General features: G+C 35.2%; 2 protein-coding genes and 1 pseudogene across 2 annotated transcripts; 1 reads left to right on the top strand and 2 right to left on the bottom strand.

The window, feature by feature from the left end:
• Window positions 1-31,989: 31,989 nt before the first annotated feature.
• Window positions 31,990-36,335, bottom strand: LOC147406097 (uncharacterized; annotated as a pseudogene).
• Window positions 36,336-43,313: 6,978 nt separating this feature from the next.
• On the top strand, window positions 43,314-44,417 carry LOC147406096 (uncharacterized). Its single transcript, XM_086432755.1, has 2 exons — window positions 43,314-43,939; window positions 44,025-44,417. Exons 1-2 carry the CDS (start codon window positions 43,457-43,459, stop codon window positions 44,121-44,123), a joined length of 582 nt encoding a protein of 193 aa, XP_086288881.1. The 5' UTR covers window positions 43,314-43,456; the 3' UTR covers window positions 44,124-44,417.
• A 390-nt stretch (window positions 44,418-44,807) lies between these two features.
• LOC147406095 (uncharacterized) lies at window positions 44,808-52,783 on the bottom strand. The gene is made up of 2 exons (XM_086432492.1): window positions 52,578-52,783; window positions 44,808-46,062 (listed from the first exon to the last, which is right to left on the bottom strand). The coding sequence occupies exons 1-2, from the start codon at window positions 52,781-52,783 to the stop codon at window positions 44,808-44,810; spliced, it is 1,461 nt and encodes a 486-aa protein (XP_086288618.1).
• Between the last annotated feature and the right edge of the window lie 19,306 nt (window positions 52,784-72,089).

Raw genomic sequence — 72,089 nt, 5'->3', positions numbered from 1 at the left:
GTGAATGGATTAATTAATGGATTGGTGCATAAACCTCAATAAATGATTTCTTAAAATATTATCAAGGGGGTAATACTGAAATTCACTAAATCTACCTTTGATGGGGTTATATAGGATTATCATTGCGCCCAAACTCAAGCGTCCACCTCCTAGTTGGAGTCGTAAGTCCAGTCGGTTAGAACGGACCACAATATCAAGTCAACAAGTAGAGATGGCGTTAGAATCTGAGCTCACAGAGATCCGTAAGATCTTGGCAGCCTTTGCCAATGATATCAACAATATAAAAGGCAAAGTGGAAATGTTAGAACAGACCTCAGAATCAACTGGAAATCCTCTAGATGACCCAAAGGGAAAAAGGGTAGAAGAGAAACGTCCACGTGAAGTCTTCGAACTCGACAAAGACGAAGAATATGTTGATGAAAATCTGGCGTTATCTAATAGAATGTCTCAATTAGAGTCAATTATGAAGAGTATAAAGGGTATTGATAAAATTGCAGCAGGCATTGAAGCTCTGAACCGCATCCTTAGAATCCATTTGCCAGAGACGTTTGTGATGCCTGAAATGGATAAATTCAGTGGGACAAGATGTGCGAAAACACATCTTAAGGTGTATGTTACCAACATGCACACTATGGGGCTCAGCGACGAACAGATGACATTATTGTTCCAAAATAACTTTATCAGGATCAGTACTACGTTGGCTAATGTCTCAAGATCCAGTTACTGTGGGTACATGGGAGAACATATCAAAGGCCTTCTGGCATCAGTATAAATACAGTACTGAGATTGAGACCTCAAGAAGGGATTTGGAAGCAACTAAACAGAAAAATGGGGAGACATTCACTGATTTCATTGGTCGCTGGAGGGCCAAGGCTACTCAAATGTGGGGTAGACCTTTGGAGAAGGAACAAGTAGCAATTATCCTAAAGAACCTCTCTCAAGGATATGCTCAACACCTAGTAGCCCAATACCTCCCTACTTTTGAATCCTTGTTACAAGCCGGAAGTCAACTCGAGGATGCATTTGCCTCTGGGGTTCTTTCTAACCCATCAGATAACAAATCTAAGAAACCATATGTTCCCAAACCTAGTACCAACCACGTCTACATAGCCAACACATCAGCTACCCCAGCTCAACCCCCAACCCGGACTAATAACTAGGTTCACCCAAGTCAACCTCGAACTCCGCGTCAGTTTACCAATCAAGGGATGAGTCTCACGGTAGCGCTTCACAAATTGATGAAAAAAAGACTTCTTACCCCTATCCAACCCCGACCTTTACCTAATCCCTTGCTAGCTGGACACAATGCTAACTTGTTCTACGAGTTCCATAAAAATCCTGGCCATCACATGGATCGATGTATCACCTTGTGCCATGCCATTGAAAACCTTATTGACAACAAAAAGGTCACCATCCCTAGCCCACCAAATATCACCACTAATCCACTACCTACTTATCAACCTCCACCAACCCTGAACATGGTTTCTCACACCCCATTACTATTCGACCTTGTTTCTCTCATCCATCCAATCCAAGTTAAACCGCCTAATTACCCCCTTGCCGGGATAGCCTTCACTGATGATGTTTTCACTAGTTACCTGTTGGCTCAAATGAATCTAAAAAACCTTGTACCTTTGATGGATGAAGATCCATACTTGTTGACTGAAAAAAATGAGCCTTTCTCCCTTTCCTGTGATGAAGTCAGACATATGACTCGAGGGGGAAGACTTTTTAAGCCACAAGAACTCTGTGTTGATAATCCTACAGCCCCGGCAAAAAAGAAGGAGAAGATCCCACCAAAAAAAGCATCGAAGAGGATAACTACGTGATCAAGCAGTTGAAAAAATCAGGGGCCAATATCTCAGTATGGGGTTTACTTATGGCTTCCACTGCTCATAGGGAGGCTGTTCTCAAAGCACTAAACACAGCCCAAGTCTCCCTTGATACTTCTCCAGATCAGCTGGCCAATATGGTAGGGGAAAATTACGTGGAGAATATCCTATCCTTCTCGGACTCAGGTCTCCCAAAAGAAGGGGCAAGCCACACTAAGCCGTTGCACATTACAGTTGACTGTAACAGGATGAGGGTACCTCTGGTTTTGATCGATAACAGGAGTACACTGAACGTTTGCCCGCTGAAAACGGCTACTTGTCTTGGGTTTAAGGCTAAAGATCTCAAGCCCACTAATCAAGGTGTTAGGGTCTATGATAACACCGAAAGGGATGTACTGGAAATCTTGTACCTTTGATTGTTCACAGGCATAGCTGAATTTCCTGTGGAATTTCAGGTTATTGACATCTAGTCTTCTTTCAATTTACTGTTAGGGAGACCATGGTTACACCAAATTAAAGCCATCCCTTCTACGCTACACCAGAAGGTCAAGTTTATCAAGGATGGGCTAGTGATTACTCTCCATGGAGATGCTGAAATTGTAGGGATTATGAACAGTACTGAAGCTAAGGATGAGTCGTTGCTTGAAATTCAACCAGAACAACAAGGAGTAGAGCTCAGTGGGTTCGAGTTTGAAAAGATATGCTCAGTCCAATGGGATCAAGCCATGAAAGAATATTTTCCAATGAAAAATACCTCTAATTGCTACATAGCCAATATATTCAAGAAAATGAGATTTTTCCTTGGCATGGGTTTAGGACGCAAGCAGCAAGGTATTAAAGAGGCACCAGTGATTCAAAAGGTCATCGGCACATTCGGACTAGGATATAAGCCTACTAAGGAAGACTGGGCCCAATACTGGAAGACAAAACGGGACAAGACCATTGCTAAAAGGCAAAGACGTACCACGGATCTCATTAAAATGAAGCCCTATCGAAAGACCCTCAATGGTTATTTTGTGAAAGAAGGATAAGACTTCCATTACTGTGGGTTCCCAGAGCCGTTCATTGATCATATCACTGGTACTCGTCTGCCGGGGTTTGAAATCTTCTTTGACAAGGAATGGCCTGAAAAGGAAGCAAGTATAGAAGTTAAAGAGAAGAAAGTTGAAGACTGGCAGCTCGATCTGGATTCCCTTAACATCGATCAGCTATTCATTGAAGATCATAGTATTTTAGTGTTGTCAGTTGAGAAAGGGATCCTAAATCCTTAGTCTGTAATCAAACCCGCTGTTGGGTGTCTCTCAAATTATCATGTAATTAGTCCTGTGTTGCATGTCAAGGCTGGGTCCGTCGATCCCATTAGTCCTGTTCAGTCTGACATACCAGTTGAGTCCTTTATTTCTGTTGAGTCAAGTTAGTTGTTTCTGCTGAGTCTATTATTTCTAGTGAGTCTATTTTTCTTGCTGAGTCAAGTGAGTCTGTCAAGTCTGTAATGAGTCCTGTTACCCCATCTCTTTTTAATGAAATGAAAGAAATTTTTTATTACCCCGAGCGTAATAATAATTTAACTAATAATCTGGCTTCGGAGGGAGAATCTTCTGACGAGGAACCTCTCCCTGAAATAATCAATTTACTTGAACAAGAAGAGGAACGTCGGGTTCAACCTCTAATAGAGGAAGTAGAGGTTATCAACCTCGAAACAAAAGAAAGTCCTCATGAAATTTGGATAGGGGTCACTTTATCTCCCGACGAACACAAAGGGATAGTAGACTTGCTCAGAAAGTTCAAGGACTTATTCGCGTGGTCTTACGAGGATATGCCGGGGGTAAGCACAGATATTATTCAACATCGGATTCCGTTATATCCTGATGCTCGACCAATCAAACAGAAACTTTGACGTATGAAGGCAGAATGGACTCTGAAAATTAAAGATGAAGTTACGAAGCAGATTAACGCTGGATTTTTGGAAGTAGTAGAATACCCGGAGTGGATTGCTAATGTCGTCCCAGTGCCAAAAAAGGATGGAAAAGTCAGGATATGTGTGGACTTTAGAGACCTAAATAAAGCAAGCCCAAAAGACAGTTTTCCTTTACCACACATAGATGTCCTAGTAGATAGTACAGCAGGGCACGCTTTGCTGTCCTTCATAAGTGGATTTTCGGGGTACAATCAGATAAAAATGGACCCTCGAGATATACAAAAAACTTCGTTCATCACACAGTAGAGGGCCTTCTAGTACAAGGTCATGCCTTTTGGTTTGAAGAACGCTGGAGCTACCTATCAAAGAGCGGCCATGACTTTACTACATGACATGATACACAAGGAGGTCGAAGTATATGTAGATGATATGATAGTCAAATCCAGAGAACAACTAGGGCATGTTACTGCGTTAGAAAAGTTTCTCACAAGGATTCAAAAGTACCAACTCCGCCTCAACCCATAGAAATATGTATTTGAAGTAATTTCTGAAAAATTATTGGGATTTGTCGTCAGTTAGAGAGGGATCGAAGCAGACCCTGTGAAGATTAAAGCTATCCAAGAGATGCCGCCACCCGAGACTGAAAAACAGATTTGAGATTTTTTAAGCAGAATCCAGTTTGTTAGTAGATTCATCGCTCAACTCACCAACGTCTGTGAACCTATTTTCAAGCTTCTCAAGAAGAATGAACTAACAGTTTGGAATGAGCAATGTCAAAAGGCTTTCGACCAAGTCAAGGAGTATCTCTTAAACCCACCTACTTTGGTCCCACCTACACCGGGTGAACCACTTCTTCTTTATCTGTCGCTTACAGAAGAAGCTATGGGATGCATGCTTGCACAGTATGACAAAGATACTCGCAAAGAGAGGGATATATACTACATCAGTAAAAAGATGTTAGAATATGAACGAAAGTATTCGTCTCTCGAAAAAACTTGCTTAGCACTGGTGTGGGCTACTCAGAGACTCCGGCACTATATGCTATCTTATTCAATTATCCTGTTATCTCGAATGGATCCTCTCAAGTATCTTTTCGAAAAGCCGGCGTTGATAGGGAGAACCGCGCAATGGTTATTGTTGCTATTAGAGTTTGACATCACGCATGTTACACAGAAATCTATTAAGGGGAGAGCTATAGCAGAATACTTGGCAGATCATCCTGTAGTAGAAGGAATAAAGCCTGTTGATCAATTCTCTGATGAGAACATCTTGCATGTTAAAGAAGAACCGCAGAACCAAACATGGCAGTTGTACTTTGATAGAACTGCCAATCAAAATGGGTATGAAATAAGGGCAGTCCTGTTTTCTCCGGAAGGATGCCACATTCCTATTGCTATTAAATTAGCCTTTTCGAACACTAATAACACGGCTGAATATGAGGCATGCATCGCGGGGCTTAAAGCTACTTTGAACTTGGGCATTTCAAAAATTGAAGTTTTTGGGGATTCAGTCTTGGCCATACATCAGTCATTGGAAGAATGGAAGACTAGGGATGAAAAATTGAAACCTTATCATGAGTATTTGTTAAATTTAGTCAGTAAGTTTAAAGTTATCCTGTTCCAACACTTGTCAAGGGAGGATAATAGATTTGCTGACTCCTTAGCAACTTTATCTTCAATGATCCATTTACCCCCTGGCATGGAATTGAGGCCGATCACTGTTGAAGTCAAAGACAAACCCGCATACTGCCATCAGATCAACATTACTACTCGACTACCCGATGGAAAGCCATGGTACACAGATATAAATAGAGTCTTGGAAAAATATGAATTCCCGGAAGGAGCATCGAGGAAGGAACGACAAATCCTACTAAGATTAGCATCTCAATTCATCTTGTGCGTAGGAAGTTTATACAAAAGGTCTTATGATGGGATTCATTTGTTGTGTGTTGATGAAGATCAAGCTGAACAGATAATGGTTGAACTACATTCAAGAGAATGTGGCCCTCACATGAGTGGGAAAATGTTAGCTAAGAAAATTATGAGACAAGGATACTACTGGCCCACGATGGAAACAGATTGTCATCACATGGTCAAAACCTGTCATAAGTGCCACCATCTCAATTAGTGGGATTGACTTCACCATGGCCATTCTCAGTCTGGGGAATTGACATTATTGGTAAAATATCGCCTAAGGCATCAAACGGGCATGAATACATTCTAGTTGCCATCGATTATTTTACCAAATGGGTCGAAGCTGCTTCTTATGTTGTCCTCACTGCGTCTCGAGTTACAAAGTTTATTCAAACGAACATCATCAGTCGATACGGGATACCTTCGGAGTTGATCTCTGATAACGGGTCACACTTCAAAGCTGAGGTTATCAAATTATGTTCAAAGTTCAAAATTTCACACCACAAATCATCTCCTTACCATCATCAGACTAATGGAGCAGTCGAAGCAACTAATAAGAATCTCAGGACTATCATCAGGAAAATGTGTCAATCACATCGAGATTGGTCAGAAAAACTGTCATTTGCATTATGGGCATATCGGACTTCAATTCGATCCTCCACTGGAGCTACTCCCTACTCCTTAGTGTATGGCATGGAAGCAGTCTTGCCAGTTGAAATGGAAATTTCATCTTTCAGGGTCTTATTAGAAAGTCAGTTGTCAGAAGCGGATTGGGTTCGACAACGGTATGAAGAATTGAATTTGATCGAAGAAAAATGACTAAGAGCTTTGTATCACGTGCAAGCTTATCAAAGAAGAGTCGCCCGTGCGTTTGACAAAAAGATCAAGGCCCGTCACTTACAAGTCGGGGATTTAGTACTCAAAGAGAATCGGACACCTATTTTTAACCCCAAAGGGAAGTTCAAACCAAATTGGGGAGGTCCGTTCATCGTCAAGGAAATACTACAAGGAAAAGCTGTCTGGCTTCAAGATCATGATGGAATCGAATTATCAGAACCAACCAACCTTGATCAAATCAAACGGTACTACATTTAAGGAGGCCATCTTTGGCCGAATCAATCCTCATATTAACCAGCTACCTGGTTCAACATATCATTTCTCAACCCCTTAGCAGCCTTTTCAAAAAGAAAAATTATGCCTTTTTTCTTTCTCAGCCCGATCACCTAACCTAGGGAAGGGAAGCTTCGAACTACGTTTTGGTCTGATCCCAAAATTCTAGGGTATGTAGGCAACCTGAGAAGCTACTTCAGGCCCGACCATATCAAAAAAAAAAAAATCTATTTCCCCACACAATAAAAAATCAAGAAAAAATTCAAAAGAAAAAGAAATCCAAAATGGGGAAGAAAATTTAAGGAAAAAAGAAAACAATTTAAAAGGAAATGCCACACAAGGGGCATTTGGATTTTTGAACCTCAAAATTCCTTTCTTTTTATTCCCAGTCCTAAGCTTACCTATAAAAGTCCTCCTAAGTACCGCACAAAAAGTCAAGGAAGATAGTAAAGCATAATCAAACAGTAACTCTAGAAGTTCAGAGGAGAAGAAAAAAGATAAAAAATGATGAAGCCTGCTAAGTTGAAAATCCGAAAAGGACGACTTAGGCAAAAATTAAGGCAAGCTCGTAAGGTTGAAAATCTGAAAGGATAACTTTGACAACAATCAGAGCCAAGAAAAAAAAAAAAAAGCTCGCTAAATCGAAAACCTGAAAAGGCGATCTAGGCAAAAGCTAGAGCAAGCTCGATAGATTGAAAACCTGAAAAGGCGATCTAGGCAAAAGTTAGAGCAACAAAGAAAAACAGAAGAAGATCCCAAACTGAGAGCAGTCCAAGATGAAACATCAGAAGTCCAAATAATCAAGTTCAATACTTAGCTTAAACCAGACATAGACTCAGAATCCACAAGTATCTTGTCTACGATCAATCTGAAAATGTTTACTTCTCCGAGTGAACTAATGGAGAAAATGGTGAATTCTATGATGAGTCCCAAAAGGAAATATTTTGTTCTCTTGAGCCTGACTAAAAATCTTTAATAAAATTAATCAAAATTAAAAGTTGGATCTTTATTGTGCTTGTGGTAATCAAATATTTCAAACCTTCATACAAGGGGCATTTTCTTTCTTCTTTAATATAACTTTTCCCCCTTATACTAGGGGCATTTTTTTTTATTTTTGCATGATGTGTTCAATTATCTTCAATGCCATGTTCATTGTCAAACTAGGGGCATTTTGTTTTTAAGCAATGATAATAAGAACCCCAAACTTAAGGTTACCCTCTTGATAACAGTTTTTCGAAAAAACTTTTGAGGTTCAAAAGAGATAAAAACTCGGGTTTTAAATTCATAAAACTTTTGGATAAAACCTCGAAGTTCAAACAAAAGCATTTTGATCTCACATAAGAGATAGGACATTCATTCTGTCTCAGATCTCTTCATTTCCAGATCCAACCCCTCTTTTCCAGATTCATTTTCAATCGTTCTTTCCCAGATTTATTCCTTTAGTCTCAGTTTTACTCAGTCAGATGCCGTCGAGGGTTTTCTCGGAATTATGCTCAGATGCCGCCGAGGGTTTTCTCGGAACTATGCTCAGTTACCGTCGAGGGTTTTCTCGGAACTATGCTCAGATGCCGCCGAGGGTTTTCTCAGAATTATGCTCAGTTACCGCCGAGGATTTTCTCAGAATTATGCTCAGTTACCGCCAAGGATTTTCTCGGAACTATGCTCAGATGCCACCGAGGGTTTTCTCGGAATTATGCTCAGATGCCGCCGAGGGTTTTCTCGGAATTATGCTCAGTTTATATTCAAATTATGCTCAGTTTATGCTCAGATTATGCTCAAATTATGCTCAGATTTTACTCAGTTCCAACTTAATCTCTTAGATTTTAAATTACACACTTGCACAGTTGTTACATCAGTCAAGGAGAATTTTCTAAAATTCAAGGATCTGACACCGTCAGTGAGAGTTTGCGCTCAAGGACCTGACAATCTTTTTGTTCGGGGAGAGTTTTCCCTTAAGGATCCGAACACCCCGACGAATTGCTAAATCAGGCTGCAAAATGAACTGTCACTAGCTTTGGCATTCGGATATCGCACTATCTACCAAAATAGATTTGCTATCTAGTCTGCTTCAACCCTCTGCCAAAGAGGGGCATCTGTAGACACCTCATTTTTGCACTAGCCTGATTAATCAACTCGTCAACCCGATGGCAATGATTCCCAATAATGGATGTTTATTCCATTGCTTTATTTTGTTACCAGATATGTTTCAGAAATCCGGATGAGGTATCTCGAACTGACAAAATCTTAGAAACCACGCTACGCTAGGAAAATACGACTCTAGAAACATAGAAATCATCATCTTGCAGACCCAAAAAAAGCTTCACGATAAAAATCACTAAAAATTGATCAAATTATCAAAATACCCCTAACATTAAAACAACCCTAGAGCCTACGTTACAATTAGGAAAACCCTTTCGAACACATAAAATAATAAATCGAAATTAAATAAATCTTTCACTAATTTTAACAGAATTCGACAAAATTACGAAAATGCCCCTCATAAAGTTCATGACCATTTCACAAAAAAATTTCATAAATGACACAAACTAATATTTCCATTGAATTCCTTACGAAAAATCGATTCTAAAACATCTTAGAACATTAAAAATCGACTTAAAACGTGAAAAGTCTTTTCCGGGGGTAAAACGATAATTTCACAATTTTCATAATTAAAAATTTTGAAATTAATAAATAAAATATTAAATAATTAAAGTGAGACATTAATGAAATTAATTTAAAATTTTGAACTAAAAAATCGATCAATCGAACTCTCATGAAAAATTGTTGAGGGTTCGTGAGATATTTCTTTAAAAACCCCTCCATTTGGGGGTCCAAAGAATTAAAGATATAATAGAGGGGGGTTCTCCAAAAATTTAAAGTCAATCAAGTAAGACTAAATTCAAAATTAAAGTCAATTAAGCAAGACTAAAATCAAGATATTAAAAGTCAATCAAATAAGATCAAAAGTCAAAATCCTAATAGAGTTCTAATTAAATAATAACTCTATTTAATAGAGTTCTAACTAAAATATAACTCTACCTAAAACAATTCTAATTAAAATACAACTCTAATTAAAATACAACTAACTAAAATACAACTCTAACTAAAAGAACTCTAATTAAACACTAATTCTATCTAAATCAACCCTTAAAAAAATCTATAAATAGGGGTCCTCAAATCCTATTTTCGTATCAAATCATAAACCCTAAGAGAAATAGGTCAAAAAGCCCCCATAGCCTCCCATAAACTCTAGTTTTGGAGCCCCAACTCCTTACCTAACATCCCTTTTTCGATTTTAGCCTTAAAAAACACCTAAAAACCCTTCAAAAATACCCCAAAACCCATAACAAACTCGAAGAATCCAGATCAAAAAAGAGATACCTTGCCTCGGAGATCAGAAATCAAATCCGGAAATAAAACAAAGCAAGGAGTACGGTACAAGGAGCAGTTTTTGTCGGATCTGAGGGAACAAGGTCTTTGCTATCGAAAAGGTATAATTTCTTTATTTTTTTTTTATCTAGGTTTTTTAGCAATGTAACTTATTTGAAAATTAGTAGAGATCGATTTTGGTCGGGCGGGGTTGGTGCCTAACACCTTCCAACCCCATAACATGATCCTCGAATTTAGTTTTCTTTTCTATTCTAGATTAGTTCTTTATCCGTTTAGAGTCATTGATCGGTTCCTAGACCATAATAACTAGGTGGCGACTCCCAAACCTCAAGGGTCAAAAGCGGATCCGCGGATCGAGGGCGCTTTCAATGCCAAAGCTAGTGACAATTCATTTTGCAGCCTGATTTAGTAATTCGTCGAGGCGTTCGGATCCTTGAGGGTAAAGCTCTCCCCGAACTAAAAAAATGTCAAGTCCTTGAGCGCGAGCTCTCACTGGCGGTGTTAGATCATTGAATTTTAGAAAATTATCCCTGACTAATGCAAAAGTGCACGTGTGTGCATTGGTGTGATGCTAATTTTGAAAAAGTGCGTTTCTATTTTGCGCATTCATAAAAAAAACTAAGTAAGGTGACTGAGCAAAATATGAAATCTGGGTAAAACCTGAGAAAAAATTTGAGTTTGAACAAAGAAAAATAAGATCTGAGAAAAATTCGAGCAAAAGTTGAATGTCCTACTCTACCTACTGATAGACTATATTTTTAGTCATCAATAAACCCTATAGAAGATTGTAGTAAAGTGTTTTGTAGGGTATCGTTATTAGCCGGGGATTGCGGGTACTCCTATTCTAAAGAGCCATAACAAATTTTAGTTAGTTTAATTAACAAGTTGGAAACAAACATATTACACAAATTTAAGGAGTTTTCAATTTTGGCGATTCGGATTTTAAAAAAATAAAAATTAAAAAAATAAATATTTACAATTGATCACCTTCTCTCACAATTCAGAAAATCAAATTCATTAAATGACTAATCAAATTGCTTCAACATAGACAACGAATTTTATGCATTAATTATATATCCGAATTGAATCAAAGTGCAAGCCTAAAGAGATCATGCATCTTATAAATTCCTTCTTAGATAAACCCTAAGGTTTTGGAAAAGTCCATTACCTAGTTATTTTGATTAAACAATCAAATTAATACTCAGCGTATCCTTACAACTTCTTAAACAAATCATTAAGATCAAAAGGAGTTATGATTCAATAACCTACTCTTCAAACCTATGGAAAAGTCCATGGCTAAAGAACATGCAATTTTCAAATCACAACTATTGTTCATAGTTTTTACCACTTTTAAATCATACTCTAAATCAATTAGGTGATTAGAGATACAATTATGGCTTCAATGACTGTTAATATCAAAGTTTTCAATATGACCAAACTGAAAATTCAGCATACATAATTAAAATTCACTGATTCATGTGTCTACATATCACCAATCCGAAAACATCAATTAATGAATCTGAAAGTCACTAACTCATTGAATTAAATATTTCCAAACTAAGAATCCAACAAGATGTTCTTTAATCCAATAGCAACCAGGGTTGAAATAATAAAAATAAATAAAAGTCATAAGGGTTACACATTTTAACATAACCAAAGAAGTTTGAGATGTGTTGATGGTGATGTTCCTCACGGCGATGATGTTGATGATTGAAAATGAATACAAACAGCAACGTTGTAAACTTCTTGGCAATAACGTTGCTGAAAAATTTCAGCAACTTCTCCTTCTTCTTGACAGCAACTCGTTGGCCCCTAGTTCCACAAGTTTCTGGTTCTTCTTTCCTCAAGAAAAGATTAAAATCAAATAATACAGAGAGAGATAGATCTCCTCCTTTTTCTTATTCTTTTTTACCCGTTCATTTTTTTTTCCTCCTTAGAATCCTACAAAATCTCCTAAAAATATTCTAAATCTTATCCTCCAATAACAATATCAAAATCTGACTAATTAAGGAAAAATTATTAAAAATAAAGTCCTAATATAATTAGGAAAGTGGTGTTTTCAGTTGGAATTTTCGTGCACCAAATTTGGAGACTTTCGAAAATACACCGAATCAAATCCTTGTCAAATTCGTATCAAATTCGCGTCAAAAGTGTACGTATAGTAACTACAAACCCGATTTTGACCTTTATACAGTCAGTATCTCTCAAAACTCAAAACACGAAAGTTGTAGATCTTTTTCTTAGCGTTCCACATCATTTTGAATTATCTTAATCGAAGTTCGGATGAGAGAGTTATGCCCAAATTACAAAACGATGTTGAAACTGTCCAAAATCGCCCAATTAATTTCGTTTTGCACTTAACACCTCCATTTGCATCCTAAATCAAAATAAAAAAATTATGAGTACATTTAGGCACAAAATATGTATAAAGGACTAAATATTAAAGGAGAAAAATATGACATTTTTCATTCTTATCACCTACCCTGTGTGAAAGAGTAATAAACTTAGCTTTTTGGGAAGTTCTACTCTACCTACTTGAAGTGAAAGAGTAATAACCTAATTTTTTTTTGGGAAGTTCTACTCTACCTACTCGGAGTGAAAGAGTAATGAATTAAACTTTTTGGGAGTCCTACTCTACCTGCTCAGGATAAAAGAGTAATGAACTAATTTTTTTTGGGAAGTTCTACTCTACCTACTCGGAGTGAAAAAGTAATGAACTAATTTTTTTGGGAAGTTCTACTCTACCTGCTCAGGTGAAAGAATAATGAACTAATTTTTTTTTTGGAAGTTCTACTCTACCTATTCGGAGTGAAAGAGTAATGAACTAATTTTTTTGGGAGTCCTACTCTACCTGCCCAGGGTGAAAGAGTAACGAACTAATTTTTTTTTTGGAAGTTCTACTCTACTTACTAGTAGTGAAAGAGTAATGAACTAATTTTTTGGGAGTCCTACTCTACCTGCCCAAAGTGAAAGAGTAATGAACTAATTTTTTTTTTTTTTGAAGTTCTACTCTACCTACTTGAAGTGAAAGAGTAATGAACTAATTTTTTGGGAGTCCTACTCTACCTGCCCAGGGTGAAAGAGTAATGAACTATTTATTTTTTATTTTTTGAAATTCTACTCTACATACTCGGAATGAAAGAGTAATGACCTAATTTTTTTGGGAAGGTGCCCAGGGTGAAAGAGTAATGAACTAATTTTTTTTTTGGAAGTTCTATTCTACCTACTCAAAGTGAAAGAGTAATTAACTAATTTTTTTGGGAGTCCTACTCTACCTGCCCAGGGTGAAAGAGTAATGAACTAATTTTTTTTTGGGAAGTTCTACTCTACCTACTCGGGATGAAAGAGTAATTAACTAATAATTTTGGGAGTCCTACTCTACCTGCCCAGGGTGAAAGAGTAATGAACTAATTTTTTTGGGAAGTTCTACTTTACCTACTCGGAGTAAAAAAGTAATGAACTAATTGTTTTGGGAGTCCTACTCTACCTGCCCTGGGTGAAAGAGTAATGAACTAATTGTTTTGGGAAGTTCTACTCTACTTACTCGAAGTGAAAGAGTAATGAACTAATTTTTTTTTTAGAAGTTCTACTCTATCTACTCGGAGTGAAAGAGTAATGAACTAATTTTTTTTTAGAATCTTACTCTACCTACTCGTGGTAAAAATAGTAATGAACTAATTTTTTTTAAGAAATTCTACTCTACTTACTCGGAGTGAAAGAATAATGAACTAAGCTTTGAGGGAACAAACAGGGGATTAACCTCACATTTGATTTTTTTTAATAACAAATTAGATTTTATGAAGGTCCGGTAAACATTTTAACTCTCTTTGAATCTGAGGAGTTTTCAAAATTGCTATCAAGAGGGTAACCTTTAATTCAAATTAACCTTATCCTTTGGGGTAGAAATTGACCAGGCTTAGAACCAAAATGCCCCTAGTTTGACAGGGAATATTACACTGGGGATAATTGAACATAATTTAAAAACAAATGCCCCTAGTATAAGGGGGAAACTGTACTTTTTAGAAAAAAGAAGTGCCCTTGTTATTAAAATTTGAAATCCTTGATTACCATAAGCGCAATTAAGGTTTAACCTTTAATTTTGACTTTTTATATTGAAGATTTTGAATCAGGCTCAAAGAAATTGGAATAAAATATTTCTTTCTGAAATTCATCATAAAATTTGTTCTTTCTCCCCGTCGGTTCGCTTAGGGACATGAAACTCTTCAGATCAATCATAGACGAGATACTTGTATCCACTGAGTCCATATTTTGTTCAAACTAGGTATTGAAACTTGATCATTCAGCCTTCTAAGGTTTTGGCTCGCACCACTTTGTCAGCTTCTCAACTCAAGGAAGATTTTCTTTTATTGATTACTCTAAGTTTTGCCTAGATTGCCTTTTAAGGTTTTATATCTAGCAAGCATTCTCTAGCTTTTGCCTAGATCGCCTTTTTAAGTTTTCGATCTAGCGAGCTTATAATTTTTTCTCTTTTCTTTGCTCTGATTGTTGTCAAGGTCGTCATTTCAGATTTTTAACCTTGTGAGCTTGCCTTAATTTCTGCCTAAGTTGCCCTTTTGAGTTTTCAACCTAGCAGGCTTCATTTTTTTTTTTTTTTTTTCATTTTGAACTTCTAGAGTTACTGTCTGCTCATACTTTGCTATCTTTCTTGACTTTTTCGCACAATACTTAGGAGGACTTTTATGGGTAGGCTTAGGACTGGACATAAAAAGAAATGAATTTTGAGGCTCAAAAACCCAAATACCCCTTGTGTGGCATTTCCTTTTAAACTGTTTTCTTGTTCCTTGAATTTTCTTCCACATTTTGAATGATATTTCTTTTTTCTTTTGAATTTTTTTCTTTTTAGATTTTTCTTTGTCGGGGAATCTATTTTTTTATTTTGATGTGGTCGGGTCTGAAGTAACTTCTCAGGTTGCCTACGTACCCCAGAATTTTGGGATCAGACTAAAACGTAGTTCGAATTTTTCCATCCCCTGGGTTAGGTGATGGGGCTGAGGAATAAAAAGACATAATTTTTTTTTGAAAAGATTGCAAAGGACTGAGAAAGAGATATTGAATTGGGTAGCAGGAAGATTGATTCGGCCAAAGATAGCCTCCTTAAATGTAGTACCGTTTGATATGGTCAAGGTTGGTTGACTCTGGTAATTCGATTCCATCATGATTTTGAAGTCTAACAATTTTTCCAGATAGTATTTTCTTAATTATTGAATCTCTCCAATTAGGTTCAAACTTCCTCCTATGATCGAAGAAGAGTGCTCAAATTTGTTTTTGGTAGTCTGATAGTTAGATCCTTGACTTTGACTTTCTTGTCAAACATGCGAGTGACTCCTCTCCATTGATAGACCCAATCTGTTTCTAACAATTGACTTCCATCAAGACCTTGAGATACATGATTTTCCCTTTGAACCGATAAGATTGCTTTCATATCATACACTAGAGTGACTCTAGTGGAAGACTGTATTGAAGTGTAATATGTCCATAACGTAAATGGTAACTTCTCTGGCCAATCCCGGTGTGATGTGTGAATGACACATTTTCATGATGATTGTTTTGAGATTTTTACTGGCTACTTCAACTATTCCATTGATCTGAAAATAAAAAAGTCCAGCACTAATACATTTTGTAATCTCTCCTCTCACTATGTGAGTCTATTCTGTTTTGTACATGTCGTGTTCTCACAAGATGGGTATATATTTCATGTTGAACAACACCCAAATTTAACCGACATATCCTCATAGGACCATGTAAGCAAGTCTTTTGAATTTTCTGAATAAATTCATCATTTTTTTGTGCTCCTCTAGGGATAAGTTAGTTCCAATATGAATTTCTTGAGAATTATTTTTGTTCTGAGGTCAATGACCTTTAGTTTCTCGAGCAAGACATTTATCTTCTCATTGAAGAAGGGGTTCCTTATTAGAGGAATTTCTCCTTGTACCCAGTTATTAGTTAATTCGTTAATGCGCTCAAGGTATTCAAAAATTTTCTTTATTCAATTAAATTTAGATGGGACGACTGACACCATTTCAGACTCGACAAACTAACTCGACTCAACAGAAAAAAAAAGTCGGCTCGAAAAGAAGACATGACGTTGATGAAAAAAAGAGACTCGAACTAACCCAAATGACTCATGAAAACTCAAGACTACCCACAACGGGCTTAATTAGGACTAAGGACTGAGACATTGCTTACAACCGGCGTGACTAAGGCACTATGATCTTCAAGGAACAACTAGGAAATGTTGAGATATTCTAAAGGATTTTTTATGATTGATTTGGCATTGACGTTCGTTCTAACTGACCGAACTAGTAACCCTAACAAAATAGTGAACGATTGAGCTTAGGTGCAATGAAAACCTTGAGACCCCATCAAATGTGAATCTAATCAATTTCAGTGTTACCCCCTTGATAACATTTTAAATGAACCCTAAGATTTTATCGAATTCTGTGCACCAATCCATTAAACAATTCATTCATGTAATGATTATTCAGAAGGAAAATAATTTTATTGCATAAATCTTATTATTTTTCACAATCATTTTTTAGGAAAACATATTTTAGTAATTTTTCAAGGTCCATGCAAAAAAATAGATATTTTTGTAAATCATTTTTCCTTGAAAAAAATAGATCTTTTATAAATCATTTTTCCTTGAAAAGAATAGATCTTTTATAAGTCATTTTTCCTTCATTTTCTTTTCTTTTGGAAAATAATCTCTTCTGGAAAATCATTTTTTCTCTAGAAAATATTTTTCATTTGGAAAACATTTTTCTTTTTGGAAAACATCCTTTTTAAAAATGGATGGAAGTCCGAATTCAACAAAAAGTTTGAGTACCATTTTGATTTGAATGATCCGACCCATCATGATTGTTGGATCGAGATGGACTGGGTTATTATGAATTATTGTAAAAAATGGATTCTTTATTGGGTCGGTGCACCCATTTTAATTAGGTAAAATAAAACCTTAATCATTGAGGATAACAAAATATTTTGATCACATACGTACATTTTGATCTCATCATCACATATATTCATCAATCACAAGGTCCCATCTAATAAAAACCTGGGAACACCCATGATAAGTTCGAGTCGTGACCTACAGGGGAGGTTTCTAGACTCTCAGCTTACTATATGTAATACATTTTTATCTAGCCACCCTTGCCCAAGTACACCTATATACCAGACGGTACGTGGTAACTTGGTTTGATATACCGTATAGGTGATAATCTAAAACTTCAACTCACTTCTCTGAAGTAAAAAATAGCCAGTTTGATCCCTAGTTGAGAGGTGGCGCACAATGCTGAGCAAGGGCCCACTTAAATACTTCTCATCTAGAATAGACGTAGTCTATCCCCCTCATACAGTCTGGTACAACGGGACAGGATCTCGCTTAGGCACCGATTTTGACTAAGAAGTGCAATTGATGTACTTAGATTATCTTTGATATACCTATGGGTACGAGTCAAGAGTTGTAGCTTTCATAAATGGTTTGGCATCCCACGAAGGAACCGATCACGTACTAGTACTACGTTAACAATCGGGACATGTGACTGTGTGGCTTACAATAGGTCAAAGGCTCAAGTCGCTCCAGCCTGGGTGCATCGATATACCTTTCAAAGTCACCTGATCAAACGGTACTGATGCCCCAGTTTGATATACCCTAAGGTACGTGACTGGAGTTGTGATTTTCATGAATGATGTCGCATCTCCGAAGAGACCGGGCCACACACTAGTGCCACGTTGGCTATATGGGACATGCAAGCGTGCACAACAGTAAACGTGCATGTGGTGTGTGCAAAACATGATGGGGTGTGCCCGGGGCCTTTTCAAATAAATGGGCCCATGGGCCTGATCATATCATCACACATTGATACCATATGAATATTAGCCAAAATAAATACCAATCCAATAACATCATTAAATCACCAATAAGCACATCAACTATATATCTGACCAAGATCAATGTCAAATCAATTAATGATCATGGCATAGAATAAGTGATCAAACCCAAACATTGCAATAGGCATAATTTTTATAATTTTTAAGGTCCAATCAATGATCACTTTTGGGTGATTCAAAATAAATCGAGATTCCAATAGATGTTACATTGATGATAGAATGATAATTGTTGAGATGAGGAGCGATGAACCCTCTCTTTTTTTTCAATTATAAAAAAAAAACTAAAAACACATCCCAAAAGAAAATCAAAGAGAAAGATCCTAGTGCCAAATGAGCTCGCTCTCAGGAACATTAACTGTGTTAGCACTAGATAAATTCGAATTTTTTGTGAATTAGAAAAATACAATCTGAACTTGCATCAATGATATCTAAGGCTCCCGATAACGAACTCAAGTGAATTTAGATTCTAAATTAATATACTCGATCGGATCTACATTTTATTAATAGGTGCCCAGACCTAATTCTGACTATAATGTTCTATAAAAATGTTTTAACATTGCTGTCCCAACCTTCATTCAGTAACAATTCCAGATTTACATATTGAACTTGTATCGATGATATCCAAGACTCCCGTTAACGAAATTGAGTGAATTCAGGTTCTAAATTAATCTACTCGATGAGATCTACGTTTTATTAATAGGTACCCATACTTAATTCTGATTAGAATATTCTGTAAAAATATTTTAACATTGTTGTGCCAACCTTAATTCAGCAACAATTCCAGATTTACATATTGAACTTGCATCGATGATATCTAAGGCTCCCGATAACGAAATCGAGTGAATTCAAATTCTAAATTAATCTACTCGATGGGATCTACGTTTTAATAACAAGTGCCCAGACCTAATTCTGACTAGAATGTTCTGGAAGAATATTTTAACATTGCTGTCCCAACCTTAATTCAGCAACAATTCCAGATTTACATATTGAACTTGCATCGATGATATCCAAGGCTCCCGATAACAAAATCGAGTGAATTCAGGTTCTAAATTAATTTACTCAATGGCATTTACGTTTTATTAATAGGTGCTCAGACTTAATTCTCACTAGAATATTCTGTAAAAATGTTTTAACATTGCTATCCCAACCTTCATCATTTCATCCTTTTCATATGTCAATTTGAATCTTTCATTATTTAAGGGTCATCAAAAAGTGACCCTTAATTGGACAAAAATATCCAAAATCATCCACAATCAAGTCACAAAAATAAATAAATAAACAAATAAAATAAATCGAACTAAATAAAAAAAACTAGGTCATCCTGGCAATGCTTCCCATACTTGGGGTTTTTCAAGTATGATCCTCAATAGTGCCCAGTGGAGTCGCCACTGAAAGCGCCCTCGATCCACGGGGTGCGCGGATCCGCTTTTGACCTTTGAGGTTTGGGAGTCGTCACCTAGTTATTACAGTCTAGGAACCGGATACTGACTCTAAACGGATAAAGAAACTAATCTACTGAAGAAAAATTGAATCCGGGGATCACATTACGGGGTTGGAAGGTATTAGGCACCAACCCCGCCCAACCAATGCCGGTCTCTACTTATCCCAAATAAGACTACATTGCTAACAAAAAACCTAGACAAAAAAAATAAAAGAAATTTTACCTTCGAAATGCAACGATTCTATTCCCTCAGATCTGATAAAATCACTCCTTGTACCGTATTCCTTGCTTCGTTCTGTCTTCGGATCTGATTTCTAATTTCTGAGGCAAGGTATCTCTTTCTTGAATCTAGATTCTTCGAATTTTTTATAGATTTTGGGGTGTTTTTGAAAGGCTTATAGGTGTTTTTCAAGTCAAAATCGAAGTATGGGTATTAGGTAAGGAGTTGGGGCTTCAAAATTAGGGTTTATGGGAGGCTAGGAAAGCTTTTTGACCTACTTCTTTTAGGATTTTTTATTTGATATGAAAATAGGGTGTAAAGACCCCTATATATAGATTTTTTAAGTGTTTGTTTAGATAGAATTAGTGTTTAATTATAATTCTTTTAGTTAGAGTTATATTTTAATTACAATTATTTTATGTAGAGTTATATTTTAATTAGAATTCTATTAAATAGAGTTATTATTTAATTAGGATTATTAAATAGAATTATTATTTAATTAGAACTCTATTAGGATTTTGACTTTTGGTGTTATTTGATTGACTTTAAGATTTTAACTTTAGTCTTACTTGATTGACTTTAATATCTTGACTTTAGTCTTACTTGATTGACTTTAATTTTGACTTTAGTCTTACTTGATTGACTTTAATATCTTGACTTTAGTCTTACTTGACTGAATTTAATTTTTTGGAGAACCCCCCTCTATTATATCTTTAATTCTTTGGACCCCCAAATTGAGGGGTCCTTGAATAAATATCTTGGCAACCATCAACAATTTTGCCTGAGAACTTGATTGATCGATTTTTTTTGTTCAAAATTTTAAATTAATTTTATTAATGTTTCACTTTAATTATTTAATGTTTTATTTATTAATTTCAAAAATTTTACTTATAAAAATTGTAAAATTATCGTTTTGCCCTCAAAGAGGACTTTTTGTGTTGCAAGTCGATTTTTGATGTTCTATGATGTTTTAGAATCGATTTTTCATAAGAAATTCAATGAAAATATTGGTTTGTATCATTTATAAAAAATTTTGTGTGGAATGGTCGTGAACTTTATGAGGGGTATTTTCGTAATTTTGTCAAATTCTGTGAAAATTGGCGAAATGCTTTAATTGGTTTTGATTTGTTGTTTTATGTATTTGAATGGATTTTCCTAAACGTAACGTAGGCTCTAGGGCTGTTTTGATGTTAGGGGTATTTTGGTAATTTAATCATTTTTTTAGTAACTTTTATCGTAAAGCTTCTTTTTATCTGCAAGATGATGATTTCTATGTTTTTGGGTTATATTTTCCTAGCGTAACGTGGTTTCTACAGTTTTGTCATTTCGAGATACCTCATCCGGATTTTTGAAACATATCTGGTATCAAAATAAGGCATTGGAATAATCATCTATCATTGGAAACCGTTGCGATCGGGTTGACACGTTGATTAATCAGGCGAATGCAAAAATGGGGTGTCTACACTAATGTCCTCCCATAAGATCTTGGATGTTAGCATTCCCCATATATATATCAACTTGGTCTGGTACAAACTGAGAATCAAACTAAATTGATAGCTTCGAGGTGGTTTAGTTTGATTTGGAACAAGTAACAGTTTAGTTCCAAGTCATGAAAATGAAGAATCAGATCAAACTTGTATAGAATCAAACCCTTATGCAATAAATAAATATATATTTATTTAATAATTATTTTGAATTATTTTAGCAATTAGGACATAGATTACTGATATTTTATGGATAAACTAATGACTTTTGATGGATAAATTAGTAATTTATTGTATGAAGTTTTTTTATTATATGTTTATTTTTTTCATTAAAAAAAATATTACTTACAATTTATAGAATATTAGCAATCCATAAAACCAAGCCGAACCAAATCGACTTTAGTTTGATTTGGTTGCAATGGAATTTGGTTCAGTTCTGGTTCTTAATTAGTGGAACTGACCTATATTGGTTAGGTTCCAATTTTAACTCAAACCGAACCAAGTTGCACCTCTAATATATATACTATACTTGGTCTATGTCTATGGCTCGAGCATCCTCTTTAAGGTTATGGGGAGTAAAAAAAAAATAGAGTTGGAAGGGTATTATTAAAAAATATTGAGATTAACGGGGTAAAAAAAATAATAATAATAACGTTTGAAAGGTATTATTAAGAAAGTGGGAGATGAGTAAAAAAAAGTGGTTAAAGGGGGTAAAAGAGAAAAGACAGTAAAGTTAGAGGGGTATTATTGAAAATGACGTAAAAGATGAAAGAGAGTAAAATTAGAAGGATATTATTGAAAAAATAAAGAGGGGGGGGGGAGAGGAAAGACAACAAATTTGAAGGGTGAAAAGAAAAGACAACGAAGTAAGTAGCATGAGTCCCATAAAATAGTAATTGGATAGAAAATTTATCCTCCACAAAATTATAATTGGATGAGAAGTTTATCCCCCCTGCCCCCTACAAAACTATAGCAAAGTGGGCCTTACAATTGTGTTTATATAAAGGGTTGGATTCGATTTGATTGTCGGTTAGATTTTTAGAACGTTGGGATCAGTTAGGAAAGAGGATTCTATAAATAGGGGCATCACTCAAAAACTCTCAGGATTTTTCTCTCATCAACTTCAACGTCAAAGGGTTTAGTGCAATCACGCCAAGGACTTATGCAATAGCAAAGCTTTAGGAACACACCAACTAATCTTTGATTCCTCGAGATGGATTCAACATTTTGCATCCACATATTTTTATTTAAGCAACTATAAACTTTTGTGAAATAAGTTTGATTAGAAGATGTACTCCATCACAAAATCATATACTTATTCGTATAACAAAATTTCAAATAATTAAAAATATAATTATTTTTATAAATAAATATAAAAATATTATTGACTCAACCAATTTTTATCGGCTAATATTTTTTTTTCAAAATCTCAGAAAAGTCGTATCTTAAATATGTCAATGCAACGACCATTAACATTGAAAATCTTGCCCTTTCATCGAATGATAGTTAAAATATGACTAGTCTTCTAAATCCATCTCGGTCAAAAACGGTTTTTGAAGCCACGTTTCTACGTCACCGAAAGAATTATGATAATAAGTCAAATTGAACTTTAGGTTAGTCGCTGTCAATATAGGCGACTGTAGATGGATGCTTTCTTTCAAAATGTCAAAAGGATATCCAGAAAGCAACTTTATTATCTTTTAATCTCTTCTTGAACCAATATTAACAGGCGTCACGGGTGAGGATGGTGGAAATCATCTTTGACCAGATATTTAATTTGTTTTTATTAAGTTGTCTCTTATGACCTCGTGAGGACAATCCCAGCCATCTAAATATATACCATTAACTCTTTTGAATTAATTATTGAAAAAGAATGGAGGAACATGTTTTGTTAAACCAATTCGTATCTTTTTGGATTAAAAAGCTTTAGTGATAATGAGACAACAAATATGTGCCCCACTTATTTATTTATTTTGGGGGGAGGGGGTGCGACAAAATTGTGAACTTTATCTTTTATAGTAGGAAAAATTACTTAAAGGACCCTCGCGGAAGGGCACTTTTCTAAATAATTCCTAAGTTTTCAATGGTTGCTTAACATGACATTTAGTAAACTTTGTCTTTCTAAATGGTCCCTAGACCTCATCTCCCACATTTCTCATGATTGAATACCCTAACCGCTCTAACTCATCCTTTTCATCTAAAAAAAATGTATTTTTGACATCTTAATTGAGTTTTAGAGATTCCATTCCGTCAAAAATAATTTAAAAAATAAGATTCCATTTTCAAGGGTTTTTTCAAATATTTTGAAGATGTATGTAAAAAATTAGGCTTTTTTTTCACTTTTAATTCTTAGTTTTTGAATGAAAATCGATCAAGAATGGTTGTTTCATATTGAGATCATTTAAACAAGTCGTTATCACAAGTTTTTAGCCTATCTATCCATGTATTTTAGTTGAAAAAACTCAAAAATTGAAAATGGGTGGATTTTACCAGTGTCGAATTTACAACTTTTTATTTAAAAAAGTGGTGAACTCGACAATAATTTAAAAGGCGTCAAGTTTGATGATAAATAAAATGTGGTGAATTTGATAGTAGTGGAAAAAGCATCGAGTTTGGCGGTAAATAAAAGTGGTGAACTCGATAGTAAAAATGTGAACTCGATACTAAATAAAAAAGTGTTGAGTTCAATGATAAAAATTGTAAACTCGATAGTATGAGAGACCATTTAGAAAGAAAAAGTTTACTAAGGGTATGTTTGATTGCATGGAAAATGACTTTCCATGGAATTTGAAATCCATAAAAAAATAATGGTGGAAAATAGGTAGGGTTAGAAAATCAAATTCTATTATTTTGATTGTACTTGGATAAAATCATAGAAAAATTATATGGGAAAAAAGAAGAAGAAGGAGAGGATGAGGACGAGAAAGAAGATGAAGAGGAAGAGGGAGGGGGAGAATGTGGTGATGGTGGTGGTGGCGGTGGTAGCGGAGGTAAGTGAGGAAGAAGATGATGAAGAAGATGAGGGGAGAACGTGGTGATGGTGGTGACGAAGGAGATGAGGGATGGAGAAAGACAAGAAGAAGAGAAAGAGAGGTGACTGGAGAAGGTGATGACGGTGACAACAATAGCAACGACGATGAGGTTAGTGTGATGGTGGTGGTAGTGGTGATGGTAGGGAAAAAGAAGATATGAGTGGAGAAGAATTGGGGATGAAAATTTGGGTGGATTTCACTTTCCCAGCCATATATGGGTGGAAAAGTGAAATCCATGTTTTGGTGAACTTTTTGAATGAGGTGGAAAATGAATTTGCATTTCCATGTGCAATCAAAAACTTGAAAAATGTCATTTTTCATGAAAATTGAAGTTCCACCCTATTTTCCATGTGCAATCAAACATACCTTAAATATCTTGATCAACTAAGTCAAAAAACTTAGGGACCGTTTAGAAATAAACCCTTTCGCGAGGGCCTTTAAGTAATTTTCCCTTTATGGTATATGTGTTTAATCTTGAGATAAACATTAAATGATAAAATATTTAGGAGGATGGAATCTAAAATACATGTTTCTTTTCTAAAAGTTGGAATAATTATTTATGAAAGCAAAGGGTTACGAAGATTTCAAGAAATAAATGGATAATCTGAAAATAGTTGTCATTAAGTACAATCAAGGAAAGATCCCTGGAAGAAGGAATGAAACTAAAAGAGAATACTAATTCACTATCACTAAATGAGACTAATAAAGAAGAAAAAAAACATTTTTCTTCCCCTAATCAATAATTTTACATTGTTTTTCTTTGAGTATGAATGGTTGTTTTGTTCATCTAACAATTTTAAAAAGTTTCTTTTTCTAACATAAAAAAGGCTTCTAACCTTAAAAGGTTAAAGGCTCTTTATCAAAATTAAAATGCCCCAATTCGTTGGTGTAGATCTGCTTTAATATTTTAAGGGAATTTTTTTTATGGGATTTTATGGAATCACCACCTAATTATATGTCTAGGAACCAAAATTAACTTTAAATAGATAAATAAATACCTATGTAAAGACTACAGGTATGAGGATCATGTTACAGGATTAAAATGTGTTAGGTATCAATCCCGTCCAACAAAAGCTGATCTCCTACTAATATCAAAGATCTACATTGCAAAAACTCTAATTTCTCATATTAGTGGTGTAGACAACCCATTGTTGCACTTGCCTGATTAATCAACTCGTCAATCCGATCGCGACGATTCCCAATGATGAATGATTATTCCAATGCTCTATTTTGTTACTAGATATGTTTCAGAAATTAGGATGAGGTATCTCAAACTAATAAAATTGTAGAAATTACTTTACGCTAGGAAAATATAACCCCAAAAACATATAAGTCATCATTTTGTAGATAAAAAGAAGTTTTACGATAAAAATCACTAAAACATGACCAAATTATCAAAATACCCCTAATATCAAAACATCCTTAGAGCCCCCTTACACTTAGGAAAATCCATTCGAACACATAAAACAACAAAATGAAATCAAATAAACTATTTCACCAATTTTCACCAAATTCGATAAAATTACAAAAATACCCCTCATAAGGGTTGACAATCATTTCACGTCAAAAAAATTCATAAGTGACACAAATCAATAATCTCATTGAATTCCTTACAAAAAATCTATTCCAAAACATCCCGGAACATCGAAAACGAACTTGAAATGCAAAAGTTCTCTTTAGTGGCAAAACGATAATTTTTCAATTTTTAAAATTTTTAATTTCGAAATTAATGAATAAAATATTAATTAATGTAAAGTCAGACCTTAATAAAATTAATTTAAAAATCTAAATCAAGTTAATCTCATAAGACTTAAGTCAAAATCCTAATTAAAACTTAATCTAAAGAAACCAAGTCAATCTCATAAGACTTAAGTCAGGACCCTAATTAAAACCCTAATATAAAAAGACCAAGTCAATCTCATAAGACTAAAGTCAAAACCCTAATTTATCTAAAAGGAGACTTAATCAAATCCTAATTCTTCCAAAAAATTCTATAAATAGAGAACATCCACAACCTAATTTCTGAGGTCAAAGAAAACCCTAGAAAAAGCAGGTCAAAAAGCCTCCCTAGCTTCCCAAAACCCTGATTTTGAAGTCCTAACCCCTTTTCTATCATCCAAACCTTAACTTTTGCTCAAAAAACACTCAGAGACCCTTCAAAAATACCTAGAAATCCATCAAAAATTTAAAAAACACTCAAATCTATAAGCAGATACTTTATCTTGGAGATCAGAAGCGGATTCAGTGACGGAAACGAAGCAAGGAATCTCTCCACCAGATCTGAGGGAACAAATAGTCACGAACATTTAGGTACATTTTTCTTCTATTTTATTTATTTATTTATTTTAAGTCATTTAGTAATGTAATTTTTTTTAGAAATAGTAGAGACCGGCGTTTGTTGGGCGGGGTTGGTGCCTAACACCTTCCAACCCCGTAACGTGATCCTCGGACTTAGTTTCTTTTTGTAGATTAGTTGTTTTTATCCATTTTGAGTCAATGCTCGATTCCTAGACCATAATAACTAGGTGGCGACTCCCAAACCTCAAAAATCAAAAGCAGATCCGCACATCCTGCAGATCGAGGGCGCTTTCAAATGGGATTACTTTCGGATGCAATTGACGGTTGATTGTTGATGGTTTATTCCCTCAAAGACTAACGGTGAGCGTTCCTTTTGCAAATTCCTTCGATTTGTATCCGCTTCTAGATCTACTATGAACTCTACGTTAAGAATTCTTTAATGTCTTTTTGGATACATTTGAGTGTTTTTAGGATTTTTGGGTGCTTCCAAGTTTAAAATCAAGGCTTAGGGTACGGGTATTGAGTTAGGGCTTCAAAGTTAAGGTTTTGGGAGAGTTCTAGGGGAGCTTTTGACCTCTATTCTCTAGAATTTCTAAAAACTTGCAAGATTTGATGGTAGTGTTGGCTTTTTAAAGAAGTTTTGATAAGGTTTGAGTTTAATTAGGTCTCTTTTAGAGAGTGTCCTTTTTTCAACTTGTTTTACTTGTGATTCAGTTTTTTGGACTTATGAAGAATTTAATCTTTTAATTTTTAGAGAACTCCCATATCGAAGGTTTTTTATTAAATTGTTTGAAATTTTTTGAGGCCCCGTAGAGGATTCTTTAATTAAATATTTAGTGGATACCACTGATAGGACTATCATTGTCCTTCCCATAGAAATTAATATGTTTATAACTTTTCTTGATTTGTAGGACAAGTAAGGGATCAAACCCAAAAAAAAAAGGGTTAACTAAGCTAAAGGTAAAATGAAGTTAATCTAAGTCATTATTTAAAAAAAAAAATTTGTGTTTTGTGTAACAAAAATGAAAGTAAATGTTGTTGGAAAATAAAGCAATATAAATGGAAATTACATTAAGAAGCAAGAAAAGAATACCATTAATGATTAGAGTAACCTAGATCTATGGCGCTCCGTTAAACGCTAACACAAATCTTCATGTCAGATCTCGAGGTACTAGGTGGCACTTCAAAATTTCGGCATGGTCTCCTCTGTTTATGTTAGCATTCCAAGGCGATTTAACCTGCACCTGATAAACAACATACAATCCTGCATATATACATACAAAATATAATACTAGCGGAAGCCTAGATACATCTAATAACGTACGAAAGATCAGAGTGCAGAAGAATAACCAGAATACAAGCTTATACAAATAATTCTCACTCTAACAAAAGTCCTAACGCTCAGAACAAAATCTATTACTTTTGGACAATCGACACCACTAGGGGCTATAACTCCAATACTCACCAAGTGACAAACTCTGATTGTCTATTTGACCCACCAGATGATTCTCACTCGTTTTCTACACCTGCCTCGCCAAGCTTCATATCTGAAACTAAAAAAAATGGGGAAGGAAAGGGTGAGTAACAATGGTTACCTAGTAAGGAAGAACACAATTTCTACCAATAACCTCTTCTAACATGAACGAATAAACATACTAAATCATTTTAAAATCTGTAAAATTTTACAAAAAAAATTACAATTAACTGGTACATATAGCCAGGGATGAGCAACTAAACATTTTGAAATTCACATTACATCGATCAGTAATATTCACTAAACATTCTCTGTTTTTATACAAATCTAATTAATCAAATAGAAACATTAAACATACATTTCATTTTATATGTCAAAATAAGACAACAGATACATAATACACAATGGTGGAGTAGTGAAATTTGAGAGTTGGGATTCACGACTGGATCGCTCCCAACTGGGACATGATGTTTCATAATAAAGTATTAGTTCCTGATTTTGTAGCTGGTTGTTGTTTATCACACTTGTCGGACCATTTATCTGGCTCAAGCTAGCCGTTTGACGTGACCGTAAGCAATGGGTCTCTTTTCGATGTGTCAGAACGTTCGACTACTATAGATTGTTAGTAATCACTGACTAATCATCTTCGTCTATGCCTATCAGGCATGCATGTGATTCCCAAATATACAAACCATTCGTATACGACTACTTTTATATTACAAGTTCACTGGTAAAGATAGAGAGGAATAAACTCGGATTCCAGTTGTGACTCCACTCTCATACGCGTCCCATACCACGTATGAGCTTGGTGGTCCCTACCGTACATCCCAGGATAGTACACCACTCTGGATGATATGACGCACTATACCTTAAAGCATTCACAGACTCTTTAACAACTCACAAAATAGCTACATATATATATATATATATTATTTTCATTTGAAAATAAAAGAGAAATTAACAATACAAGATTGAGAATAGATATCCAGTTTTCGACCATGCAAGTGTGGCCACCCGACTTAAAATAAATAACAGAATAAAAAAGTAAACAGCGCTTCGCGCTAACAGAAAGTAAATAAACATGCAACCAATAACATTATCCCTGGATATCCGTTCACCAACCTACACACAACACAATAATGTAAAATGCAGACATCACCCCTCGGGTGTGACTCTGACATTTTACCATTTCATATGATTTTTCCCTTTTTTTTCAATTTTTACCATTTTCAATCTTTCAAACAAAAATATCCAATTTCTGATATTCATCAACTCAATTTGAGTTCATTGAATATTAAATCAATTTTCCAACTATGAAATTCATTTTTATCAATAACATTGAAAAAGTACCAAAACTTAGATCAAAACGGGGTCCGAGCAGTGCACAAGACTCAACTAACGGAAATAATCTAGTGAGATCTCCTACCCACTTATATTTTGTTATAAAATATAGTTAAACATATCAAACATGCAAGTTTTAGCGTGAATTTGAAATAACAAAAAGAATTCTATATTTTTGGAAACACATCATAAATTTTTAATAAAATCCTAAATGCAATTTTCACAATCTACAATTACTTATAGAAATTGAGAGTTCCTTACTATTTCTATGCAAAAGGATCGAAGTGCATGAAAATCGAGGTGATCGACGCAGAAATCGAGATGGATCGAACTTCAAGGCGGTTGATTTTTTAGTTTGACCCAGTGGTTTCGAAGATCTTGACGCCGTCGTCTTTTCTCCCTTCTGCGGCAGAAGACGGTTTGATCTCGAAACGGATGAAATTCGAGGTCAAAGTTTCGAAACCCCCGTATATATATACGATTAATTTTTGACGATACGGGGTGAAAAATAAAGTGAAACGAAAAAAGGTTGGGTGGGTTTTGTAGAGAACGAGACTATGGACGTTTATCCCTTTTACGTCGAAAGTCAACGACGAGCCGTTTGCGATGAATTTGAGATTGAAAATCAAGGAAAAAATGAATTTTTTTTTAAAAAGGGTCGGCTGGTTTTGGTTCATTTAAAACGATGAATAGTGAAAAAAATTAAAAAAATTTATTTATATAAATCTTGGGACGAAATCGGTATTTTGCCTATTGTTCCGTTCGACAATAACTTAACCGTCCGGAATCCAAAAATGAGGAATGAATACTCTATTTCGTCTAATTTTTCATTCTAGATCTAATGGTGTAATCGATTTCTATAAATTCTATCTCTAACAAAAATTTACATTTTTGGCTTGAGGTGGCCCATAAAATTGACATCGTTTTCGTTTTTGACGATAATTCGACTTCCTGATCTCCAAAAATGACAAATAAATAGTTCATATTCAATAATTTTTTGTTACGAATCCAATGATATAATTGAATTTTAATCATTCTTTCTCTAGTAAAAAGTCACTATTTTAGCTTGGTCCGACTCGATAATTGAGGATTTTACAACTTTTATGTTCAGACTCGCATTTGAGCGTACTTACAGGGAAAAGTATGTTTTTCGATCATTTTGAATCCAATGGTGAGGTCAGATTCCATTAAAAATGATAAAAAATATCCTAAAGTTTTACCCCTAAGTCCCACTTTCAAGATTTTCTCAAAATTTTATTATTTATTTTTCTTCGAGATACGAATCGGGAACTCGGGATTTTACATAGCAATTAAAATCACATCTAAGTGATATCCTTCTTTTAACTCAACTTCAAGGGCTTGGTGTGAGCTTATTGGGTTGGAAGATATAACATGAAGCTTGATTAACACAATAGTTAGGGCTCCTTCATTTACTAATGTGTAAAGCCGCTACTATCAATTATGTAGATTAAGTATGTTTTATCTTGATCTAATCTAAGTATAAAACATCTAAGTTAAGCATAAATAGTGTAGGGATTCATTTAGAGTTTTGATCCATTAGATTTGGATAAAACCTTGAAGAGAACCCAATGATAAAGAAACATAAAAGGATAAAAACTAATATACATAATTAAAATCTTACTCCTTGGCTTCCTCCTCTCACTAATAGAGGGAGTCTGGCATATGGTCATTGCAAGGAGATAAGGAGAAGTCATGAAACTAACATTTGTAATCATTAAGTAAGTACGGTACATTATCTTCTTCTTGGAGAAATTACAGAAAATTATAGAAATGTAAATTATCTAAAAATAGAAAATTATAAGAGAAAATGCCAAGGACATTAGGAGAGAAAAGAAAGAAGAGCCCCAAGAAAGAGGCCAAAGAAGGGCCCCTTTCTAATTGGGAAAGGGACTATTCATAGACATTTGGTGCTCTAGAAGAACCCAAAAATAACTGCCATCAGTCTTACGCGTGCCAGCTCATGAGAAGAAAAGATTTAGGGCGCTCCAATCGAAATCCACAATGCCACATTGGTTCTTGACTATGTCACATTGATGTTGAGACTTCTGGATCTCCAATTTTTCATGGTTGCTTGATTGGTTCTCTAGATTATAATGCACAATGAATTGATTGATTTGGTGGTTCATCTTGATAATTTGATATTTGACATGTACGATGAACACACGTAATCAGTCTTTTGAAATAATTTGAGGCTTAACATGATTATTTACCCTATCTAATAAAATATAACAGAAATCAAGATAAATGATTGGGAAAAGTACGAATAAATTAGTGTTTTGATCATTAGCTTTTGATATGAAGCACCCCAACTTGTGACAAAAACCTGTAACAAGATTAATGCCTAAGACTGTTCTATTTTCAGATTCGGATAGAAACTGCAACCCAACACCTATAAAGAGATGCGAACCTTGGTATAAAGGAAGACGCCACAATCAAGGATGGAAACTCGATTGATAAATCAAGGAATTGAATGCCACAGAGAAATCTAATAAGTTTAAAATAGTTCAAAAGAACCAAAGAGAAATTACTCACTTTCTTTTTATGAATAAACAATTGTCCTTTATTGAATGAAAAGAGTACAATTTATAAAACGAAGGCCACAAATTTAAATAACCCCTAAAAAACATTCATAAGGCAACTTACCCAAACTAGAAAAGGGAAGTTAGAAAATAACCACCTAAAAGGGAAATTACAAAAAAAATAACCACCTAATGACTAAGATAATTTCGGTTTCAATTAAATGTAGTTAATTCTGACTTTAATCCCTTAATCTTCAGCCTATTACTTTCTTGAACTTGGATCATACTTGTTAAGGGTTTGAAAATTCGTTCATCACCATCAATGGGCCTCCACGTGCATGCTCGAGCCTAAATCCCTCGAATCAGGCCACTCAATGCATTTTGGAATTTCTTGGTACATGCTCTTGTAACCGGACTAATGGGAACTCGAATCAGATCCGCATTCCAAGCTCTTGTGCTAGCCATGTCCTCATCATTCCCCTCATCTTGAAAATGATTTGTCCTCAAATTAAGTTCATCACCTACACTCCAAAAGGACTCAAATCAGAAATATTAAACGTAGCACTTACATTATACTCACCGAGCAAATCCAGCTTGTATGCCTTGTCGTTGATCATTTCCAAGACTTGGAAAAGACCATCCCCTATAGATAGTAACTTGGATTTCCTATGAGTCGGAAACCACTCCTTACGCATGTGCAACCAAACCCAATCTCCAGGTTCAAATATCATTTGTTGTCGCCCTTTGTTGGCTTGTTTTGCATATTGCTCCGTTCTTTGTTCGATGTTGAGTTTTGCTTTCTCATGAATCTACTTTACAAGTTTAGTTTTTCTTTTCCCATCTAGATTCACACACTCAGACAAAGGTAATGGTGATAAATCCAAAGGAGTTAAAGGATTAAAACCATAAATAATCTCAAATGGTGAAAATTTAGTAGCAGAGTGAACAGAACGATTATAAGCAAACTCAACATACGGCAAACAATATTCCCATGTCTTAATGTTTTTTTTAATAATTGCTCGCAACAAAGTAGATAAAATCCTATTTACTATTTCTATTTGACCTTTGGTTTGAGGATGACAAGTAGTTGAAAACAACAACTTAGTTCCTAACTTAGCCCATAAAGTCTTCCAAAACTAACTCAAGAACTTAACATTTCTATCAGAAACAATTGTTCTAGGCAAACCATGTAAGCACACAATTTCTTTAAAGAACAAATCTACAACATGTGAATCATCATCAGTTTTATGACATGGAATAAAATGTGCCATCTTTGAAAACCTATCCACAACAACAAAAATCGAATATTTCCCATATCTAGTCCTAGGTAAGCCCAACACAAAATCCATCGAAATATCAATCCATGGTTTACTAGGAATAGGAAGAGGTGTATACAAATCGTGGGGCTGCACTCGGGACTTAGCTTGCCTACAAATGATACATCTTCCACATATTCTCTCAACTTCTCGCTTCATATGTGGCCAATAGAAGTGTTCCTGTAAAACAACTAAAGTCTTTGCAACTCCAAAATGTCCCATCAAACCTTCATCGTGGGACTCTTTAACCAACAATTCTCTCATAGAGCAATTAGGCACACATAATTTATTTTCACGAAACAAGAATCCATCATGCCTAAAGTACTTACCATTTGCGGATTTCTCACACAAATTATACTCTTCACTAAAATCAAGGTCAGTTGCATATAATTCCTTAATTTGCTTAAAACCAAGTAATTTAGCATCAAGAGTAGAAAGCAATACATACCTGTAAGAAAGTGCATCTGCGGCGACGTTTTCCTTACCTTGTTTGTATCGGATAATGTATGGAAACGTCTCAATGAACTCAACCCATCGAGCATGTCTCTTGTTCAGCTTATGTTGGCCTTTCAGGTGTTTCAAGGACTTATGATCTGTATGGATCATGAATTCTTTAGGCCATAGGTAGTGCTACCATGTCTCCAAAGCCCTAACCAATGCATACAATTCTTTGTCATAAGTCGGGTAGTTGAAGGTTGCCCCACTTAGTTTCTCACTGAAGTAAGCAATTGGTCGTCCCTCCTGCATTAAAACTGTGCCTATACCAATACCTAAAGCCTCACATTCAATTTCAAACGTTTTATTAAAGTTAGGCAAAAACAATAAAGGGGCGTTGGTCAACTTTTGCTTGATCAATTGAAACGCCTTCTCTTGTTATTTTCCCCACTTGAAACCAACGTTTTTCTTGATTACTTCAGTAAGCGATGCGGCCACTATGCTAATGTCTTTTACAAACCGTTGGTAGAAACTAACAAGTCCATGAAAACTTCTCACATTACCTACGTTTGTGGGACTCGACCACTCTTGGATTGTACATACCTTTTCGTCATCAACCTATATACCCTGTGCACTCCCAATAAATCCTAGAAACACAAGTTTATCAGTACAAAAGGTACACTTCTTCAGATTAGCAAATAACTTTTCTTTCTAAGTACATTTAAAACAGATTTCAAATGCACTTCACGTTCATCCAAGTTTTTGCTATATATGATAATATCATCAAAATATACCACCACAAATTTTCTAATAAATGCATGCAAAACATGATTCATTAAATGCATGAAAGTACTCGGATCATTAGCTAAACCAAACGGCATTACTAACCACTCATACAATCCATATTTAATTTTGAATGTAGTTTTCCACTCATCACCCTCTTTTATTCGGATTTGATGATATCCACTTTTCAAGTCAATTTTAGAAAATACACATGAACCATGCAATTCATCTAGAATATCATCTAAGCAAGGAATATGATGACGATACTTTACCCCGATATTGTTGATTGCTCGACAAGCAACACACATTCTCCACATCCCATCCTTCTTAAGAACTAACAAAACTGAAACCGCATATGGACTCATGCTTTCTCGAACATACCCTTTTTCCAACAATTAACTAACCTGCATTTGAAGCTTCTTTGTTTCCTCTGGATTGCTCCTATAAGCTGGTCGGTTTGGAATGGAAGCACTAGGCACAAAGTCAATTTGATGTTATATTTCCCTAATTGGAGGCAAACCATGAGGTATCTCGTCGGGTAAGACATCCTCAAATTCCCACAACAGAGAAACAACAGAACTAGGCAAAACAGGATCAAGTTCGTTAGTATTTAAAAATGTCTCCTTGTATAAGAGTACAATCATCGGTTGGTTTGAAAACATTGCTCTATTAATTTCTTTCGCTTTTGCATAAAAATAAAAAAATTCTCTATACTTTTCCCTCAAGGGCCGAATCTATTATTGCCTTTTCTCTCTTTTTTTCTTCGGCCTCTCTCTTTTTTACACTATTTTTCTTTTGTTCACTCTCTTTCTGCAACCTCACTTGATCTTCATGAACTTGTTTTGGTGTCAAAGGTACAAGAGTAATTGATCGTTGATTAAATACAAACGAGTATTTGTTTGTAAATCCATCATGCTTCACATGCCTATCAAACGGCCATGGGCATCCTAACAACAAGTGTCCTGCTTGCATCGGTACTACATCACACATTACTTCATCTTCATATTTACCGATCCGAAACGCCACTAACACCTGTTTATTCACCCTCACCTCACTACTATCATTCAACCATTGCAACTTGTAAGGCCTAGGGTGCAATAACGTTAGCAATCCTAATTTTTCAACCATGGTTGTGCTTGCAACATTAGTACAACTACCACCATCAATAATTACACTACATACCTTGTCTTTGACGTAGCATCTAGTGTGAAATATATTCTCTCGTTGGGCTTCATCTTCGTCCTTCGCCTGCAAGCTTAATGTTTTCTTTACTACTAATGTCAATGCATTAGGGGCAAGATACTCCTCCTCGGGAGCGTCCTCTAACGGGGGCATGGATTCCAAATCATCATCTTCTTCATCGGTCTGAACTTCTCCATTATCTTGCATCACCATAACCCGTTTATTCGGGCATTGACTCGTTATGTGTCCCCTTCCTTGACATTAAAAACATTTAATGTCACGATTTCAAGAATTAGGAGTTTCAATTTTACCTTGATTTCCATGATTGGGAGGCTCGAACTTTGGCTTGGCTTGAGCCTTGTCTTCTTTCTTTGGATAGCTTGGTTTCCAAGAATTGGATGGTAAGCTTGATGAAGCTTGTGTATTACCCCTCCTCTTGAGTTGTTGCTCAATTTTGACGATTTTTTGCAATATCTCTTCTATCTTCACATAATGTTGCAACTCAACTACATTAGCAATCTCCCGATTTAAGCCATTGAGAAAACGAGCCATGGTCGCTTCTCGGTATTCTTCCACATCTGCCTTAATCATGGCAATCTCCATTTCTTTGTAATAGTCTTCCACACTTCGGTTGCCTTGCATGAGACTTTGCAATTTTTGATATAAGTCTCGATAGTAATGGCTAGGAACAAAGAGCTTTCTCATCACTGCCTTTATGTCTTCCCACGTCTCAATCAGTCGTTCTCGATTCCGTCTCCTACTAATAACTAATTGATCCCATCAAATCACAAAATAGTCAGTAAGTTCAATCACAACTAGTTTTACCTTTTGTGCTTCAGAATAGTGATAACAATCAATCATGAGTTCCATCTTCTTCTCCCATTCAAGGTAGGCTTCAGAATCGGATTTCCCTTGAAACGATGGGATCTTCAACTTTATACCACTCAAATTATCATCCGCCCCCCCCCCCCTCCCAATTTCTAGCTCTCATACCCCGTTCATTCTTCCTATGACTACCTACATAATCTTCTCCCTCGTCATACTCATCCCCGTAGAAATCATCAGCCTCTTCTCTAATCAGAACTTTCTTTCTTCTACGTGCTTAAGGAACGGGTTGTGGCTGTTGTGTACATGCATTCTCCACTTGATCTAAATGCTCAAGTAAGTGTTCTAATTCTCCCCTCATCATCCATCTCATCTCCCTTACTAATGCCTCCATCAAAAGCTTTGGATCCATCGGATTGGAAGCATCATCAATAGCACCCTTATTTTTATTGTCAGACATGCTATAAAATAAAGATAGAAGGACCACATAGCACTTTCTCACGTGTTTCGCTCAAATAATCAATCCACTCAACACTCGTGTTTTCACACAATAAATTCGGCTTTTACCCTCAAGATGAACTCACCACTCTTGCCTTTTTCCACTTGTAATTTCTCAAAAGTTCTTGTCAAACTAATTCAGACAATTAACCATAATTTCTTAGCAACAATCCACACCAAAACTCACCAACCAAATTCGAATTTAATGAATTAAATTGGAATAAAATTTTCTGGACATTGACAAGAAATAATTCACGGATTGGGGTTAGGATTTAGCATGGGAATTACAAGTTCAAACCCTTGGTTCACACGAAACGAACCACAAAAGAAACCAAAATTTTTTCAATTTTTTTTAAAGATGGATCTTCATTTTCCAGCAATGAATATGTAACAAGTTTCTTCAAAAAAATTTAATTTTAAGTAGTGATTCCAGACTCTTTTTTTTTTTTTTTTTTTGTTGAATATTATGAAACTAGAATTCCAACAAGAATACGCTTTAAAGAGATAAGGAAAGAAGCAATAAAATTTCGTCTAATCTAAGAAGAAAGAAATTTGGCCAAAGAAATAATAACAAAAGCAAGATGATGCAATGAACACGATGATAAGTTGAACAACAAAATGGAAGATCAAAATCAGAACCTAAGACACAGACTTAAAAGCAAATAAAAAGGATAGGCAAACCTAAAACATAAGCCTGTGCTTTGATACCAAAATGATACGAACCACGCCAACTTGTGACGAAAGCTCATAACAAAATTAATACCTAAGACCATTCTACTTTCAGATTCGGATGGAAACCACAATCCAACACCTATAAAGAGATGCGAACCTTGGTATAAATGAAGACGCCACAATCAAGGATGGAAACTCGATTGATAGTCAAGGAATTGAACGCCACAGAGTAATCTAATAAGTTCAAAATAGTTCTAAAGAACCAAAGAGAAATTAGTCTCACTTTCTTTTTATGAATAAACAAATGTCCTTTTATTGAATGAAAAGAGTACAATTTATAGAACCAAGGCCACGAATTTAAAGAAACCTTAAAAAACATGCATAAGACAACTTTCCCAAACTTAAAAAGGGAAGTTAAAAAAATAACCACCTAATGACTAAGATAATTTAGACCTCAATTAAAGGGAGTTAATTATGACTTTAATCCCTTAATCTTCAGCCTATTACTTTCTTGAACTTGGATCATGCTTGTTATGGTGTGGAAAATTCGTTCATCACTATCAATGGGCCTCCACATGCATGCCTGAGTCCAAATCCCTCTAATTAGCTCCCTCAACGCATTTTGGAATTTCTTGGCACGTGCTCTTGTAACCGAACCAATGGGAACTTGAATCAGATCCACGTTCCATGCTCTTGTGCTAGCCATGTCCTCATTAACTTTGACTCTAGTCTTCGTCAGTTATTGATAAGACAGTCTTGGATCGTAGTAAAGACAGTCTTGGATCGCAGTTATTGGGGCACCTTTCGAAACTCATAACCCATCCCCTTACCCTAGCCTCTTGCTCGTGGACCGCCCCAAATCCATTTGGAGTTATTTTGGTTCCTAGACTTAAACTAGGTGGCGACTTTAAATTCCCAAAAAATCTCTCAATTAATCACTATATACTTTTTTTTTATCAGTAAAAAGTGTTGAGGCGCTCTCAATCATAGAAAAGAAACTATGATTTTCTTTCTAAATTGGAATTGCTTTTGTAACTTTGTGGAGAAAAACACAAAAAGTTTCTTTTGGTTAGCTCCGGATCAAGGTACAACCAAGATAAATACGGATGGCTCATGTTCCTTGACTAGGAAAGGTATAGGATTTATTGACAGGAATTATGAAGGGGTGTTAACTTTTGCAAGTTGGGTTTCGATTCAAGAACACAACATAATTATTATTTAATCATTGGCAATCAAAGAAGCACTCTTATTTGCGAGAAGGAAGGGGCTCATTAAAGTTCAGATTTGCTCAGACCATTGTATGCTATCAAATGCTTGAATGGTGAGACTCAAACTTCATGGAAATATGAGGAGTTGACAAAGGAGATTCAGTTATTACGAGTTCTTCTTCGTACTTGAGGATGTTGGTTCTAGTCCCCAAGAGCTCATGAATATTATTATTGAAGATGTATCTTGTAATTATCTTCGTGAGTTTTGAATAAAATGTGAGGGGACCCAATAACCCCAGCTTATCGATAAAAAAAGGCCGGGGGGGGGGGGGGGGGGCTGTTAGGCTTAATTACGTTGTAGGTCCTAAATATAGAAGTACATAAGATGCGCGTGTCAAAAGCAATTAGGTACATTCATGATTAGTAAAAGAGTTATTTGACCAAAATGTTCTTGATAATAATGATTAAATGGAAATGTGAGGCAATTTTGCAAAATGAAATTTTGGTTTAAAACCATTTCTACTCCACCTTCTCTCATTATAGAAAAGATAAAGAAATGACCAACAACTAATGTATATGAATTGACTAAATATTTGATGTAGTCACTTCCCATCAATGTTTGAGATTGCAACATTGCTATCCTAAAATATGGTGGACCCTAACATTATCTACCGTATGATTGTAGTTAGACAATAATTAAAATACTAATATTTGATTGAGCAACATTGATACTTCTTTGATTATTTGTACTTCTAATTGTTTTTATTATGCCATGATAAAAGTAAAGGCAATTGAAAGTTACAAAACATCCTGTATGAAAAAATAATTCAAAAATGGATCCACTCAAGGCATATATGTTTGCTCCACTTAGGTAATAAAATTCCCACAATAAGCTTGATAGCTAAACCCACAAATGACCTAAATGTATTTTAATGTTTACCCTCTGGAACCAAACCATATCATATATAGGCGATTCTCCATGGATATCACACATACATTGCCTTTGAGGTAACTCACAATTAACATTTGACCAAATGCATTTGATATGAGGATGGAACTACTAACAACAATTGTGTTATACATGTTTAACCAATCATCTCTTCAATACATAGTCCCGTTCAATAAAGGAAATACTTATTTGACTTTAATTTTTATATTTTGTTTGATATTAAATTTTCATTGCCTTGAAGAGTAAGATTTGTTAAGCTAAGTCGCACACTTGAAAAATTCTTCTGACTTTTGTCTCCTTGTCATGGTAATTATTTAATTTACAATTTTTAAAACTATCATTTTTATTTTAATATAAATATTTTAAGAATTTATTTTGATTTCGTTATGTTATGCATTTTTTAATTTTAATTTAATGAGTGAGTTTCTTGGAGAAGAAATTAAAATGACCAATTTAAAATTAATTTGTGCTTTAAGATTATACTTCGAAAGATTAAAATAGATGCTGGAGAAAACTGATAAACAAAAAAGGTATGTAAATCATTCATCATTATATATTCTTTTTTATTTATTTAGTGATACATGTAATATGATTTATCAAATTATATAGATAGTATATGCTTTTATTATTATGATAAATTCTTGAAAAAATTACTTAAAGGACCCTGACAAAGGTACTTCTTTCTAAATAGTTCCTAAGTTTTGGGTGGTCACTTAATAGTCCATTTAGTAAACTTTTCTTTTCTTAATAGTTCTAGACCTCATCTCATTTTGTAATATTTTTAAAATACCCAAACTACCCTTTTTCTCATCTTTGTCACATAATTAGGTTTTTCAATGGCGATTGTGATTATTTTCGACCATTTTTTTTTTATAATCATGAATGATGAAAGAAGAATGACATATTCTCAATTTGAACATTTAGATATATATATATATATATATATATATATATATATATATATATATATATATATATATATATATATATATATTATATATATATATATTTCAACGATTTATAAAAAAAAAAATTTGAAGAATGAAGAAGTTAAAATTCTCAAATTTTAGATCCTAGCACCAATTTCAAAACTATAATATATGCATCTTTGGTATTTTTAAAAGATTTACCCAATATCGAAGTCCAAAAAAAATTAAAAATTTGGATCACATTTATAATGTCGAGTTCACCACTTTTTATCGTTGAACTTACCACTTAGTGTTGAGTTCATATTTTTATTTTTTGAGCTCACCACTTAGTGTTGAGTTTACCATTTTTTATTAGTGTCAATATTTTTATTGTTGATTTCGTCATTTTTTAGTATTGAGTTTAGCATTTTTATTGTTGAGTAATGTACATGACTTAAAAGTGTCAAGAACATCAATAAATATCATCAAACTCAAAATATTAATATCAATTATTGATGAGCTCAACGATAATTATTAATGAACTAGACGCTTTTAAACGAGGTTTAATTACCATCAAACTCGACGATAAAATGTGGTGAACTCGACACTAATGATGAGCTCAACAATAAAAATGTTGAAATAGACTATAAAAAGTGGTGAACTTGACACTATAAATGTGATCCATTTTTTATTTTTTATTTTTACTTTGATCTTGGGTAAATTTTTACAAAATACCCAAAACACATATATCATATTTGTGAAACGTACACTCAAATCAAAGGTAAGAATATAATCATAAAAAGATTTTAAATTTCAACTTTCTTCTTAATTTTTTTAAAAATCGTAAAAATAAATAAATAAAATATATCTAAATGTTCAAAATTAAGAGCATATCATTCTCAATTTATCATTCATGAAAAAAAATCGTAAAAAATGATTGTACACCAGCCCCTAAATCCTGATATGATTTTTTCGAAAAAAAAAAAAAACAAAACCATGATCTGATGCTTTAGGGTTGTCAAGGACAAAATTTTATAAACAATTTCATTTGAACAAAAAGTTATTTTTTATCATTAGATTTTAATTTTAAATTTAAGAGTTATGTGGAAGTTAGGTAACGTCTAGTTTGACAACCTTAGGTTAAGTCCAAAATAAATCCTACCAATATATCCTATACCAGCCCGGTTTGAAGAACCTGAAAGAGCCGTTCACAGAACCTCCTAGTTTTTTTTTTTTTTTTCTTCACAAAGTTGTTAGAGCATTTCCAATTTTGGAAGAAAACCCAACTTTTTTTTTTTTTATGATCATTTTTTTTTGTCTACCCCATTAAAAACTTCCCTTACATCCTTACGGATACGATCAATAATATTAGCTGTACTTCTCTACAATATTCCTTAAAAAATTCTACGGATTAACACACAAAAGCTAAAATTTTATACCTCTTCACTTGGAAATCGAACTCCATTCACCACCAAAATTTCTTCCAAAATCCATCCAACTCTCACCCTAAAAGTGAGTTTAACATATCCCTTAAGTTTCGGTGATTGTTTGGGATGTATTCAATATCCTGTAATTGATTAGTGTAAAATGATCTAAATACCATCTTCAAGTTCAATCTATAATAATAAATAAAAATATCATTGATTTTTTTGTTACTCTCTTCTTCAATCTCTTTATTAAATATTTTACTTTGCTCTTTAATTTTGATTTATAAAGTAAAAAAGATGATGAATTTTTTTTATAAAAAAAGATCAAGGTATTTTTTCCAAGGAATTAAAATAAGATTGGAACAGGAGAAGATGATTGGGATGTTAGGGAAAATGAAAAATATGTAGAATATATTTTTATTAAATATATCTTATATTGTATCACAAAATATCTAAAATAAATAATCTTTGATAACTTTTATTATTATTAAAGTAAGTATACCCTTACTAACTTAACTTTAAATTGGGGATTGTCAATTTTCAAGTAATGCAGGGGTGACATTGAGATTTACTGCCATTCGTATCTCAAGAAAACACGTCTCCCAATGTCACCCTAGGATATTTTCATTTTCAAAACAATCCAAAATAAATAAATAAATTATGTTATTGAACCTTTTTCCCATGAAATCCAGAGAACTGTGGTGGTGTTTGGTTATTCATTTGAGGTCAACGACCTCTATTAAGATTTGAATTAGGAACTGGTAATTCCTTTGACGAGACAAAGCAGTAGAAGTGATTACACTGAAATTTGGTTCTCACAAATACCCCTCCCCCCTCCTCTCCCCTTCCCCTTCCCCTTCCCCTTCTTTTCTATGATACAATAAAATCAGAATTGTTTTGATAAAAAACAATAAATTTGCAATCCTTCTAATCTTGGGATCCTATAGACACGTTGGTTATTTTTTATAAGGATAAAAAATATTTCTTTTAATTAAATTATAAATAAGCATTTTTAGTACACCGGCGTCACATGACACCTTTTTATTATTAATAAAGTTAGAAAAAGTTTTATCCTTGCCCCGCCAACTACGCCGTCTCTTTGCAGCCGACATAGGCGCCCAAAATAACAACTCTGAAACGTCTAACAAGTCAGTCACAACTGCTTTTCCGATAAAATCTGTATTCTCAACTAATTGCGTTTGTCAACGGTCAGAAATGCTGCCTTTTCTTCTCCAAAATGCCACCTTCTTCATCCTTTTATTTATATCTGTCTCTTATTTCTCACAACTTTCATTTTCCAATCCAACGCAATCCAGTAATTAAAATCTCTAATTTCTTAGTCTTCCATAATGAGCCCATCAAAATTTTATGAAGATCAACAAGTAAAGAGGGAGATCAACGGTACACGTCCATCAGCATTGAAGATCAACAAAGAATCTCACCCAATTCACAAACCATCTTCATCTTCAACTTCTTCAACTTCATCATCATTAACGGTAACGGGTATCACAGCTACAAAACATCAACAACATCCTACACCACCATATCAACTGCGTCACCCTGTCATAATATATACCCACTCTCCTAAAGTCATTCACACCAAAGCTCGTGATTTCATGGCTCTGGTTCAAAAACTTACTGGTCTCTCATCTTGTCATGATCAGGAAATGCAAGCAAAATCTTTGGACAATAGACAGATTCTCAAATCAGAGAAAAATATTAACAACAATAATTCCAAGAGTATAGGGCATGGGCATGGGCATGGGCATGATGATACTACATCATCATCAGTTCTTACTGATGAGAATTGTGGTGGTGTAACGGATGTTCAGGTTAGCTCGACTTCTCTTTCTCCGATATTCGATCCGATAAATCCTTATTTATTTGATATCCCACTTTTTACACCGAGTGCATCAGATTTCTTCTGCTCGTCTCGGCCTATTTATCGGTACCCAAATCAAGTTTTCGCTTCTCCCAATATGGGTAGCTCTATCTCGCCATCTGTGGAGGTTATGAAAAGAGGATTCCAAGATTATTGAAGTTTTTTGGTGATTTGGGCATTACCTTTCTTTTGGACGAATAATTTTATTTTCATATTATAAAATTTGATTCATTTTTTTTTTTTTTTTTTTGAGTCTCAAGAATTGAGATTGGATTTAGTTTTATTATTTAACTTGTTTGTTTAACAAACTTTAGTTTGTATAATTCTTCATTTGATTGTGAAATAAAAATAATTGGAAGGGAAGGGTGAATTGAGATTGGAACTGAGGTATTGGGATTTGTAGTTTGTACAAATGATAGACATGGAAATAAAATTATGTAATATTTCATTTATATTTATTTCTTCATTTATCTTTGTTTATTTTCTGCAGTTAATATAAATATCTGCAACGCAGTTAGTCATCTTAAACTACTTGGAATAAACTATATGAAAAGACATTTTGAGGTTTATAAATAGTCGACGGGCCTTAAAAATTGAGATTTATTATTTTAGGATCAATAAAAATAAAAGATTCTTATCAGCAATAAGTGCTCATTTATCATGACGATATTATGAAGTTTTGGATATGTTTCTTCAATTTTTTCTTACTAATTAGTTTTTCTCTCTCCCTTAATCTTTTGTATCTCTCAACTTGCATTTTTTTTAATTTATGATAAATGGTGATCTGGGGTTTAGGATAACCCCCAACCAAGAAAAGACTACAACCTAAGGACCATCCTTCCCTCGGCATCCTCCTTAACAAGCTTAGCCAAGTCAATAGGAGTCGAGCCTGGGAGGATCTCCACATAGGAATCTAAATTGCATAAGCCCGCAAGATAATCCGCTGCGCGATTGGCTTCTCTATAAGTAAACAAAAATTCGCAATCTCTAAACTTAGCCTGTAAATCTTTAATATCCCTAATAGTTCTTTCGGTATACCACGGAGGGGTGATTTGTCCCCTCAATGCTTCCACTGCTACCTTTGAGTCAGACGCCACTTTAATAGCTTGCCCTCCTAGCTCCACGGCCCTTTCTAGGCCAATGTGGATAGCTTGGAGCTCATGGATCAGAACTGATCTCCCTCTCGTCCCTTTAGCCGCCGCCCATATAATGTCTCCATTGTGGTCCCTAATTATAGCACCCATACCCCCTACATTACCTCTTAATGAGCCGTCACAGTTAATCATCCACCATTGAATCGGAAAGGGACTCCATCTACATTGTTTCGGAATAGCAAGTCTAAATCTAGCTTCTATAGCCCATGACTCAAAGAAACTTCTATTGAAGCTCGAATCCTCCACCAAGGTAGCTTCTCCGCTGAACCTTATTCTCACATCTTGGATAATGACTTGCACTAGCCCGTCCTCATGGGATTTCTTATTTTTAAAGATCCTTTTGCATCTCTCCTTCCAGATGTGATAGACAAAGGTACTGAATGAGGCTCGTTTGATCTCCGTGGTAAGCTCCCTCCCCTTAAAGTTATTGATCATCCAATCCAATTCTTGCGCCCATGTTTTGATTGCTCTAGTGATAAGGGACTTCTTGAGAACCTTTTTCCAAACATCTCTTGCAAACCTGCATCCCATGAACATATGCTCGATACTCTCATTACTGTTATTGCAAAATGAACAAACCGATGATGAGATAATGTGCCTAGATCGCAGCCAGTCTTGGGTTTTTAGGCTGCCCATCACAGCCATCCACAGCATGAATCTATGTTTAGGTATGGCTTTCTTACACCAAACCAAATCTCTCCATCCCCTTTGACCACAAGTCACTAGATGATCATAAACCGAAGAGATAGTGAACATACCAGTCGAACTGCCTACCCACCTGACCGTATCGTCATCTTTAGCATCAATCTCAACTCTGTCCAGATCTGCCCATATATGATCTAAGGCTCTCACCGTGCGATATGGAGGCTTCCACTGTCCATCTTGGATGATAGCGCTCACCTTCGCTCGAAGGTTCAGTCTTGAGTCATAACGGAGCTCGCTAGGGAACTGATTCACAAGGATTCCTTCTGGGTGCCACGGCTCAGTCTAGAGATTTGTTGTTGTTCCCTTACCTATCTGATGTCTGATCATCCCTTCCGCTGCTTCTCTTGAGTTAATGATCTTTTTCCAAGACCACAAGCATTGAGTTGGACATTTCAATGTCCAAAAGCTACAATCTTTGATAAGATTTTTGTAGACACCTCAATTTGCACGAACCCATTAGGAAAATCCAAATTTCCTTGAATTGATTCCGAGTTAGACTTAAGCTTCTCAACGGACCCGCATTGCCACTTAGCATCATTATTCATGCATACATGCATACTTATTGCATCCCATATCATTGCATGCCCATACCTTGTCCCTAATCCACTTTAAATCCATATCTATCACTCATACCTTATCCCAAGTCCATATCCAAACCCAATTCAAGTCCATTCTTTTAGCCCACCCTTAAAGTTCATAGTCCATAACCCAAGTCCATTACCAGCCCATTCTTTCACACCCCCTCAAAAGGTAACATATGTTGATCTCTCATAAGCTCTCAATACCCAATGCATCATCTAATTGGAGAGTCAACTCTTCCTTGTGAAAATTCAAGAATGCCTTTCCCAAAAAGGTTGGTCAAACCAAAAAGGTTCTTGGGTCTTTAGTAATAATTCATAGAGTTGAGAGAATTTCCAATCATACCCTCAAAAGGTGGGAATTTTCAAGTACATACATGGAGTTCTCCCATTAGTCCATTTCAAAATTATACTTTCACCCCTTGCTTTATATGTTATTTATAAATGAACCAAGGTCCACTTTTCACCTATCACTTCACAATGACACATGTCATTTTCCTATTCACCATCTCAAAAGTACTTTTGTTCTCCCATTGGTCTATTTCAAAAATGCACTTCCACCTTTGCTTTATGAGTTATTTACAAATGAACCAAGATCTACTTTTTACCTACCACTCCACCTTTACACATGTCACTCCTCTATTCATCCTCCCAAAAGTACTCTTATTCTCTCAACTCTATTTACCAAAAAACAAAAGATCAAATAATGCTTTTAGGGTTTCTTCACAACTGTCATCTTTACCCTCATACAAATGAAAAATCCAAAAAGAAATAACATAAATCTTATGTCCATTTTTTTTATTTTTAGGGTTGGACCACTTTATCCCCAAAAGTTCTCCAAAAACTCTATAAATACCCTCATTTTCTAAGAACAATTCATGCTCTCAAGCCCCCATCTCTCAACCTAAAACTCTACAAAAATTCCTACTCATTCTCTCATCTTCTAAGCTTCAACCCAACCTTCAACCATCTCACTCAACTCTCAAGTTTACTTTTCAAGGTCCAAGTTCATCAAGGGACAAGGTGGGGTTTAACATGTAGTTTATTTACTTCAAAGCTTGCATCTTCTTCTTCTAACCCTCTACTTTATTTTCTTATTAGAAAGCCTTAGGATGTAATGCATACCCTCTCCCATCCCCGGTAGATTGGACTAAGGTTCGATCGAAAGGATGGGGGTTGAAGTCCTTTTCACCTCAATCATGCATCATATTGTACACAATGCACACACTCACTTATGCATGGCAATGATGAAGAAATGTGTCACCCTCTTGATGGGGTGAAACACTAAGTTTCTAGCCATGCATACATGCATTATGGTTGTGGCCTCAAGGGAACTCCATCATGGAGTCTCTCTAAAAGCTCAAACCTACATTCATATTCATAAATTTAATGTGACTACATGGGTCATTCTTTTCCATAGAATGCCCCTAATGTCATGTTGAAAATCAAAACCCTTTGTTAAGGGGGCATTTCACTCAATGCACACACCACCTTTATCATGCATTTTCATACATTTTAGTATTTCTTTTCTTAAGATTTTTACAAAATAAAATGGCCAAGCAAGGTAACCACCTTTGGTGGAGAGGATGAGGTGCCTAACACCTTACCGGACCTCCTTACCTAGATCTTAGGTAGACCTTGCCCTTTCCAACATATGAGAGTCACTACAATGCCATGAAAAAAATGATTTTTAAAAAATTGATTCGGGTGCCCATTCACACCCATTTCCAAAAAAGAATGGTGGCGACTCCAAACAATGTAGCATTGAGGTTCATAGCGAACATTTCATGTCTACAACTTGACGACTCCACTGGAGAAACTAGTGGGTTCAAACCGATTTGACTTGGCCATTTTCTTTTCTTTTATTTTTCTTTCAAAAAATTATTCAACTTTATTCCTTAGTTTTATTTTGTTACTAACATATTTGGTGGTTGATTCATTTTGTTGTGTTTATGATTTTCTTTTCTTTGTGGGAGTACATGTAATATTTATTTCTTTACTTGTTTTGATTCAAAGTTGTAAGGGTTGATACATATTTGTAATGCACTTATGCACATTCGATTCATAGCTCATTGCACAAACCACCTTCTCCTATTTTAAAATCTAACCCCGGATGCCGGTACTCTCAAGCTCCCTAGATCGTTCATTTGGGAAGGCGGGGAGGAGAACATCCAACTCAATCACCAACCTAAGAAGTGTACATTTCAATGTGCATGGAGGTTTGAAGATTGGGTAACCTCAAACCACCTATAGCTGCATGCATCAAAATACGATTAGAGGTATAGGACACAAATGTCAAGATGTATCAACCCTTGGGTATCATGTAATCTTCTTTTTGTTTTTTTTAGCCCTTGAAGGTAAAGTTGTATAGATTTTAGGTTTTTTTTTTATTTTTTTTTCTCCTTTGTTTCCTTACATGTCCCCCTAGGTAAAGGGGGAAATCTATACATTTTTTTATGCTTTGCATCATAAAAAAAAAAAAAAAAATTTTTTACATAAGCCAAAAAACAGAGGTTATGTGCCTCAAAATCTCAAAAAAACAAATTTTTTTTTGCTAAAATTAAGGTTCTGGTCCGTTTTTAAAGAGCGGACCAGTACAAAAGCTCTTCGGTCCGTTCATTAAAAACGGACCCTAAAAAAAAAAAAAAAAAATTTGTTTTTGGTCATTTCGTCCCTTACATAGTCCTGATAACTTTTCTCTTGGACTTTATTTTTCTTTTGAGTTTTAAGGCTTAAAAATGATTAAATACATCATTTCTATCGTTAAACTTAGGGCCTACCACTCGCTACTTTGTGTTTGATTCAAACGGAGCTAGCCTATACTTTACCTATCGAAAATTGATCCCGACCCAATGTGGCGTACTATCAACCTTACCATCATCTATCATCGAGGATTAACTTCAATCGGGTTCACGACTCATAACCATTCCGAATCGGGTCCGTGACCCGTATCCACATCAAAATGGGTTCACGACTCATATCTATTTTCAAATGGGTCCACGACCCATACCCACTTCAAAATGGGTCCACGACCCATATCTACTTTCAAATGGGTCCATGACCCATACCCACTTCCAATTGGGTCTACGACCCATATCCATTTCCAAATGAGTCCACGACCCATATCCATTTCAAAATGGGTCTATGACCCATATCCGCTTCAAATGGGTCCACGACCCATATCCATTTCCAAGTGAGTCCACGACCCATACCCACTTTCAAATGGGTCTACGACCCATACCCACTTTCAAATGGGTCCACAACCCATATCCGCTTCAAATGGGTCCACGACCCATACCCACTTCTAAATGGGTCTACGACCCATATCCGCTTCAAATGGGTCCACGACCCATATCCACTTTCAGATGGGTTCACGACCCATATCCATTTCGAGTCGGATCCACAACCCGTACCCAACCCGAACAATATCTATCCTTTAATCTCAAACATGTCCATAATCTATGTGTGAACCATCAAGATCAACAATTGGTCGATCAATTCAAATAAATCCAATCATTTTCCAACAAACTAGATTTGAAAAAAAAAAAAACAATAAAGAAATTTTAAAGCACCAATTGCAATTCTTGATCAAAGTCAGTGTTTAAGAACGATCTTACCCTGTTGATACGAGGGGGATAGACTACGTCTATTTAAGGAAATAAGGTGATTTAAGAGTGTCATTGTGCGCCACCTTTTCCTTAGAGATTTGACTGGCCGATCTTGATTTCAGAGAATTGAATTGAGAGGCTAACAAAATAGTTTTTCGAATCAATCTTTTTACAATAATCCGTTTTTACAAAATATTTTTTTCTAACTGATAAACCTCCAACTCCGTGTTAACAAACCTCCAACTCCGTGCTGATGAACCTTCGGCTCCGTGCCGATAAATCTCCGGCTCCGTACTGATGAACCTTCGGCTCCGTGTCGATAAACCTCCAGCTCCGTGCTAACAAACCTTCGGTTCCGTGCTAATGAACCTTCTGCTCCATGCCGATAAACCTTTGGTTCCGTGTTGATGAACCTTCGGCTCTGTGCGAATAAACCTCCAGCTCCGTGCTGACAAACCTCCGGCTCCGTGCTGATGAACCTTCGCCTACGTGCCGACAAATTTCTGGCTCCGTGCTGATGAACCTTCGGCTACGTGCCGATAAACTTCCAGCTCCGTGCTGATGAACCTTCGGCTCCGTACCGATAAACCTCCAGCTCCGTGCTGATGAACCTCCGGCTCCGTGCCGGTAAACCTCCAGCTCCGTGCTGACAAACCTCCGACTCCGTACTGATGAACCTCCTGCTCCGTGCCGATAAACCTCCGGCTCCGTGCTGATGAACCTCCTAACTCCGTGCCGATAAACCTCCGGTTCCGTGCTGATGAACCTCTTGTTCCGTGCCGATAAATCTCTAGCTCCGTGTTGATGAACCTTCGACTTCGTGCCAATAAACCTCCAGCTTCGTGCTGACAAAAAATCCAACCTCAACCAAATTCAAGATTTTCTTAATACAATTTTACCAATTAATCTAATTTGACCTAATAAATCATCATGCATCTTCATTATGTAAATGATATATTAACGTCTAACCTTTTATCCACAGGTGGCCAAACGACCTAGAAAAATGTATTTACCACCTGACAATCTTCCATATTTTCTAGGCTCGCAACCAATCATGAGCACTTCAGAGCAACCTCAGCAGACAGTGACATAAGTAATAACAGATCTCACTTCAAAGCTAGATATAGTGGTGAAGGCATTAGAAAAACATGACAAGATTCTAGATCTGCTAATGGCAAATCCAAGCATCATTCAAGCTGTACAGAACAACCACCACCAGTGCAGAATAGCCTACCGCCCATGGCTCCTGCCAATCAGGGGCCCCCAATTCACATCCATTGTAATCCACAACGACCTGGGGTCATTTAAGAGGAAGAATGTGAATTCAGGACGGCTGAAGTAAGGAGTACCACAGAAGAGAAACTTGCCAACAAGCTCGAGGCAGTCGAGGAAGAGATTAGAAAGATGAAAGGCAAGGACTCTGCAAGCGGAATGAGGTTCAAAGATCTTTGCCTCTACCCTAATGCATCATTACCGCCAAAGTTCAAGTGTCCCGACTTCGAAAAATAAAATGATTGTCCCACTTAAAGCTCTATTGTGGGTCTATGTGCCAATTTGGTGACAATGACAGGTTGTTGGTTCAGCTCTTTCAAAGGAGTTTAACAGGGGCGACCCTCTCATGGTTCTCTCAGTTAAATCATTCACAGATTAAGAGCTGGCAGGATCTGGCTACAATATTTTCAAAAGAATATAGGTTCAACACAGATATGGGATTAGACCGAAATGACATTGCAAAAATGACATGGAAGCCAAAAGAAAGCGTGAAAGAGTATGCGCAAAGGTGGCGGGAATCGGCCTCCAAAGTAAAACCACCGATGACTGAACAAGAGATGAACACCATATTCATCTCAACTTTGGGCCACTCATTCTATACGCATCTAGTGGGTCATACAACTGCAAGCTTCTCGTCATTGGTCCAAGTGGCAGATCGAGTTGAGGACGGTATTCAGTCAGGTCTGATCTACGACTTGTCCAGTCTAGGGGCACCAACATGGGGGTCTACTCAGCAGAAACCAGTAGTCTTGAACAAGAAGAAAGATGAAGCCCAAGTTAACAATGTGCAACCTACTCGTCCTTTCTTCATCTCAACACCGAACCTGAGGTCGCCAACACCTCAGGTCCCCTTCAAAGTTAACCCACCTCAAGCTGCACCAGTCCCGCAGGCATTCTTGTTCGGACAAAATCCATTATTTGGTCAGAACCCACAATTCGCTCAGAATCAAAAAACTGAGCAACGCAGACCTAACAGGGCCCCTCAAGTTTTCACTCGCCTGCCTATGACTCTATCAGAACTGCTCCTAGCATTACTCAGGGGAGAATATCTCACTAAGAGACAGCCAAATCCAGAGGCAGTAAAGGGACTAGGGTACAATTCTAATCAATTCTGCGAATTCCATATGGGTGCACCAGGACATGCCACCGACCAATGTTGGCAACTCAAGCACCAAGTTCAAAATCTGATCGACAGAAAAACGATCATTTTGGATGGTCCGATGGCCCAAGCACCTCAGCAAAACATCAACCAAAACCCATTACCAACTTACAACGGAGGAGACAATGGGCCGATAGTCAATGCCATAGAGAGGGATGAACCAATCTTCGACCCTTCAATCCTAATAACACCTATTGGCTCCAAGATCATAGTCAACTTGAAGAATGAATCAGCGACCTCAAGCATCAATGTCGTACCCCAAGACACAACAAACCAGTCTTCATCCCAACTCCCAGTCAGAATGGCCAATCTCACCATTCACTCAAACTCACAAACCTCAAATCTTTCACGACCACCTCTCATCATACCTTACACATTACCAACTTCAAGCTCTTCCCCTCGGCTACCTCTCATTATACCTTACACTATATCAACTTCAGGCCCTTCTTCCCGACTACCTCTTATCATATCCGACACTACACCGACACCTCAAACCTCAAACTTCTCCTCTCGACCACCCCTCATCTTATCTTATACCAATCCACAAACCCCAAATACCACTACACCAACTGTCAAACCCAACTCGCCACCTCTTATCCTCCATTTAAAACCAGAGCCTCAACCCATGACCATCATATCTCTTAAACCCTTCCCATATCGTTCAAGCCAAACCGTCCCATGGAGTTATGAGATGATGATTGTGACGTCTACAGGGGTTGAGAAATCGAAAGAAGTTATGGTAACGGACATCGGTCATATGACCAGATTGGGAAGATGTTATAAAATACCAAAAAAGGAACAGAAGAAGCAGAATGAGGAGGAAGAAAGAAGGAGAGAAAAGGGAAAAGGAAAGTTTGTAGAAGAGGAACAAGTATTACAAAAGGAACCAGAAAAGAAGAAGAGCAGAGTAACTGACAAGGAGGCAACTGACTTCCTCAGACTCATTCGAAAGAGTGAGTACAACATAGTAGAGCAATTGAACAGAATGCCAGCTCAAATCAGTGTCTTTGACCTACTTTTAAACTCAGAGCATCATCGGGAAGCATTACTCAAAGTCCTTAGTAATACACATGTACCTGAGACCACCTCGTCAGAAGAGTTGGAAAAGATAATGGGTCAGATCATGGCCCCCAATCCGATCACCTTCACCGAGGATGAACTTATTAGCGGGGGGTGTGGACACATTGAACCATTGCACATTATGGTAATGTGCAAAGGTATGATGGTAGCAAGTGTGCTGATCGACAATGGTTCGGCTCTTAATGTCTGTCCTTTACAAACTTTGCACAAGTTAAATACAGATTTATCTTACCTCAGGCCAACTCGAAGGACCGTAAGGGCTTTTGATAGTAGGAAAACTGAGTCGTTAGGAGAACTGGATCTTCCTATCACCATCGGATCATGCACATTCGAAGTGACATTCGAGATCTTGGACATACCTTCAGCATTCAATCTCCTCCTAGGAAGACCTTGGATTCACATCGTTGGAGTAGTTCCTTCTTCCTTACATCAACGGGTCAAATTCATTATGGGGCAAAGGGTGATCTCCGTCCTTGCCGAGAATCTTATACCTGTCGATCGATCTCCAGATGTACCTTATATAGATGTGGAAATGACTGGGGACAAAGAGGGATATCACGCTTTCCATTTCACATCTGTCAACCATATCCTAAGGAAAAATGAGAAGACAAAGGCAAAATTATTAAAAGCAAATATGATGATCGGTCGAATAATGAAGAAGGCGGGATATCGTCCGAAACAAGGTTTAGGACCTAAAGGAAAAGGGAGGGCCACTCTTATCAGTACTCGAAAACATACTCCCTACTTCGGCCTCGGGTTCAGGCCTACAAAGAAGGACATCCTTGACATGAATGATAAGAAGAGAGAGCTTCGACTTGCACGAAGACAAAATCGCGAGCCTAATGTGTAGAACTTGGGCAAAGTACCACACATCAACATCAACTTTCCACAATCACAAAAAGGGCCGGATAATCTATCAGAGCCATTGTCAACAAATCGCATAGGAGAACCAAATACTATAAGTATCGAGCCCGTTCAATCTCAAGAAGACTCATTCGTTGAGTCCCCACATTCCTTTACAGATGGCATGGACATCTTGTTCGGAAGGGATTCCGAATGGGGTCAAAAGGAAGAAGAAAGAGAGCCCGCTAAGGCGAAAGTCGCGACTTGTGAAGAAGGAAAGCCATTGTTCCCTTTTCAAATCGACTGGGAATCGGTCGAAATTCCACCCACACTGCAAATGCCAACACCCGAATTTGATAAATTTTGACATAATAAAATATCTATTAATGGTAGAATTGAGTTAGGAGTTGTACCAAAATCGTTGACAGGCAAAGATGTACTCGATCAATTACGTAACGACAACCAAATCATATTTGGTAAGACATATAAAGATAAGGATGGGAGGAAAAGAAAAATGGATGATTGCAAATTATCAAAGAATTAGAAGAGTTTTTTTTCATTTTACCATATCGGAAAGATCTTTTGTTGCGTCATAATTTGGATGTTATGCACATTGAAAATTGTGTGATAATGTGATCAGAACATTATTGAACATTGAGGGTTCAACAAAAGACAATTTAAAGGCCCGTTTTGATATGCAATTAATGGGTATAAGAAAAGAACTTCACTCGATATCGAATGGGGAAAAGTTGTTACTACCACTTGCATGTTACATAATGTATTCAGTTGAGAAAAAGAAGTTTTGTGAATGCTTGAAGGATGTAAAAGTATCAGATAATTTTTCATCTAATTTCTCAAGGTATTTTTAAGTCAAATAATGCAAGATATCAGGGCTCAAGAGTCACGATTGTCATGTTTTGATGCAACAATTTATTCGACTTGTACTAAGAGGAATCTTACCTAGGATGTGTGTTTGATTTTGATTGAGTTGTCCACATTCTTCAAACAATTATATTGTAAGGTTCTAAGGATAGAGAGTAAGAAGAAGCCTTGAATCTTAAATTGTGCTAACACTTTGTAAAATGGAGATGATATTTCCATTGGCTTTCTTTGATATTATGGTGCACTTGCCTATTCATTTAACTAGTAAGACTAAGTTAACCGGATAAGTGCAATATAGGTTGATGTATCCAATAAAAAGATAGTTGCACAGGCTAAAATCATATGTGCGTAATAAAAATCATCCAGAAGGTTCTATTGCTGAAGGATATCTTTGTGAAGAATCGTTGACGTTTTGCTCAAGGTACTTGCATGGGATTGAAACAAGGTTCAATCGACTAGTACGTAATAACGATGTTGTTGACAATGATTCAAGTGAAAATTATCGATTTTCAAAGAAAATGGTCGTGTTATAAGAAATACAATGTCACAAATGTTAGGACGGAGTGAGTGGGAACAAGTTCTTCTATACGTGCTAAACAACTGTGATGAAATTACTCCATTTGTTCGGTAAGATAAATCATTTCAAATTATTTTTATTTATATTCATAATTGATAGTAGTCCCTAATTAATGAAATAATTTATTATACAATCAACACAAATAGATGATTAAAGACATTCATAATCACATGAATGTTAGGGATGTGAAGCAAAAACATGTGAAGGAGTTCACCGAGTGGTTTAAACATCATGTATGTAATAAATATCATCAAAATTTATTAAATCCACTTAAATATAGTTTTAAATGTATTAATTTCATTGTTTGATCTTAATAGGTTTTACAAATGTGACTAAATGGTGAAGACGTAAATGAACAAATTTATCAATTAACTCTCGAACCTTCTCATAATGTGATTTGTTTTAAGGGCTTCATTGTAAATGCCTTTAGATTTCACACCAAAGAACAAGATAGCCAAAGAAAAATTCAAAATAGTGGAGTATTTGTCTTTGCAGAAACACGTAACTTTACAAGTGCTAAGGATACTAATTCGGTGATAGGTAACATAGGATACAATGACATCTTAAATGATGTTTTAGAGCTAAAGTATCCATGTGGGAATCGGGTCATACTATTCAAATGTCATTGGTGGGATGTTATAAACCTGGGGAACTTAAGCAAAATGAATATGGTTTCAAGTCTGTGAATGTTACATGGACCTTAACCACCAATAAACCATACATTCTTGCAAATCAAGCACAACAAGTTTTTATATAAAAAATAACACCCATTGTGATTGGTGTGTTGTAATAAATACACAATCACAAGACTTATACAATATAGAACTGAAAGATGATGTAGTAGCAAAACCTTTCCAAGATAATGAGTCAGGGTTGCATCAAAATACAATTGATACAAATGATGATGTTATCACTTGGAATAGGAACGATATCTAAGGTGTATTGGTCGAAGGATATGTCGATGATGAACAAGACTTTATTAATGATGATGATGACGATTACGTATAGTATACGATTAATTGTGTAAATTGTTGTTTTTTAATAATAATTCATTTTAATAAAATGAAATTACTCTGTCATTTGATGAATATATTGATTCTAATTATCTATGAGAAATTGTTGGTTAGATATGTTGCTTAGAAAATCATCCAAACAGGTGGTCCAATACACAGAAGTGACAAATAACCCCTCAAATTCAGTCTCAGATACATCATCTACTATAGCTAGGCCATCTATGAGAGTGGGAAATGGGAGTAGCAATACAGTTATGTGTAAACACCCCATTTTTGCACTTGCCTCATTAGTCAATTCATCAACCCAATTGCAACGATTCTCAATGATAGATGATTGTTCCAATGCTCTATTTTGTTACTATATATGTTTCAGAAATTCAGATGAGGTATCTAAAGCAAACAAAACTTTAGAAACCATGCTACACTAGGAAAATAAGACCTCAAAACGTAGAAATCATCATTCTTCAGATAAAAAGAACTTTACGACAAAAATCACTAAAAATGATCAAATTACCAAAATACCCCTAACATCAAAACATCCCTAAAGCCTACATTACACTTAGGAAAACCCTTTCGAACACATAAAATAACAAATTGAAATCAAATAAACCATTTCGCCAACTTTCACCAAATTTAACAAAATTATGAAAATGCCCCTCATAGGGTTCACAATCATTTCATGTAAAAAATTTGTAAATGACACAAACCCATAATCCCATTAAATTCCGTACGAAAAATCGATTCCAAAATATCTTGAAATATTGAAAAACGACTTGAAAACAAAAGTTCTCTTTAGGGGTAAAATGGTAATTTTTTAATTTAAAAAATTTTAAAATTTGAAATTAATAAATAAAACATTAATTAACGTAAAGTGAAACCTTAATAAAATTAATTTAAAATTTTGAACCAAGAAAATTAATCAATCAAGCCCTCAGGCAAAATTGTTTATGGTTGCCCACTTATTTAAGTGGGCAACCATAATCCCATTGAATTCCGTACGAAAAATCGATTCCAAAATATCTTGAAACATTGAAAAATGACTTGAAAAGCAAAAGTTTCTTTAGGGGTAAAATGGTAATTTTTTAATTAAAAAAATTTTAAATTTGAAATTAATAAATAAAACATTAATTAACGTAAAGTGAAACCTTAATAAAATTAATTTAAAATTTTGAACCAAGAAAATTAATCAATCAAGCCCTTAGGCAAAATTGTTTATGGTTACCCACTTATTTAAGTGGAGCCCCCTGATATTTATTAAAAGACCCCTCCACCTAGGAGCCTAAAGAATTAAAATATAATTATGGGGGGGTTCTCCAAAAATCAAAAATATATTCTTTCATTGTACGTAAGAATTAAAACCCTAATCTAAAGAAACCAAGTCAATCAAATAAGACTTAAGTCAAAACCCTAAAAAAAATCCTAATCTAAAGAAACCTAGTCAATCAAATAAGACTAAGTCAAAGCCCTAATTCACCTTATTTAAAAGAAACCTAATTAAACACTAACGCTTCCAAAAAAATCTATAAATAGGAGTCTCCACAACCTGATTTCGCAGGTCAAAATAAACCATAGAAAAAGTAGGTCAAAAAGTCTCCCTAGTCTTCTCCAAATCCTAATTTTGAAATCCTAACTCCTTACCTATAATTCAAATCCAGTTTTTACTCAAAAAATATCCATAAACCTTTCAAAAAATCTGTAAACTCTTAAAAAAATATAGAAAACACTTAGATCTAGATACCTCAACTTGGAGATTAGAAATAGATCTAGTGACAGAAGAAAGTAAGGAATCTCATACGAAGAGTCTCTCCACCAGCTCTCAGGGAACAAATCGTTGCGATCATCTAGGTATACTTATTTTTTTTATTTATTGATTTTAGGTCTTTTAGCAATGTAATCTTTTTTTAGAAAATAGTAGAGATCGGCATTTGCCAAGCGGGGTTGGTGCTTAACACCTTCCAACCCCTTAACGTGATCCCTGGACTATAGTTTTATTTTTATTCGTAGATTAGTTATTTTTATCTATTTAGAGTCAATGCTCGATTCCTACACTGTAATAACTATGTAGTGACTCTCAAACCCCAAAAAAAAAAAATCCACACATCTCGCGGATCGAGGGTGCTTTCAGTGACGACTCCACTAGGGATTATTGAGGATCAAACTTGAAAAGTCCCAAGTATGGGAACATTGCTAAAACGGCCTAGTTTTTATTTTTTTATTTTTTTATTTTTTTATTTTTTTTAGTTTGCTTTTTTATTTTTTAATTGTTTGTTTATCGATTTATTTTTATTTTTATTATTCTTGTTGATTCAATTATTGAGCATTTGTTTGGACTTTGAATATTTGGTTTTGGCATGTTATTTTCTATGGTTTAATCAAGGGTCATTTGGAATGACCCTAAATAAGGCAAGATTTCAAAAAGTTAATTAAAGATATGATGATCGTTGAATTGTGAAGTTTTTTTGGGCATGGACGATCTACCCTTTGGCAGTATATTTTATTTTTTTTCTTTAAAATTTTTTTATTTTTTTTAGGCGTATGTCCATTGGCAATAAAAAAAAATAAACAAAAAAAAAAAGAAAATGATTTTCGGGTTTGCTGTTAGCAACAACAAGACAAATGATGATTTTAAATTAATTTTTTAAAAAGGGGGTGTCTTTAATAAAAACAGTCTTTTAATTGTTAAACCTTAAGGTTTTAATTCAATGGATGGTGTGTTTTCAGTAAAAAATCATTTTTAATATTAAACTCTTAATATTCCAATCTGATTTCTACCATTCTTTTCATCGTTTCAAATCGTGTTCTACCCAGTCTCAAATCGGTTTCACAAAAATCTCTCATCCCAATCGATTTAGGAACCAAAAAATTGTCGATGAAGAGACACCGAACTCTGAATCGACAGTCCCTCTTGAGATCTATTCAAGTTTAATTACCCTTTCGTTTGTTTGTCGAAGAAAACGATGTACTGTTTCAGATCGATAAAAAAAAAATCTCTATTATTTTCTTTCTAAAAACCGATTGATGCTTCGACTGAAGATTTTTGTTTTGACTTGAAACCCATTTTTTCTTTTTTTCATTTTTTTTAAAAGAAAAGCTTAAATTTTGATTTCTATTTGTTTGGGAGTTGGAGAGATCAGAGATCGTAAAAGAGGATTGAATTAAAGAAGCAAATCCTTGGCCAATTTTTTTTTTTTTGATTGATTGGTTTTTTATTTCTATTAAATTTAATCTAAAAGGGAAAATTGTATCCATGGCTGTGTGGAGATTTGTACTAGATCACCAAAGTAGAGTTGAAATTGGGGGAAAAAGATCGCTCGTACCTTAGTTGCTCTCTTTATATTATTGTCATCCGCAATAGGAAAGATTTTATTGGAAAATCTACTTAAAATCCCAAGAACACAATCATACGATTGCAAGGGAGATTTGTGGCAATTGAGAGAGAAAAATATGAAATTTTAGCTAAAATTATCAAGTTAGAACGATCTCAAAACCATGGAGTTAGATGAAATCAGATCTATTTTGAAAAAATTGGTGTAGATGTGTGGATGCCCATTGATTCTTCTATTTCGGTTGCATCTTGAGATAAAAGAAACAAATTGAAGGATCGAAGATATGGAATTGTTGAGTGACTCCATGATAGATCCCTTCTCTTTGTAGAAAACATGATCATGAACTTTCAATCTCATCAAGGAGAATACATATCAGGCAACCATTGTTGAGAAAAAAATAACTCTCTGTGTTGATTGAGATTGGCTATGGACACACCAATGTTTGCTAGCGCCACATGGGTTTATGTTTTCTTTTATTAAAAAAAAAAATCATGATTGCTTATTTCACAATTATCATTCTATCCTCAATTCAATATTATTTGAAAATCTCAATGTGTTTTAGATCGTCCAAAGTGATTATTGATTGGACCATAAAAATATATTTTTTTTTTGTTTTAGTTCATTTAAAAAAAAAAAAATTTTTTTGCATGTTTCAATGTTGGATTTGATCGATTATTCTGTGTTATATTCATTGATTGATTATTTGAAATGCCATGATCTGATTAAAATATCTCTATGATGTGCATGCTTTGGTCTCGAATTTAATGTTATGGATGTTGTTTGTATTTTTTGATCAATATTTGAAATTCATATTGTGATGATATGATCAAGCCTATGGGCTCATTTGTTCAAAAATGCCCTGGGCACACCCCACCCTATTGTAGACACCCCATTTTTGCATCCGCCTGATTAATCAAGTCGTCAACCCGATCGCAAAAGTTCCCAATGATGGATATTTATTTCAGTACTTTATTTTGTCACCAGATGTGTTTCAGAAATCTGGATGAGGTATCTTGAACTGACAAAACCTTAGAAACCACGCTACGCTAAGAAAATACGATCTCAGAAACGTAGAAATCATCATATTGCAGATCAAAAAGAAGTTTCACGATAAAATCACTAAAAATGATCAAATTACCAAAATACCCCTAACGTCAAGACAACCCTCGAACCTACGTTACGCTTAGGAAAACCCACTCAAACACAAAAAACAACAAATCGAAACCAAGTAAACCACTTCGCCAATTTTCATAAAATTTGACAAAATTACAAAAGTACCCCTCATAAAGTTCATGACCATTTCATACAAAAAACTTCATAAATGACAAAATCCAACATTCCCATTGAATTTCTTATGAAAAATTGATTCCAAAACATCCTGGAACATGGAAAAATGACTTAAAACGTAAAAAATCCTCTCCGAGGGCAAAATGGTAATTTCACAATTTTAATAATTAAAAATTTCAAATTAATAAATAAATCATTAAATAACGTAAAGTGAAATATTAATAAAATTAATTTTAAATTTGAACAAAAAAATCGATCAATCAGGCTTTCAGGCAAAATTGTTGATGGTTCGCAAGATATTTCTTTAAGGACCCCTCCATTTGGGGGTCCAAAGAATTAAAGATATAATAGAGAGGGGTTCTCCAAAAATTTAAAGTCAATCAAGCAAGACTAAAGTCAAGATATTAAAGTCAATCAAATAAGACTAAAGTCAAAATTAAAGTCAATTAAGTAAGACTAAAGTCAAGTATTAAAGTCAATCTCATAAGACTAAAGTCAAAACCCTAAATCAAAACCCTAATCTAAATTAATCAAGTCAATCTCATAAGACTAAAGTCAAAACTCAAAATCAAAACCCTAATCTAAACTAATTAAGTCAATCTCATAAGATTAAAGTCAAAACCTAAAGATTAAGTCCATCTCATGAGACCAAAGTCTAAACCCTAATTGAAATCCTAAAAAGAAACCCTAATCAAACCTTAATTCTCCTAAAAAAACTTTATAAATAGGAGTCTCCACACCCTATTTTAGTATCAAAGAAAAAATCCTAGATAAAGTAGGTGAAGAAGCCTCCACAACCTCTCCAAAGCCCTAATTTTGGAGTCCCAACTCCTTACCTAACACCCCTACTTCGATTTTATCCTTAAAAAATACCCAGAAATCTTTCAAAAACACCCCCAAAATCCACAACAAATTCGAAGCACCCAGATCCAAGAAGGAGATACCTTACCTCGGAGATCAGAAATCAGATCCAGAGATAGAACGAAATAAGGAATACGGTACAAGGAGCCGTTTTCACCAGATCTGAGGGAATAGCACTTTTGCAGATCGAAGGTAAGATTTTTATTATTTTTTAATCTAGGTTTGTCATTAGCAATGTAGATTTATTTGGGATAAGTAGAGACCGGCAATGGTCGGGCGGGGTTGGTGCCTAACACCTTCCAACCCCGTAACATGATCCCCGGATTCAGATTTTTTGTAGTAGATTAATTCATTATCCGATTTAGAGTCAGTTTGGTTCCTAGACCATAATAACTAGGTGGCGACTCCCAAACCTCAAGAGTCAAAAGCGGATCCGCGCACCCCGCTGATCGAGGGCGCTTTCACCTATTTTGCACACATCATTGACACGTTTATTTTACTACATTGCATGCTTGCATGTCCCTTATAGCCAACGTGACACTAGTGTGTGGTCCGATCTCCTCAGAGATGCAACGTCATTCATGAAACCTAAAACTCCAGCCATGTAACTTAATGTATATAAAACTGGGGCATCAGTACCATTTGATCAAGTGATTCTGAAAGGTATATCGATGCACCCATGTTGGGGCGACCTAAGCCTTTTATCATATTGTAAGCCGCACAGTCACATGTCCCGATCACCAACCCTAGACTCATACCTATACGGTATATCAAAGTTAATCTAAGTTCACCAACTGCACTTCTTGGTTAAAATTAGTGCCTAAGCGATATCCTGCCCCGATGTACTACAGTACAACGGGGATAGACTATGTCTATTCTAGAGAGAGGTGACTTAAGATTGCCCTTACTCAGTATTGTGCACCACCTCTCAACTGAGGATTAAACTAGCTGTTTTTTGACTTCAGAGATTTGAGTTGGAGTCTTAGATTATCACCTATACGATATATCAAACCAAGTCACCATGTACCGTCTGATTGAGTATGCTCAAGAGGTATATAGGTGTACTTGGACAAGGGTAGCCAGATAAATTACATTGCACGTAGTAAACCTAGAGTCTAGAAACCTCCCTATAGGTCACGACTCGAACTTATCATGGGTGTTCCGAGTTGCTTTTCGAAAATGGACTTTACAAATGTTGAGATCAGGAAGTTACAGCTTTATTACATAACCAAACTTTTTGTTTAACCTGATTCAAATCTATTATATCAATGGGTGCACCTATCCAATAAAGAATCCATTTTAAAGTGTTAATGATTCATAATGACCCAGTCCATCTTGGTCTAATAATCATGATGGGTTGAACCATTCAAATCAAAATGGTATTCAAACATTTTTCTAATTCGGGTCCCAAACCATTTCAAAAGAAAAAAAATGTTTTCCAAAAGAAAAGAAAATGAAGAAAAATGATTTACAAAAGTCCTATTTTTTGCATTTCTGAAATATATTTTTCTAAAAAGATGATTTTTATTAAAAAATCTATTTTTTTGCATGGACTTTGAAAAATTATTCAAATATATTTTTCTAAAAGGAAAATGATTGTAAAAAATAATCAGATTTGTGAAGTTTTTATTCAATAAAACATTATTTGTCAATAATTTTCAAGAATACAATAAAATTATTTTCCTTCTGAATAATCATTGTATGAATGAATTTTTTTATGGATTGGTGCACAGAATTTAATAAATTCTTAGGATTCATTAAAATGTTATCAAGGGGATAACACTGAAACTGGTAATCCACCGTTAATGGGGTTACAAGGTTATCATTGCACCTAAGCTCAATTATTCACCATTTTGTTAGGGTCACTAGTCCGGTCAGTTAGAACGAACATCAACACCAAGTGAATTGTCAGAAATGACCCCAAAATATTTTAAAATTACACAATTGTTCCTTGAAGATCATAGTACCTTAGTCCTGCTGGTTGTAAGCAATGTCTTAGTCCTCAGTCCTAATCAAAGCCCGTTGTGGGTAGTTGTCTTGAGTTTTCATGAGTCATTTGGGTTAGCTCGAGTTCTTTTTTTCCAGTAAGGTCATGTCTTCTTTAGATTGAGTCTATTCTTTTCCTATTGAGTCGAGTTAGTTTGTCGAGTCTATAGAGGTTTTTGTCGTTCCATCTGAATTTGATTGCATAAAGGAAATTTTTGAATACCTCGAACGCATGAACGGATTAACTAATAATCTGACTTCAATGATAGATTCTTTCCTGAACAAGAAGATAATGGTCGGGCTCAACCTTTAATTGAGAAAGCAAAGGTCATTGATCTCGGAACAAAAAAAAATCCCAAGAAATTCAAGTAGAAACCATCCTATCCCTAGAGGAACACGAGGGGATAATGAATTTACTCAAAAATTTTAAAAGACTTGATCGTATGAGAATATGTTAGGTGCAAGCTTGGGTGTTATTCGACAAAAAATAGATACTAACTCAATAAAATGAGATCAAGGAAGATGTTATAAAATGTATTAGTGTTGGACTTCTCAAAATAGTAGAGTTCCCAGAATAGATTACTATTCTCGGACAAATGGAAAGGTTGAAGCAGCTAATAAAAAGTTTCAAAATAATCATTGCGAAAATGTATTAATTACACCGGAATTGATCAGAGAAATTATCATTCACACTGTGGGCATATCGTACTTCAATACAGTCTTCCACTAGAGTCACTCCATATTCTCTAATGTATGATATGGAAGCAATCTTACCAATTGAAATGGAAATCCCATATCTCAAGGTCTTGATGGAAAATCAATTGCTAGAAATAGACTAGGCTCGCCATTGAGTATGAAGAGCTAAACTCGATTGAAGAAAAATAACTTAGAGTTTTGTACCACGTGCAAATTTATCAAAAAAGAATTGCTCACACGTTTGACAAGAAGGTTAAAGTTCGTCACTTACAAGTCTAGGATTTAACCATCAGACTTCAAAGAAAATTAAGCACTCCTCCTCGATTGTATAAAGAAGTCTGAATCTAATTGGAAAGATAATTCACTAAGAAAATACTATCTGGAAAAGCCACCAGACTTCAAGATCATGATAAAATTGAATTACTAGAATCAACAAACCTTGACTAAATCAAGCGATACTACATTTAAGGAGGTCATCTTCGACCGAACTAATTTCCTGTTACCTAGTTCAATATTTCCTTTCTTAGCCCTTTGCAGCCTTTTTAAAAAAAAATGCATTTTTCTTGCTCAGCTTAATCGTCCAACCTAGGGGAGGAAAAATTCGAACTATGTTTTGGTTTAATCCCAAAATTCTGGGGTACGTAGACAACTTGAGAAGTTATTTCAGGCCCGACCACTTCAAAATAAAAAATATATTCCCTCACAAAGAAGAAAAAAATCGAAAAAAAAAATATTCTCAAAATGGGGAAGAAAAATTGAAGAAAGAGGAAACAATTTAAAAGAAATGCCACACAAGGGGCATTTAGGTTTTTGAGCCTCAAAATTTCTTTTTTTTATGCCCAGTCCTAAGCCTACCCATGAAAGTCCTCCAAAGTATCGTGCAAAAAATTCAAGGAAGGTAGTAAATCATGATCAGACAATAACTCCAGAAGTTTAAAAATGAAGAAATAAAAAATTGGGCCTATTAGGTTGAAAACCTGAAAGGGCTACTTAGGAAAAAATTAAGGTAAGCTCACAAGGTTGAAAATCCGAAAGGACGATCTTGACAATAATCAGAGCAAACATAAAAAATATAAGCTCGCTAGATCGAAAACCTGAAAAGGCGATACAGGCAAAAGTTAGAGCACGTCCGCTAGATTGAAAACCTGAAAGGACAATCTAGGACAAAGTTAAAACAATAAAAAAATCTTCGTTGAATTGAAAAGTTAAAAGGCAATTCGAGTCGAAACATCAAAAGTTCGAATAACCAAGTTTCAGTACCTGGCTTAAACCAAGCAAAGACTTAAAAGTCAAGAGTATCGTCTACGATTGATCTGAAAATTTTCTAATTCCTTAAGTGAACTAAGAGGGAAAATGGTGGATTCTATAATGAATCTCAAAAAGAAATATTTTGTCCTCTTGAGCCTAACTCAAAATCTTTAATAAAAAAAGTCAAAATTAAATGTTGAATCTTTATTGCGCTTATGGTAATCAAATATTTCACACCTTCGTTACAAGGGGCACTTCTCCTTTTTCTATGGCGTGTAATTTTTTCACTTATATTGGGGGTATTTTTTTTAAAACTGTGCTCAATAATCTTTAGTGCAGTGTTTCCTATCAAACTAGGGGCATTTTGTTCTCATGCTTGATCAATGTTAATCCTAAAGGATAATGGGAACCCTGAATTTAAGGTTACCCTCTTGATAGCAACTTTTTGAAAATCCCTGAGGTACAAAAAAGTTAAAAAATTCGTAAAATTTTTAAAAAACCTTGAGGTTCAAACAGAAGTGTTTCTGATCTCATATTTGGTTTTGCCTAGAGATTAACTCATTACCCTTTCACATAGAATAAGAGATAGGGCATTCTTTCTTTCTTAGATACATTGACTCCTTCCCATATTTATTCATTCTTTATCAGATTCATCCAATCTTTTCCAGATTTATTCATTCATTTTCAGATTCCATCGAAGGTTTTCTCGGATTTTGCTCAGATACCGCCGAGGGTTTTCTCAGATTTTGCTTAAATACCGTCGAGGGTTTTCTCAAATTTTGCTCAGATACTGCCGAAGGTTTCTCTGATTTTGCTTAGATACCGCTGAGGATTTTCTTAGATTTTGTTCAGATATTGCCAAGGATTTTCTCAAATTTTGCTCAGATATCGCCAAGGGTTTCTTAGATACCATCGAGGATTTTCTCAAATTTTGCTCAGATGCTACCGAGGATTTTCTAGGATTTTGCTCAGATACAGTCAAGGGTTTTCTCAGATTTTGCTCAAATACCGTCGAGGGTTTCTCGAATTTTGCTTAGATGCCGTCAAGGATTTTCTCGGATTTTGCTCAGATACCGCCAAAGGTTTTCTCGAATTTTACTTAGATTTTGCTTAGATGCCGTCGAGGGTTTCTCAGGTTTTTTCAAATTTTGCTCAGATGCCGCTGAGGGTTTTCTCAGATCTTGCTTAAATATTGCCGAGGGTTTTATCAGATTTTGCTTAGATGCCGTTAAGGGTTTTCTCAGACTTTACTCAAATACCGCCAAGGTTTTCTTAAATTTTGCTTAGATACCACCGAGAGTTTTCTCAGATTTTTCTCAAATGCCGCCAAAGATTTTTGGATTTTACTTAGATACCGCTGAGGGTTTTCTCGGATTATGCTTAACCAGATACCGGTTTTCTCAGATTATGCTCAGTCAGACACCATCGAGGGTTTTCTCGGATTTTGCTCAGATACCACCGATGGTTTTCTTGGATTATGCTCAGCTAGATACCATCGAGGGTTTTCTCGGATTTTGCTCAGCTAGATACCGCCGAGGGTTTTCTCCGATTTTGCTTAGATAGTTCATTACTCTTTCATCCCGAGTAGGTAGAGTAGTACTCCTAGAAAAAATAGTTCATTACTCTTTCACCCCTAGTATGTAGAGTAAAACTCCTAGAAAATTAGTCCATTACTCTTTCACCTTGAGTAAGTAGAGTAGGACTCCCAAAAAATTAGTCTATTACTCTTTCACCCCAAGTAGGTAGAATAGGACTTAAAAAAAAAATAGTTCATTAATCTTTTACCTCGAGTAGGAAGAGTAGAACTCCCAGAAAATTAGTCCATTACACTTTCACCCCGAGTAGGTTGAGTAGGACTTCCAAAAAAAAAAGTTCATTACTCTTTCACCCCGAGTAGGTAGAGTAGGATTCCCCAAAAAAAAATATTCATTACTCTTTCACCCAGGGTATGTAGAGTAAGATATTCAACTTTTGCTTAGATTATGCTCAGTTTTGCTCAGTTTATACTCAGATTATGCTTAGTTATGCACAGATTATGATTAGTTATGTTCAAATTTTACTTAGTTTTTGCTCAGACCCTTTTAGATTCATCTCAAATTTCAAGTACACATACTTGCACATTTAGTCAAGGAGAATTCTCTAAAATTCAAGGATCTGACACCGTTAGTGAGAGCTCACATTCGAGGACCTGATAACTTTTTAGTTCGAGGAAAATTTTACTTCAAGGATCCAGACGCTCCTACGAATTGCTAAATCAGGCTGTAAAATGAATTGTCATTAGCTTTGGCATTCGGATATAACATTATTTATCGAAATAGATTTACTATCTAGTTTGTTTAACCCTTTGCCAAAGAGGGGCATCTATAAACACCCCATCTTTGCACTTGCCTAATTAGTCAATCCGATTGCGACGATTCCCAATGATGGATGATTGTTCCAATGCTATTTATTTTGTTATTAGATATGTTTTAGAAATTTAGATAAGGTATCTAAAGCAAACAAGACTTTAGAAACCACGCTACGCTAGGAAAATAAGACCTCAAAACGTAGAAATCATCATTCTTCAGAACAAAAGAAGCTTTACAAGAAAAATCACTAAAATGACCAAATTATCAAAATACCCCTAACATCAAAACATCCCTAAAGCCTACATTACACTTAGGAAAATCCTTTCGAACACATAAAATAATAAATTGAAACCAAATAAATCATTTCGCCAACTTTCACCAAATTTGACAAAATTATGAAAATGTCCTTCATAGGGTTCACAATCATTTCATGCAAAAAATTTGTAAATGACACAAACCCATAATTTCATTGAATTTCATACGAAAAATCGATTTCAAAACATCCCCAAACATCGAAAAACGACTTGAAACTCAAAAGTTCTCTTCAGTGGCAAAACGGTAATTTTCCAATTTTAAAATTTTGAAATTTTGAAATAATAAATAAAATATTAATTAACGTAAAGTGAAACTTTAATAAAATTAATTTAAAAATCTAAATCAAAAAAATTAATCAATCAAGCCCTCAGGCAAAATTATTGATGGTTGCTCACTTATTTAAGTGGAGCCCCCGGATATTTATTAAAAGACCCTTCCATCTGGGGGCTTAAAGAATTAAAATATAATTAAGGAGGGTTCTCCAAAAATAAAAAATATATTCTTTCATTGTATGTAAGAATTAAAACCCTAATCTAAAGAAACCTAGTCAATTAAATAAGACTTAAGTCAAAACCCTAAAAAAATCCTAATCTAAAGAAACCTAGTCAATCAAATAAGACTTAAGTCAAAACCTTAATTAAACCCTAATTCACCTTATCTAAAAAAAATCTAATTAAACATCAACTCTTGCAAAAAAATCTATAAATAGGAGCCTTCAAAACCTAATTTCGCAGGTCAAAATAAGCCCTAGAAAAAGTAGGTCAAAAAATCTCCTTAACCTTTTCCAAACCCTAATTTTGAAGTCCTAATTCCCTACCTATCATCCAAACCCCAACTTTTACTCAAAAACCACCTAAAAATCCTTCAAAAATATCTAAAAACCCTTTAAAAAAATACAGAAAATACTTAGATATAGATACCTCAACTTGAAAATCAGAAGCAGATCCAATGACGAAAACAAAGCAAGGAATCTCATACGAGGAGTTTCTCCGCCAGATCTGAGGGAATAAATCGTTGCTATCATTTAGGTATACTTCTTATTTTTATTTATTTACTGATTTTAGGTCTTTTAGCAATGTAATCTTTTTTTGAGAAATAGTAGAGACCGACGTTTGCAGGGTGGGATTGGTACCTAACACCTTCCAACCCCATAACATGATTCCCGGACCATAATTTCTTTTTATTCGTAGATTAGTTATTTTTATCTATTTAGAGTCAATGCTCGGTTTTTAGACCGTAATAACTAGGTGGCGACTGTCAAACAAAAAAAAAAATGGATCCACACACCCCGCGGATAGAGGGCGCTTTCAGTATGATATGTTTTATTAAGTTATTTTGAATACCTTGTAGTATCATTAATACAATGCTTGTCTAGATAATTTTTCATTGACATATTTTTTTATTTTGTTATATTTTTTATCTCTTTAAATAGTTTTTAGCAACACTTGGAGGAGAGGGCCTATATGAGGCGCAGGAAATTTTGGGCAAAAAATAAGGTAGAAAATGCTAGTGGATTGGAATGCTTATTGTCAACCAATAGGAAAGAATGCTAGCCATTTTACACATTTCGTAGGGTACGTTGTGAGGTACTCTGGTCATGCCCCATTGCAATTCAAGTCATGGACTAATATTCCAGAACATGCAAAGGATTTCTTGTGGCGAGAGGTTCAAGTAAATATAGATTAGTTTATATTTTAGGTATTGTTTCACGTTGGTCTTAACAATATGATATATGCCTATTATTCTTCTTGTAATGTTTATTTTTTAGAGATTTGTCGAGATTGATGATGATAAAAGAGACTAGGTAATGCTATCCATGTCAATGAATAACTTAAATTCAATACAGAAGTACTTACAATTCAATACTGGTGAAGAAAGATGCTCAATATTCCTAACGACGTCTTAGAAATCGATTGGCTCGTCCACTATTTGAGTACTCCTGAGGCTCAGGTATAAATTACTAAGAATTTGTTAATTAAAAATCCTTTAAAATGAATGATATTATTATAATTTTATGAAATTTGTACAAGTTGTATCCAAGAGGAATAGTGAGAATAGGGAAAAGTAGGTAATCAAACATGTTGGGAGGACAAAAAGTTATGCTCAATATCGTCATGAATTGGTGCATATCTAATATCGGTCATTTTGATTATATCATTATCTTCTAATATTCAATGTGATCTATGACATATATTTAATATGATTATGTTTGTGTTACTAAAGGCTCAGGGTAGAGAACTAGGTAATTTACCTACTTGAGCTGAAGTTTTTAAGAAAACCCATACTAAAAAAATGGGTCATTATCTGATCCTAAGTCGACTGAGCTTATGGTATGTAATCTTCAATAAATTTTAATATAATGCCAAATAAATAAATTTGAATAAGTTCATAGTAATTATTTCCTTTTTTTGTATAAGCTAAAATGAAAACGGATCATGAAAAAAGTGGTGGATCAGATTTTATGCCTATAGGTGAGTACATATTTACTAACGTGTTTGGACCAGATGGGCATGGTCGAGTGCGTACTTATGGTCTAGGCCCGACACCGAGTTTAATTTTTGACTTCTCTTCTTGCTCACCTCGTACTAGTTATGCCAATATGCAATCTCAGTTGATCAATCTACAACAAACGTTAGAGAAAAGTAATAGAGAACATGAAGAGAGGTTTGTTGAGTTGCAGAATCAGATGCAGAGTCAAATCTAGAGTCAAGTGTAGGAACAAATAACGCAATACTTCCGCACCATGTTTCTAGATGGCCATCCTCCTAGTCAGGGATTATGAGACTTTTTCTATATGCTTGTTTGTCTTTCCCATGACATTTAATTTTTTTTATTTATTATCTTTGTATAATACTTAGACTGTATTAGGTAACTCTGTATGTATTAGGTAAAACGTTTTTAACTCTACATGTATTAAGTAAAATCTTTTTAACTGGATTCACGACCCAGATCTTGTTCAACTGGGTTCACAACCCAGATCTATATCCATACCAACTGGTCCACGACCCAGATCCAAACCCTTTTCAACTAGGACCACAACCTAGATCCGTTTTGACTAGGCCTAAGACTCGGATCTAAATCCAATTTCGAACCAAGTTCACGATCTAGCAAAGACAACAACCAATCAATCAAATCCAAGGGAATTCAATCTTTTTCAAAAAA

This window comes from Akebia trifoliata, chromosome 3, assembly GCF_017979445.1.
Source record: "Akebia trifoliata isolate Shusen 1 chromosome 3, ASM1797944v1, whole genome shotgun sequence".
In the NCBI taxonomy this organism is placed as follows: domain Eukaryota; kingdom Viridiplantae; phylum Streptophyta; class Magnoliopsida; order Ranunculales; family Lardizabalaceae; genus Akebia; species Akebia trifoliata.
The sequence above is the reverse complement of the archived record's forward strand: the minus strand, read 5'-3'. Positions and strand labels throughout refer to the sequence as shown.

What these genes read in the sequence shown, in the direction of transcription:
- LOC147406096 (XM_086432755.1), top strand. Translation starts at nt 43,457, where the DNA reads ATGAGCCCATCAAAATTTTATGAAGATCAACAAGTAAAGAGGGAGATC. An exon ending in GTGGTGTAACGGATGTTCAG is followed by an intron (nt 43,940 to 44,024) that starts GTTAGCTCGACT and finishes CGAGTGCATCAG; the next exon opens with ATTTCTTCTGCTCGTCTCGG.
- LOC147406095 (XM_086432492.1), bottom strand. Translation starts at nt 52,783, where the DNA reads ATGGTGAGATTGGCCATTCTGACTGGGAGTTGGGATGAAGACTGGTTT. An exon ending in GGCCCATTGTCTCCTCCGTT is followed by an intron (nt 46,063 to 52,577) that starts GTAAGTTGGTAA and finishes TTATGACTCAAG; the next exon opens with ACTGAACCTTCGAGCGAAGG.